Genomic DNA, 70,608 nt, shown 5'->3' with positions numbered 1-70,608 from the left:
TCATAAACAAACAAAAACACTAAATTAACAATTATTTTTCTCTTTATTTTGCTTTTTGGCAGAATGATCAGAGTGGCAGTTGATTCACTTGCGTGAAGCAGATTAATGGAAACACCCTAATCGGAAACCCCATTTTGTAGGTTTAGGTATATTGGAGAAAGTTTTTATGCGTTAATTAATGAAATGTGGTTTGATTTGATGTGATAATGTGTAATGTTATATGCAGTGAAAGAGAAGAAATGGATGTGGGAAACGAGATAGGTGGAAGTTGATTTGGGAGAAAAGACAAAAGAGAGAAATTAACAAAAATTGACGCTAGCTGGGTGTTAGAATAGAAGACGACGCATAATAAGGCGAGATTCTCGCGGGAGGGGAAGGCATCATTCTGTTGTTGTTGCGTTTGAGGATTGAAATGAAATGAAATGGTTCCCACGTGACCACAGAAGTGACATGTCAAAGAGTGAAAAAGAGGTGAGAGAGAATGGAATTATGGAATGGAATAAAGAGTAAATAATAAGAATGTGAGTAATAAAACAGTGTTGCTTTGAAATGGAAGGAAACAGAAATGAGAGCACAAGGAACGAGGCAAAATCATTTTGCAATCCATTGCTTTATGATTGACGCCTCTCTCTCTCCTCTCTCTCACCACATGCCAATCCACCGCACTGTCGTTTTAGTATCAGAGAGAAGAAAGAGAAGAACTTTGTTACTTCACATCCCCGGGCACTTCGGGCAGGAGAGAGAAACCCACACACTGTGTTTCATGCGATGGTGACCATTCTTTGTTTGGGTAGTCCCCTCCCCCTTTCTATTCAACCCCAGTCCAGTCTTTGTCTGCCCAGCATTCAAGCCGGGCTACTTTATTATTAATTCTTCTCTCTTCTATAATATATTATAAATAAATAAATAAATAAAGTTTAATTAATAAGATAGTATCTATTTTTATTAAGATGTATCAGTTTGATATTCGCTTTTAAAAAAGTATCAATTAAGTTTTAGATGTCATAATTAGGTCTTTTTTGGCAAAAAATTAGTAACACAGTTAAAAACTACTTTAGTATTTTTTGTCTGAAAAGGATCTGATTAAGAAACTTTTTCAAAAAGTGAAATTAAATTGACACATTTTTAAAAACGAATACCAAATTAATACATCTAAATCAAAATGAGTATCATCCGACTAATTAAACCAATAAATAACTTTTCAACCTTTTCTTCTTACCTTCATCAAATCACAATCAAAATATTTTTAACTAATTTATTTGGGCTCGATTAGGTTTAACTTCATTGGGTTGCGAAAACCCAATACTATTTTCGGTAGGCCCATTTCTCTGAACCTTTTTATTTTTGGTGAATAATTTTTGTGAAGAAGAAAAAAAAAGGTAATGGTGTGAGAGGGGTAGGTGGTGACGAAAGGTGTCAGGAGACAGCGTCAGTGATGACTTTATCTTTATCCCAAAGAGTCTGAACTGTGAATCATTCATTCATAATTACTTCCTTTTAATGCTTTTGGCCACAGCACGATGTGACCTTTGCTCAAACATTTTATCTCTGTTGTGCGACAACAATGACACCAATGCTTTGCCCATGTAATATATAGCAATCTACTTTTCCTCTTCTCTCTCTCTTTATTCACATTTTTTTTTATTGGACCACTCTTTTTCCCATATAATAATATCATTCTTCTTAAGTAACACACTCACTCAAGAGAAGAGAACCCTAAGCATTTCAGACATGCATGTCAGACCCTGGATCGTTCAAAATTCAAACATAAAAAAAAAAAAACATGCATTAGCATTTCCTACGTTGGTTTTGGTTTATTCTTTTTCACATATTAACACTTCTTTTGGATCCATCAATTTTGTTTGCAGTCTGCACTCTGTTGTCTGTTATGCGTGTGACTAATATAACTCACCATGGTTGACTCCCACGCCAAAATTTATTAAATTTGGTCAGCATTGCAGTGACATAGTGTGGACTTAGAAATGGGTCCATTTTATGTCAATAATGTAATGACCCATTCATTCATAAATATATATATATATATATATATATATATATATATATATATATATATATGTGTGTGTGTACGTCACATCCATTTATTTTAAACTCTAAGTACAATATTATAATTCACCTTCCACTACCTGGCTACATGAATAATATTTTCGGCAAAATCTCCACGGAAGATATTGTTGCTATGCAAACATATATACCCTATATATTATTTTTGTTGCCTTAGGGTTTTTCAGATTCCAATTTTCCTGCTTTCCTTTTGGAATGTGATATCTTCTAGAGGGGGGGAAATATTGGAGTGATGTAAAAAGCATGGAGTGAATAATTTAAAGGCTGAATATTATTCAAACACTCAAATTGAAGTGGGTGACAAAGAGTATCAACCAAAAAAATAAAAGGGGGGAGATTAAGGACAAAAATATTAAAAATACCTTTGATTTTTTCAAATTATAGATTCCTATTTTTTTTTATATATATAACAGATCATCTTTGTATTTATGCTATTATTAATAAAGTTTTCTTATAGAGTGAGGTTCCTTTCATGAAGTAGAATCTCAGCCACCGACACACACAATTGTGGAACAGACAGATAGACCCTGCGAGCCCAACAATCCTGGCCCAAAGTTGCGTCAGGATTTATATAGGGCCGTGTAACTGAGCATAAAGGATTTCTTTGGGCCCAAATTTAGGAATAAAATAAAGACGTGTATGTTTTGGGGAGGAAACAAAGTGCAGGAGGAATCTTATGATTAAGACAAAAGCAAAGATATCATGATTCAAATGACATGGTTACATTAGTAAATCTAAACAAATTTATCCATAAGCTCATTTTAAGAGAAAGAAAATAAAATAAAAATTATTTTTTTCCAAAAATTAATTTTAACTTGAAGATAAGTATTTTTTTTATTTCTTAAAAATATTAATTGGACCAAACATATCCCGACATGTATTTGAAGAAACATATGGGAGAGAAAAATAAAAAATAATTTTTCCCTCTTTTATCTTAAAAATTCTCACATAAAGTAATTATGGGGTTACTGGGAGCAGCCCAGGTCCAATTCCAAGACAAACAAAGGGGGAACCAAGCATCCTAGTATTGTTATCTGCAATGGCAGTTGCTCCTCTTCGTCTCTGCTATCTCTTCCCAAACCACACAAACCTCAACTTCTCTGTTTTCAAACCCAATGTGTTGTCACTCACATCATTTTCCCCTTCTCCTTCTTCTTCCTCTTCTCTTTCTCAAAAACAATATCTTCCTCTCCATTCATGCAGGTGCTCCTCCATCGCCCCCGTCTCCACCACCACCTACGAGGTAACATCGATGCCCTCCTTCTCTTTTCTCCATCACAAGCAGAACAAAAACATCAAAATAGTTAAATTCGTTTTCTTTTCGAAAAAGAAAAAAAGGGTAGTTGATTATGATGTCACTTGTCCGTTAATTTAGTATATTTAGTTATTAGTTCATCACAAAGGTAAAGTTAGTTATATTTGCTTTACAAGTGATTAAGAGTAAATGAATGTGATTGTCTATCTGTACTTGTACTAATTATGGTTATATATGCCTTACAAGGGTTAATTCTGTCATGGTAGGAGGTTACTGACATGTAATGGCGGTTAATTTTGCATAGCAAGTTGTTAAGGGTAAATGAATGTGTACACATAATTACCAATTTATACTCGTATACATATGTTTCGCGAATACATGTAGTTAAGAGTAAACAAGTGTGATCGTATACAATTCTCTACTACATGTGATGTTAATGGTTAAATACACTTCAGAGATATTAGTGCTTGTTGGAAATACTATGTTGACTAGAAATAACTTAATTTCATAATATATAAGTGGATGCAAAACTCACTTTACAAGCTGGTTTTGTAAGGTTGAGTTAGACTTAAAGTCCACTCCTTAATATGTTATCAAAGAATCCTGTTTTGTGGAATTGACTTAGGTCTAAAGTCCACTTAGTAACAGTGTTTAACTTTATTGATATGCTTTATTTATGTATTAAAAGTTCTCTTTTTATCATTTGAGTTTGATTATATTTGATGCTAGCCAGTTACCGAATTCAAAATGCAGTTTTCCGATGGTTCTGCAGAGGTGGAGTTAAGATTAAAGCTAGAAGGTTTGGATATTCGAAGCTCCAGAGACATATCAGTTGATGCAAACGATACCTCTTTAGCTATCAGAGTGTTGCGGCCAGGAGCTCCCATCACACTTATAGAAACTAATCCTCTTTTTGATAGGATTAAATCCTCTGAAACAATATGGTTGGTTTGTGAATTTGGAAGTACTAAAAAGATGTTTCTAGTTTTTGTCTTACTTGATTTGTCTGATTTGGACAGGTATATAGATGATGATGAACTTGTCGTGAACTGCAAGAAACAGGATCCAGATTTGAAATGGCCTGACATCATGGAATCGTGGGAATCACTTGCTGCAGGATCTTCACAACTCTTGCAAGGAACATCAATATATCTTGTTGGTGATTCAACTGAAATCAACCAAAAAGTGGCTCAAGAGCTGGCAACTGGTCTAGGGTACCATTACCATGAGTCAATCTGTGATTTCAATTATCAATATGAATCTTGTTTCCAGTTTTACATAAATCAGTTATCACTTCTGGTAAATATGTTTTCCAGCTGTGGATATAATAAAAATGCTAACAGCTTATGTCAGCTTTAATGGATACAAAACTATATATCAAAGGATACACTTCAATGTTTGATGCTGTGATTTGTGTGCAACTTTCATCAATGGGGTATAAATTTTAGTGTTTGGTGTTCTTCTCAGGTACACACCACTTAGCACAAAAGAGTTACTGGAAACATATACCAAGCAGACCGTGGATTCATGTGAGCGCATTTCTATTTTTTCTCTCATGCTGCAGATTTCTGGAAAACATAGGAACTTAAATTTTCTCACTACTAATAGTTTGATACTACTAAAAGGCGATCTGGGATCAATCTTAGGAGTGCCTTCAATGGTGTCTTACAAAATAGGATTACGTTAATTTTAGGTACACCTCACTCTAGTTGTTGAAATTAAAGGGCTGATAGTCAATGGCTTCAATCAGCTTCTTATGGAAACTTCTGATACCTGATAGTGCCAGTTTTTGTAGCTTTTTGGTCGTTACTTTCGTTGACAGAAGATGTGTTACAAAAGGAAAATGCAAAATCTGTTTTTCCTATAATCTTGTGATTGAAAAATCTGTATCGACTTAAAGCTTTGTCCTTTGACACATTTGTATAAATCATTATATTCCAGGGCTGCTTGCTGAAGGCTCTGACTCAGTAGCAGAAGCAGAAAGTGCTGTACTAGAAAGCATAAGTAGGTACGTCAATGGCTTCATTTCATTTGCTGGATCATTTAGTTATAGGGACCTAACAGATTTATTTGCTGCATGAGTGGTTTTCTCCAGTCATGCTAGGGCAGTGATTGCAACATTAGGAGGGCAACATGGTGCTTCTGGAAGATCTAATAAATGGCAACATCTTTATGCTGGATTTACTGTCTGGTTGTCACAAACTGAAGCACTAGGTGATTGTTGATCGATCTGAGTTTTGTTTTATACATGTTATATGTCTTCGGTGCAACCTTGTTTTGAAACTTCAAATTTATTCACAACTAAAAAGTCATGAAGAAACTTTTACTACTACTGAGGTTGTGGATTTAAGGAGGGGAAGGCATGAGTTTCAAAATGTCCCTCTTATCTGGGAAGTTTTATTACAAATGAAGTGTGAGATTACAATGTGTAACTCCCTATAGCGTTCCCTTAATTTTTCTGAACATCTTATTTCACCAACTTGGAGTTCTTCGGAGGATTTCTTTTGATTCCTTGGTTGCTTCAGCATGCTGTTTTGAATGAAAATGATTTGGAAAACTTAAAATGCAGATGAGGATTCTGCAAGGGAGGAGACCCATAAAAGTCTGAAAGATGGCACAATTTCATACACAAATGCAGATGTAGTTGTTAAGCTACAAGGCTGGGATCCTGCTTATGCCAAAAGTGTAGCACAAGCATGTTTAAGTGCCCTTAAACAGTTAATCCTGTCAGACAAGAAACTTCCAGGTACTTCTAGAAGATTTGTTATTTCATGGGGTGAAATGAAAATACTGAAAATATAGTTTAACAGTAGCCAGATGAGAAGATAAAGAATAAAAGTAGAAATGAAAATGACTGAGGGCATTCTACAAGTGAAAAGAGGAGATTTTCGATATGAAATAAAGGTTAAATATATTTTAAGTACTAAACTTTAACATAAAATTAGAATTTGTCTTTATTTAAAATTTTGATACAATTTGATCCTCAAACTTTGAAAATGAATTAATACAGTCCTTCTAACTCAATTATATTAAATTATTTTTATATGTCAAGTGACGCAATGGATTGACATCTGAGTTTTTTATATCATTTGGCACGTTCTACCTCAAATGTCTATTTTGAAGGTTGTTTAATAAGTAAAAACAAAAGTTGAAAAAAACTATATCTATTATTTTTAAAGTTGAGAGATCAGAATGTATTAAAGTTTTGAACAGTGACAAATCTAATTTCGTATTTATAGACTAAAAATATATTTAACAACAAAGTAGACAAATTTTTGTTTGCCTTAAATTCTTTGACACTGTCATCATGCAGGTAAAAAAAGCCTCTACGTAAGATTGGGATGTCGTGGTGATTGGCCAAACGTCAAACCCCCTGGTTGGGATCCATCAAGTGAAGGTAACACAACTCTTGGCACTCATTGATGATGCTTGAAATTGGTGAGTAGCATGTAATTTGTTCATACAAGTTTATCTACCACAAAGGTAATTCATGTGATAGGTTCTGTTGTTCATGCTGTTATTTTAGTCAGAAAAACCAATGCACTTCAGTTTTATAACTATGTGATGGATGGTGTAACATAATTAAGGGCTTGTTGGTTGCAAAATTGGTGATACAGCTTTTGAATGGACAACACAAGAATTGGAAACTGATATAAAATGCAATTCTGGGCTTGTATAAAATTAAATATATTATTAATAAATAATTTATAATGAATTATATAAATTACTTTGTTATGAAAGTATTTAATGTCTAAAAGAGCAAATTATTAATTTAAACATAACCATTTGATATAGTCTTAATTCTTATCCAATTAGATAATTAATAATTTAATATGTAAAAGTAATAATTTGCTCAATTTATTTAGTTAGAGATATTAATTAATCAGTTGAAGTATAAAAAATTATTCACCTTGTTAAGTGTATTTTTAGAATGTTATATATATATATATATATATATATATATATATATATATATATATATATATATATATTTTATAAAAAAAAGAAAAAGAAAGAACTAATGAATTGATCATAACTCTTACTCTTGCTTATGGCAGAACAACTCCAAGCTGATTTTGACGGTTCAAGAGTTGGATGCCTATTTTACCAGTCCTATTAGTATATCAGGAAAATAATTTTTTGAATATTAAATTTTGATAACTTTATCTTGAAATTTTAAATATCACTTTTTAAGTGATATTTTAAGTAATTTTTTATTTTTATGTTTTTAATATTTTAAAATCATTTAAAAGATATCATCTCTTATTTAAAAAAATATTATTAAAATTTAGTAATAAAATATTATTGTCCATTTAAAAAAAATATTTTTTTAACAATTTTATTTTGACAATTTTATTTTACAACATAAAGTGTCATTTTTAAGTGATTCTTTATTTTTATTTTTTTATTTTCTTATATTCTTAAATTACTTAAAAACGTAAGAAAAAATTATCAAAATTTAATTTTTAAGATATCATTATCCATTATTTAAATATCAACTTTTTTGTTAACAGCTATAAACATCCACAGTCTTGTGTCATTTTCTCTTTAAATTCTTTTTAAGTTAAATATTTGAAAATAAAAGGTATATGTACAATATGATATATCTCTAAATTTCGATCACTTCATATTATTATGCAGATGAAATTAACTTAAAAGACGGATTTTTCTACCTTTTTAAATAAGCTCCATAAAACAAAATTATGTAATCAAAACTTCATGATATTATTTTCTTTTATAAAACATGTAGCTTCTTTTACGTGATAATTGAATTATTTAACTAATAAATTAAAACTAAATTTTACTTCATACTTGAATTTATCATGTTCATTCCTAACTGTTATATAAATATATACATTGACATGATTAAAAGTAAATTATTCACCCGTGTATTTGGTGGAGATTTCTCTACTTTTTTTAACAGAAACGTTTTCTTACGTATTGTATTTAATATAAATAATTTTTGTATTTAATAAAGTCTTTCGTAAAAGAAACTCGACAATTTTGATAAACCGGTGTTGTATTTATTTTTTATAAATAACTTTTGTTTTCTGATAAACTCTTTCGTAAAATGTTCATTTCCCTGAATTAAATATCAGTATTGTTATTTTATGTTATAAAATAAATGTAAGAGTATGTTCTTTTATAGAGATCCATTGAAAGGAAAGAATTAGATGTAAGTAATGATTAATTGATGTATGTGATCAAATTAAAAAAAATTAAGTAAAAAATAAAATTATCAAATTATTCTTGATATTAAAAATAATATAAAATAATATTTAGATGAGTTAAAATTATTTTAAAAATTCTTTTTTAATGAGTAATTTTTTTTTTTATAAAAAAGTTCAAATATTTTGATATTCAATATTTTTGTGACAAATAATGTATCTACATGAGTATTAATTTTTATTTTAATAGTATTAGAAGGCATTCTTTTTATTATATGATAGTTTGTAAGACTATTTACATGGAAGATTTTTTAATTAATGCAAGATGACTAAAAAAAGGAGATTCATGGACGAAAATTACATACACAATACAGAGTTCAAACACAACGACAATATAAATTACAGGACCTAATTTATTGACTAAACCATACAAAATCAAATTAGTTAAACTTGAAATAGGTTCCAACACCCTTTAGAACCGATTTCGCCTCCTTTCACACATTGTTGGAATCGGTTCCAACACAATCTATAACTGATTCCAATGCTTCAACATGGCTGATCTTGATCACATGGAGTTACAAGGTCACATAAGGCTGTAAAACACGTGCCACCATTCCAACCATTGTTTGCATCTTTCAGTCTCATGCATGGAACATTGAATTAAAATGAGTATTTTTGTAAAACAATTTGTCATCCTCAAATCTTCTAAGGTATGGCAAGATGGGATTATAGAGTATTCCTCAAATGCCTCAAATTCCTCAAATGAAGGATGTTCATATTATAGTTTATTGATGCACATTTGTCATGAAGTACATTCAAATCATCTCACCAAAGCATCAGCCATCCACCAAACCATATGAACTAACGCTTACTATTTGTGAGCCACTTATTAAATTCTAACGACTCTATCTAACGACTGAATATGTTTCTTTAACTTAAAATAGTTTTCAAGTACTTTCAACTGAATGATACGCCCAATATAATATTCATTCAAGCACACCTTAAACTTACGACTCAACAAAAAAAAAAAGCTGCGAAATGATCATACTTTACTATATTTAACCAAGCCTCAGAAGCTATTGCATCCATCTGATTCTTGGGTTAGAAAAAGATTTCCTTCAAATGCCATATACTATTCTGCTCCCCATTGTCATTAATTGCATATAAAATAATCATACCACAAAATCAAGACTTAAAATCAGCTTTAAAACTACGGATAATAGGGTTTTCATTAGGGAGCTAGTTCAAAACTTGAATTGCCAATGCATTCCTCAATATGACCTCTCAAAAATGAGTCTGGCATTCGCAACTGTTGCTTAAATGCACTCTCCGTAGGTTCTCCAATTTTTTTTCTTCACATCATGATTTGGCATGCCATGACCTGATTTAGGAGAATCATCAAATAAACATGAATCGTCTCCTTACAGAATCTCGTAGATGAAAACAGATATTTTAAATGCAAAAATTCTTACCCGGGAAAAAAAAAAATATGAAGATCGAGATTCTCGAACTTCTTCCACAAACACGGAGAAATGGATCTTTAAGCAGAAAGGATCTAGAAGAAAATTTTGATGGCCACATTCCAATAAAAATCCTAGATAACTTATTTTCCCTTTATAATACCTAAGAATTTCATGCGCGATAATTCCTGACTCATTCCCAAAGTTTCCATAACCAGTGACAAAGGAACTTTTGATGCGAGAAAGAATCAATCCATCAGATTTTTAATATTTCAACAGTCGTAAAGGTGTTCCCGCGTCTTATTACATGATAGATTTTCATTTACAACTTTTTCGCACATAAAATGCAGTCAGACGCAGGTTTCATTAGTACAAGACCCATAAGCACGAGTAAGCATTGTGTTTTTAATGCAAAGAACTACATCTTTACTATTTCACAAAAATAAGACACTCCAGAAAATACGTTTCAACAAGACTACACCACCAAGAGCTACAGTAACTCAAATGAGCTAGAGAGGTGATTTACCAAGAAAATAAAAACTAACACACCAGCATTACCGTCTAACCAGTCAGTCAAAAATCAGGTAGTCAAGTGACAATTATGATCTAGGAAGCTTACGATGAATTGAATAGAAGAGTGCAACGATGATCTGAAGAACAACCCTTTCAACAAAAATCTGACCTCAAGGAGTCAACCTCAACCCAAACTCTGAAGTTGTAATTTTCTTTTGAAAACAAATCCACAACTGCGTCATCAATAGATACAAATCCCAGACAAATCAGAAGCAATGTTAACTCTTTGTATTCCAAACAGATAAACCAGCCCAAAAGCTAGGCACCTTCATTCAAGAATTAAATCAGTAACAGTCTACACCAGGCAGATTGGAGAAAGAAAAAATTCCCTAACATGCTTCAAAAACACCATTGACATCACAAGTGGTTCTACACACCAAATCCACAATACGAAGTAAACTAATTATGAGATTTGAAAGGGGGGAAATAGAGAATATCCAATTTTCATTATTTATTGCAATTATAAAAACCTAACAGAAGGTGGAAAATTGACAGGGCATATAATCAACAGACAAATTAAAATAAACTCTAACTTAGTTCCAGTTGCACATGGGTAGCAGGTCCAAATGAGGATGACATGGAAATGAAAAGGAAAGTTTGCCTAGAGAAAAAATATCACAACTCCATTTTTTTCATTTATCCAGAAGTTTACAATATTCAATTCCAAGGCCAAAGATCTCCACCTTCACCTTCCATTAGGAAAAAAGCCTTAGCCTTCCTTCTTGATTGAGTCATCCAATCCCCCATTGGAAGGTATCTGCAAAAAGTCAGTCAAACATTTAAGAGGTACAACCACATAGCAGATGTGAACAACATTAGAAAAAGGAAATAAGAAATATGAAAATATAGCCTAATATACATAACAGCAAGTAACATCTTTAGAATGTATATCACCAATCACAAGATGTCAAAGCCAAATTCATTTCAAAAAAAAAAAACTGTACCTTGTATTGAAGATCATTTATTGTATCTCTCAACAGAGCATCTCCAACTATTAACCTCAGCATCTTCACAAAATCATCCCGGGATATCTGCTTCGACTGAATTAGAATATGATGAAATATTAGTGATATCATTTTACCAATCAAGCTAGAAGGACATCAACTGGAACTTATTTTGCATACCTTGAACTGTTCATAATGTGTTTTGATAAGATTCATGTTCTTGGATGGAACCTGATTTTTTATGGCAGCAAAAAGCGCAGGTAGAGGCATCCAAGGGGATTTCGGGACTTTTGGAGTACTAGCAACCACACTATGAGCTTTTCCCTAAGCAGGTATCCAACATTTCAAAATTATATGGATAATGCTGTACTAATAGGAAATAAAAACAATACATGATTTAAATAAGACAGTTTTCAAAAGCATGATAAAATCTCTAAATGTGGTATGTTTCTCTCCCAAAACCCTAAACTGTGCATTTGTGCTTGCAGCCTAAGAAAGAACAGACCTGAGCACCATAAAGTTTATGCAGGAACTTAATAGTCAAAGCTGCGATCCTTAATCACCACCCTGTACCTTATGTGGCAAAACCTTGTCGAACATGCAATTCTTCTATAAGGAATATCAAATTATGCAAACTACTACTGTTCTTTTAGAATAGATCATCTACATATTTCACCATATCAAGAAAAAACTAAAAACATAACATTGGAATTTTAAGATACAAAAACCAGTTAAAAAACTGTTTAATAACATTTAAAACCTGCAAAAGAATTAGATGCAAAACTAAAATATCAAATAACTTACATTATCTATAGCAGATGACTCCGAGAGGCCATGAGGACCGCGAGAGGCTGTATTAACCTCATGTCCACAAAAATGACCTGTAAAAATGAAACATGAATAAATGATCACAGGAAAAGAATCATATTATACAACAGCTAAGTGGCAGAAACCCCTGCTGTTCCATTTGACCAGAGTGAAGAAATTAATCTGATGAATGTAAGATAGACCTCAAGTTGATATCGACAATCTACAGATGAAACACTATTTCTGAATACTAACATCTCGTAAAAATTTCCATGCAAATGAAAAGAAAGAATCATAGATATCATAGTTAGACAATATTAAAAACTTATTTTTGCCAGGAAAGCTCAGATGAGCAGTTAAAGGAAAACAAACTAAAGGAACAACATATCACCTTCAGCATCAGAAGGGACCTTGAAGCTAACAACAAATTCGGGATAGATGTGGGTGTTCATGTTCATATTCCACACAACATAGTATCGCGGACACTGAATATCATCCACCCCACTATCATATTCACAACTACTGGGTTGAAACTGACCACTGCCTGGACAGAGAATCTCCATGTTCCCCATTATTACACGACAGAGGGCCAAGTGTCGAACCCCATTTTCGTCAACATCACAATAACGTACACTACACAAATGGAAAAACTGAATCATTCTCTAAGCCTTCCAATAGCGTCATATATAATCTAAATACCAAATAGTAACATAATAAATTGGTTAAAAAAGATGATATTAGGACAGAAGTTAAAAGAACTTTGTATGTAACAACACCGAAAAAACAGCGACAGAAAGAACAACAGGAAGGTCATCACTTCACCCTCAATGTAAAAGGTTCATTATAAACTGATTAAAGATTATTCCAGCAGTTAGGAATAAAACTCAATATGACCAATACAGAACAAGTAAAAAACAAAGTTATGAAGACAGTACAAGATAAAGTGATGAAATTTTTACAGAAGGAAATCCTACGGCCAAAAGACTATTCAACTTTTATTAATGCATGGACAATAATGCTTATCTTTATGAAATATATAAATAATTAAGTCATGCACACTACACAGAAAAAACAATGCAGAAGATAACAATAACATAGTAGGCCAAGTATAGGTTAAAACTGGGTGACTGAAAAAAATGCTATCACTTAAGTTTCTAACATATATTCGAATATGCAGAGTCTACGACTCTAATTATAATTTGTAGATAGAGATACATTTTAGTCACCAGTTGAAAATCAAGGATTAACTTGCTCATCAACCTAAAACCTTAATCTTAAAATGAGATGCCCATGCTCTTAGCCAATCAAGTATAATCTCCAGATAAATTTATCATCACTATTAATAATATTAAGATTTTATCATTCAGGGTCCATGATATAAAAACTAACCTGGCATCAGGGCAAGAAGCAGCAGCAAGATGAACACCAATGCCATATGTGCACTTTGGTCCAGATAGTCCACAATGACCAAGTCCATACTCCATCATTGTAGACAGTTCTCTTTTAGAAAAAGCAAGCCAAGCATACCGAATGTTTGCTTCCCCATGAATTTTTTTTGTAATTTCAGCTTGCTTCTGGAAAAGCTCCCATCGAGCTTGCATTGACGCACCTGAGCAGTGGTAAATCTCAACTATGTCTGAATCAGAACTGCCAAAACTACTCATTCCCTTGAGAAACATCTTTTGTACAGAATTCAAATCCAATTTTCCATATATTGATTCAGTATAAGCATCTAAACCTATGTCTTGATTGTGCTGAATAGCTTCACCAACATTTCTGCAGTCCTGTTTGTTAATGCTATCTTCAACTTCTACATCATATTGACAGTAGTTTTGTTTAGTATCAATTTGAATACCCTTAACTAGAGCATTGGACTCCCCACTACACTCACTCAGTCTGGATTGATCCACTCCATTGATTTCAACTTCTAAATGTAGTTTTATTTCATTAGACGCATAAGAGTCGGGACTTTTTCCACTTTCCTGTTTGCTGGTATTGTAAGGTTCTTCGTCAGAGTAAGTATAGATTTCTGGGAAAAAGCAGTGACCTGCATCATCAATCCAAGCTATAGGTTGTTGCAAGCCAGTTTTTAGGTCCACCTTGCGCAGATGTAAAAAATCAAATACAAGATGATACCCATTTAACTCTATCTCCACAGCTACCTTCTTGACTTCAAGATCCTTCTTAACCAAGTCAACAACATCCTTAGGAAGGTCACACCATTCACCATTCCTATAGAACATCAAACGCTCCAGTCTCCCACTCTTTTTATAATTTGAAAAACGCCTAACTAAGGACTGGTCAATATGAGGACCAGCATTTGTCAGCTTGTTTCTACATCCACCAAATCGCATCCGTTTGGCAACCCTGCTCGTTGGTGACACATACGATGGCCAATGGCCTAAAATTGGTTGTGAAGCTCCACTAAAATGTGCAGCATATCTGGTCGCTCGCTTGCGCTTCAGATTAACCCTATCCTTCAGATTAACCCTATCCGATGCCTTTGCGATTTTTGCTTCCATTTCTATCTACTAACCCAATATCTATAAACACGCTTAAATATAAAAGCTCAGGTGCGGCAGTTAAATAGAAACCTAGACCTTGAGCAGTTTCAAAGAAACTGTGGTGCCAATGGTGAAGACCGAGACATCAAGAATATTTGGCAATCCCTGAATGTTTAAAAATTTTGAGAATATTGAACTTATATATAGGATAATGAACACAAAATTAACAAATTGACAAATAAAAAACAAGGGGTTAACTAATAAAAGCATTCCTGGATAACAAAACAAGTAGTCTGAAACACATGCACAGGACAGGAGAGATATTGCAATGTGCTATCTCCAACAAGATTAAATAAAATATAGTACTGAACTTATAAAATACACAAAAAGTAGTCAACACCCAAAACACTGTAACGGACATGCTTGGACATACATCTCCCGTGAGCATTTCAAGAAAAAAAGAAAACAAAACCTTTTTTTAGCCAAAATTAGCTCATTAAATAAAAATATTTTTCCTTCCTATTCCTTGAACCACCTACGAAAAGTTTCCTCAATATAGTCTCAAAATAAATACAATGAACAAAGTAATGCTAATTCGTCTAAGCTGAATTTATCCAATTTTACATAAAAATATTTCTGGACTAGTTTTTAATGTCAATTTCAAATGATATTTAGGAGACCAAAAATTGCAAACCTCAAGAAAATACAAGTTCAAAATATGTATAAAATGTTATAATAAAACTAAAAAGGTTTATTAATACAGAACCCTGAAACTATTTATATTTGGTTTACAACATAAAGATTGGTCAGTTCTCTTGCAAAACATGAATAACCTTGAGGACCAGACCTATTAAAAGGTCAATGCTAGTTAACTAAATCACAAAATTCAATCAGAGCAGTAAGAGGACTAATAATAAACGCCGATGATAAGAATGTTCATCAAACAATAAATAGATAAGGTGGGGAATAAAAAACAATAATATCAATTCCAAGAGGATCCCAATTTTATTATTTTAAATACTCACTAAAACAGTCCAAATAAACTCATAAAAATTCTGTTTTCTATTGCACCGGCACCAACCAACAAATTCATTCCCTGGCTTCAACTGTACCATACCTATTCCTCACAGTAAGGACTGCAAAATAAACACCTAAAAACTAAACTCTTTTGCATAAAACTGCCAGACAGGCTTTAGTTAATTTACAGAGCACTGGATGCAAAGTTATGCAGGAAATACAAGTTTTAAGTATACCCAAATATGGAAGAATCTAATGCAACCTTTGGAGAAAACAAATTTCAACTCTCAAGATATTGTTCTATTCTTCACCATCAGGGCTATACCGAAGAAACCAAACTAGTACTAATGCTTGAAACTAAAGAATAGAGTATAAAAATATTTGTGAGGGAGCTTTTAAAAGGATGTATTTGAGGATAAATTATTACACACTCCGAGATTACGTGATCTGGACAAATCTCCATGTAACACACTAGTAACTCTTTATTCTTAAATTTAGAATTTAGAAAGGATGGTGTGTCAGGCCTTGAAGCAAAATCAAATAACAATTTTTCGTAAGTAAGGCCTCCAAATGCACCTACTGCACCCGACACCAAAGTCATTTAACATAAAAGGCTGTATCCTCGTACGGCTGCTCGTATAAACAGATAATTTTAAACAACAAGAAGTTCACAAATCAAACAAACTTAAACAGATAATTTTAAACAACAAGAAGTTCACAAATCAAACAAACTTAAGAAATACCTCGAAATAGATCAAACACACGAATTTAAATAAATTTATGCATACCCAGCACTGCATTTAGTGATCATACTGTACATGCTTTTCCCCGGCACAGCTCTTCTCCTGATGATCGAATTTAACAGAATAAAAATGAAATTCATAAAAATTTATATAAAAAACTGTATAACAAGGCAAAGTCTAGGTGGTCTACGACGACCAAAGACACAGTACCGAAATCAACAAATTAAAACACCATCTCCTAAAAAACTAACAATATTACTTCTAAAATAAAAATTAGCTTCCAAAAATTACAGATAAACAAAAAAATTGATTCAAACACCATGGACAACCAAACCCAAGCCCGATCTACTAAATCCAAGCCCTAAATCTAAAAGTCAAAGGAACAAAAAAAATTGTTCAAACCCTCACATATATTAAAATTCTGAATCAAAAAGCACATGAAAAAAACAAAATCCAGAGAGCTTCAGAAATTACCTGAGTGCACAAACATGCACAACAACAGAATTACCTATTTAAAACAGACAAATTTTTCACCTCTTTTTTTTTTGTTTTTTTTTTCTTTTACTCTATTTTCAATTCCCTTGGTGCATCGGAGGGATAAGGATACTATTTACACCGTTCTTCGCTTAAAGCGAAAAACCCTAACTGGAAGATCGGCAAATGGTAGGGTTACGTAAATACAACGCCCGTAGAAAAGAACTGGTAATGGAGGCGTCTCCCCTAGATTCTGCAATTTCTCCCTACCCCTTTTCCAAGTAAACCCCCACAAGTTCACACTGAGGATTTCATATGCTCACCTGCTGTTATCTATTCTTTCCTCACCGCCTCCGTTTTATTGGACCGTGTTGTTTGCTGACTCACCATCTGTGTCACCTTTCATTTATTTTTTCTTTTTCCGATTTCTTGTTTCTCAATTCTCTCATCCATATCTTCACGTCTTTCTAGAACTTCTTCTCTCGTATTTTTAATATAAAAAATAAAATAATGTAATTTTTTTAAGAGGTTACATGGACATGTCTCTTAGCTTATGATGAACAGTTTCACCATCTAAATGTACTTTTAATTTTTTTTACGATAAATTACGATCTATAAAACTATGCAATTACGATCTAAATAGTGTAATAAATATCTTAGTAATGATATAGGTTGAAATCTTAAAAATATTACGAAAAAATGCGATAAAACTTAACGAATAGACAAACTTTAATGACAGATAGAAAATTTAGGGCGTATTTTTATGGATAAATTTATTGTAGTAAAAGAATTAAGAGCGATGATTTTGTGTATAAAAGATTGTTTGTTTGTGATGAAAGCAAAAGGCAGTGTCTTAGGATATTAGAGCATATTTTTTATTTTACTATTAGATAAATGTATCAAATTACAACTATATTCTTGTTTCATTCGTTCTAATTTCACTTTACTTGTATTTTATGGTGTGTTTGATTTTCCATTTTGCATACTTTCCATATATGAGATACGAAGAATAATGGAATACAATATAGTTGTATTCGATTCCAGTTTTTCATGCATCCGGTTACAAATGTTTCATTATCCGAATTCAAGTTTCTTGTAATTAAAAATTACTCATTTTTTTAATAAAAAATTAAAATACTTTATTTTTGCGTTCAAATACATTAAAATATTATTTTCAATTAATATTTATCTATAATATTTAAATTTATGTACAAAAAATTGTAAAATTAATTTCAACTTATCTAATTATCACTTCATACTATATTTAACACCAATGACAATTTGGTAATTTAACTTCTTCATCTATCAAATTTAATTTTTTTTAATCACATCAGTCAAATTCTTCACAAACTTTCACAAAAATTACTTTCAAATCCACTCCACTATCACCTCAAATCCATAAAAAAGAACAACATAAATATTACTTTCTAATCAATTCAAATCAATCATCTTTTTCCCTCAAATCATCACCCACGTAAGAACACATAACACACCCTTAAATGTGTTCTTTCGTGTGGATGAATTTGAGAGAGTGTGTGAAGATGCATTTATATGAATTTGAATAAATGAATATGTGTGTTTTTTAAATGAATTTAGAAAATGAAGTGAATAGATTTGAAGATAAATTTTATAAGAGTTAATAAATAATTTAAGTGATATGATAGATAAAATAAATTATTTTAATTATAATTGTACGTATTAATTTTTATTATCTCTTCAAATAATTAGGTCCCTTGAGTTGAGAATGATTAAGTTTGGCCAATCTTTTAAGAAATTGGGGTCTTATTTTATGTACCAAGTACTTTTTCTATGATACGATGAACAAATCCAAAATACGGATGAGAAGTGGTAGTGAAAAAGACAACAGGAAATATTTAATGAATGATGTTTATTACAAATAGGTGGGTCGACAATGTATCTGAAAACAGATGATTTCAAGTAAACTAATGAAGAAGTTCTAGCATCAACTACAATTCAAGGTCCAAAATGACGAAAGAAAATGAAAAAGAATCTCTAGGATCTAATAATTGACCTGTCCAGCAAAAAATTGAAAATATTTGCCTCCAAGAGAAGAAATATCCATCTCCTCATGCTACTAATATTAAAGCCTTAGCCTTCCTTAACATAGGATGGTATCTGCGTGCAGCCAATTAAACATCATTAAGGAGGTATGACCACATAGCAGAAGACAGTAGCCTATGATTTCAAGGTTTATCAGAAATACGAAATTCATAAAGAAAAGGTCATATATACATTAAATTGATGTTCTGCCATTGCAAGTTTCAATAGAGCATCTCCAACTATTAACCTCAGCATCTTCACAAAATCATTCCGGGATATCTGCTTTGACTGAACAAGAACGGCACGATATATTAGAGATATTTCATCAATCAAGGCGTGGGCAACAAGTGGAGATACTTTACATACCCTGAATTGTTCATAATGTTTTTTGACACGTTCCATATCATTAGGAGGAACCTTGTTTCTGATAGCAGCAAAAAGCAAAGGAAAAGACATCCAAGGCGATGTTGGACCTCTTGAGGGAGCTGTTCCCTGGACATATACCCCACAAATCCAAAATGGTTACTATAATGATCTTTATATATATGGGCAATATGCTAACAATATTCATCTCAGACAAATCTCAAAAAGTGTTTGTTGGTAACTGTAAACAGAAAAGTAAAACTAGTATTTCCTGGTAACTGTACATTTTGCACTAAACCAAACACATTAATGGTGTGTTTGGTTGGGGGAGTGAGAGTGAAAATAGAAACAATGAATTTAATTAAGACCGTCTGATAGAGATGAAATAACTAAAAATAAGTGGGTCCCATCAGTATTTTTCTACTTTATTTCTTATCTATTCCCACTCTTCTCTGTATATCTTCAACCAAATATATTTAACTTCCACTTTATTTCTAACCCTGTTTTCACTTATTTTTGTTTCAATTCACTCCATTTCTCTCTTATCTACCAAACAGGACCTAAAAAAAAAGGGTACACAAGAATACACTAGAGGAAACGAAATGAGATATTAAAACAATAATGACTGAATTCCTTAAAGGGGAGAAAACGGACTGCCATTCAGACATCCAAATATGTCATGAAGCAACCGTAATATCCCGATCACCGTCAATCTAAATTACCAACTGATTTTTGGGAAAGTAAACCTACCCTAATATGTTTGTCACGGAAATTTTGTTTTTCCTCCCCCAAAACTCTAACTTGTCTTTCCACCAATAACTCAGACCATATCAGACTACCTTAATAGTCAAACCTTCATGAAACTTCCAACTCCTTCTGAGTTGTATTCCCATTAGAACAGACAATGTACTTTCAAATAATAAATTGAAGGAAAATACAAGGCAAAAACGGTAAACACAAACAAAGATAACACTTGCAGGTAAACAACAGTTATAGAATATGTATTAACATAGAAAGCCCGGGAAAGAATCAGTCCAAAACTCAAATATCAAGTAACATACCTTGACTTCTGCACAAGAAGGTAACAGTCCTTGAGGACCATGGCAGGCTGTCATAACCCCAGAAACATCATTCTTCCTTTCACTTCCACAAGAAAGACCTGTAAAAATGCACCACGTATTAATGATCAAGACAAAAAATTAAGAAAGGAATGGCGGTCACACAACCTCGCATCAAAAAGCACCCACGAGGAGATATCAACAATCTATGGATGACACAATGTTTCCTAATACGAACATCTTATAGAATTTTTTCAACAAAAAGGAAAGAAAAAACCACGTGTACCAACTAGTTTGCCTTTTGTTCTACTCATTGAGTACTAAGTACATAATATTAAAATGCACAAATTATTGTTAGCAAGAGGCAGGAAAGCAAAAATTTAGTAACAGGTAAAATTAAAGGAACAATGCATCACCTTCAGCATCAAAAGACAGCTTGAAGCTAACAACAAATTCTGGATAGATGTGGGTGTTAATGTTCATATTCCACACCACATAATATCTCGGACATTGAATGTCATCCACCCCATTATCATATTCATAGCTACTGGGCTGGAACTGACCAGTGCCGGGACGGAGAATCTCCATGTTTCCCATTATTACACGACAAAGGACCAAATGCCGAACCCCATTTTCGTCAACATCACAATAACGTGCACTGTACATACAGCAAAATTTAATCCTTCTCCAAATATTCCAAAAGAACGATAGACATAAAATACATAATAGTAGGCACAATAAAGTGTGAAATAAACATAATAATACGCTAAAAGTAAATATGGAAAGAAAGTACTTTGTGTGCAATAATACATATAATAAAACAATCTCGACAAAAAAACCTTGACAGTCGTAATTATAACAATTAGGAAAAGAACAAAACCAGGAAGAAAATATGCTCACAACTCCATACAGAAACTAAAAGTAGTGCAGCAAAAACTGGATGAAGAAAAATCCAGCAGTTATGCATAGAACACCTTATAACCAGTATCCTACCACATAATAGACACTAATGTTTAACTTAAAAGTTATATAAATATAAAATACTTCTTCATTAGCATAGAGTACAGAGAAAGAACAATGCAGAGAAAGAACACATGGATGGAGTCATGAATAAAAGTAAGATTGACGAGGAGAAAAAATACCAGCATAGAAATTTCTAACATAAAACTGCAGTAGTGGAGACCATGACTCATGCTATAATTTAGATAGATTTTAGTGACCAATTGCATTAGAACAAATACAATCAACTTTGCAGCTAAATCTAGAAATCAGGAGAAGCTCGTATACCACCATTCATCTTACTTTACCAAGATAATAGATCAGCCACATATATGTTTATCAAGACTAAAATAAAGGTATTTGAATGATTAAATTTGTTGAAGTTAAAGATACCAAAATTAACCTGGTGTCAGGGCAGGTAACAGCTGCAAGATGAACACCAGTGCCATATGAGCCTTTAGATGCAGATAGTCTACAGTGGCCAAGCCCATACTCCATCATTGTATACAGTTCTCGTTTAGTAGAAGCAAGCCAGGCATACTGAACATTAGCCTCCCCATGACATTTTTTTGTAATTTCAGCTTGCTTCAAGAATAGCTCCAATCGTGCTTGCATTGCCGCACCAGAGCACCGGTCAATTCCAACAATGTTAGAATCAGTAATGCCATTATTGTTCATTCCCTTAAGAAAAATCTTCTGTACAGAATCGAAATTCAACTTTCCACATACAGATTCAGTATAAGCTTCTAAATCTATTTCTTGATTTTGCTGTATAGATTCGTCAACATTTCCATAGTTCTCTTTGTTAATGCTATTTTCTACTTCTACATCATATGGACAGCTTTTTTGTTTACTATCAATTCTAATACCGTTAAATAAGGAATTGGACTCGTCAGAACACTCCCTCAACTTCCACTGATCCAGTCCGTTTATTTCAATTTCTAATTGTAATTTTACTTCATTAGAATTATATGACTCTGTACTTTTTCCAGTGCCCTGTTTGCAGAGAGTATAAGGCTCTTCACTATAAGCAGCATAGACCTCAGGGAAAAAGCAGCCTCCTGCCTCGTCAATCCAAGCCATTGGTTGTTGCAGACCAGTTTTCATATTCAACTTATACATATGGAAAAAATTTAACACCATATGATACCCATTTAACTCCACCTCCACAACCGACTTCTTGATTTCAAGATCTTTCTTAACCAAGTCAAGAATATCCCTTGGAAAATCCACCCACTCACCATTCTTATAGAACATCAGACGAGCCGGTTTCCCACTTTTTTTATAACTTAAAAACCGGTTACTCAAGGACTTCCCAACATGAGAACCAGCATTTGCACGTTTTTTTCTATATTCACCCAATTTTATCTGTTTTACCATCCTGCCTGAAGGCTGCAAAGCTCCACATACCTGTGCAGCATATTGGGAAGGTCGCTTTCTCTTCAATTTGAGTGCAATCCTATCCAATGCCTTTGCAGTTTTCACTTCCATTTCTGTCTGCTAGAAAATTATCTACAAACCTAATTAAACAGTCTTAGGTGCATTAGTGGAATACAATCCTAGACCCTGAGCAACTTCACGATATCAAGAATCTTTGGCACTCCCTGGATATTTAAAACATTTTAGAATATTTAACTAATATATAGGATCATTTCATATGTTAACAAAATAAGGAATAAGGTGTAAATCAATAAAAGCATTCCCTGCAGAACAAAACAAAGTAATATCATACTTGCACATGTAAAATATCACAAAAGTACTATCTCATACAGAATTGAACTAATAAAATGTTATTGAAAGAGCAATCACAACATCCAAAAGACAGTCTGTTGAGTTGGAAGACTTTTAATACAAATAAACTCAATGAACAGGAAAATTCCATTATCCATTGCCTATTCATTCTAGAAGAAATTTCTTCAATTTTACATGAACTTTTTCTCATATACTTAGAGGCACTCGTAAAACCAGCTGTATAAAATTAGCGATAAATGGATAACTAAGAGAATAAAAAATAATAAACTAAATTCCATGTAGCAACTGGGTTATAATTTTAAATTCTCACCAAACCAGAACAATTATCTATGCAACGTAGACAACCAGCAAGACATAAACATCAACAAATTCACAAATCGGAGAAACATAAGATTTACGACAAAATTAACAAATCGCACGTGTATAAATGAGTTTAAGACTTGAGCATACCCAGCCATGCATGAAGCTAGTCTGCATACTCAACATGTTTTTCCCTGAATCGGCTCTGCTCCTGATGATGAAAATTAATAGCATAAAAATCATAAAAGACAAGAAAAAACATCACGAAATCGAAAGAAAAAATCCATGGTAGTTAATAAACCGCTGCCAAAGACATCGTATAAACAAAACAACAAAGCCAAAAAGAATTCCGCGCTTATATCACCGAATCACTTCCAAATTCCAATAGCAAAATCAGCCTAGAAATTCATGGAAAAGCCATCAAGATCAGCTCAAACACATAGAACAACCAATCCCAACCTTGATCTACCAAATCACTGCCTCTAATCCCAAATCCAAACCAAAGCGGAAAATTCCAAAACCCTCGCAATTATTCAAAACACCAATTAAAAAAAAAAACATATAGAGGAATCGAGAGAAGGTTTCAGAATTACCTCGACAGTAGAAACACAGAAAACTACAGAGTTACCTATTCGCCAAAGACAAATCTTTTTTTTTTTTCCCTTTTATTATTCGGTATTCTCAACTCCAGTGCTTCAACTACGATGAAGAGATATGAAATGATAGTGTTCTTCGACTGAAGAACAAACCTAAGTCGTTGAGTCGGCAAATGGCAGGATTTGGTAGAATCCAAGCAAGACGAGTACAACCATAATGGTGGAGAAGTTTCCCCTCTATAGACTCTGCAATTCTCTCTAACACCCCTTTTCCAAGTAAACTCACACGCAAGATTCATTCTAGAGCTTTTATAAACTTACCAGCGTGGCATGATGCTTTCCTCACAGTCCCTTTTTATTGGCTGCATTTTGAAAATTAAAAAAAAACGTAATTACCCAATTTTTATCATCTACATTTTAATAGTGGACTTTAAGTTTTCAAGAAATTAAATTATATGATTTTATTTCCTCCCAAGATTACTCATCAAATTTTGTATACTGTTGATGATGATTTGTCAATAGGGAATGTAATTATGTTATAGGATTATTTTAGTTTCTTTTTATTTGCCATTATCTTGAATTGATATAAAATAAAGGAAATAAATACTTCCAACCATTTAAGTTCTTTTTCAATTGCATCAATTAAATGTTTTTCTAATTTTTATAATAATGAGAATATTAATTGAATATATAGATTCACAAGATGCATGCATATAATTCTAACCATTTATATTTTTTCAATTGCAGCACTTAGATATTCCTTCAATATTATAATCATAAAAAAAAATGACTGAACTGACAAAAGAAATGCATATCTTAAAAAAAATGTTTCTAATAGTCTTTGTATACAAATTTTAAAATGAAAAACAAATTCAAAATGTTCATTATAATTAAAAATTAAACAATATGTTAAGGTAAACGTGTTTTAAGATTGTTACTCATATCTTTTATTTGATTTTTTCACTAAAATCTAGTCTTGAAAAAAAAAAATATATATATATATATATATATATATATATATAAATTAACAGTGAAAAATTAGTCTTGAAAATATTAAAAAATATACATATAAAAGTTAACAGTATTTATAATACATTTCCTATTAGGCTACCATAGCTAAATATTTTGGATTTTCTTCCTATTTAATTATTGCAATGGAAATGTATATAAATTAACAGTGAAAAATTAGTCTTCAAAATATTAAAAAATATATATATAAAAGTTAAAAGTGATAAGTATTTATAATACATTTCCTTTTACGATACCATCGCTAATTATTTTGGATTTTCTTTCTATTTGACTATTGTGAAGGAAAGTATAACCTGCTTCTACAACCAATAAACATATATTCAACAATTAAACTTTCAAATTAACAACTTTTTATGAAATAATATTATATTTATAAGAACAAAATAATGTAAAATTAATTTGCTTCCAAAAAAACATATATTCAAAAATTAAAATATCAAATTAATATTTTTTTATGATAAATAAACCTTATTGATATTATAATTATAAGAAAAAAAATAATGTAACATTATTTTTCTGTAGTACAAAATTCAACTGTTTCGAGTTTAAAAGAGAAAATTAATAATATTTTTTTCTAAAATTGATGAGACTGCTTTCATGATACTTTTCTGATAAATAATCAAACAAAATAAACAGATTTATTATTTTTTAAAAATATAAAACAAAAAATTTTAAGTTATATTGTTTATCAACGTTTAATAGAGATGTTTTTGTGTTAATAACTTGTATATTGAACAAATTTAAACGTATTTTTATAAAGTTGTTTTTCTACTGTCTTTCTAAATAAAACTTGATGAGGACTTCTTCATAAAAGGCCTTGTTTGTGTGGTGTGGAAACTTTATCTTTAAAGCTTCTTTTTTATTTACTCTCTGTTCACAATCTTTTGGTATCTAGACTAGAAGCATTTATTTTTGAAGCAAATAGACCGGAACCTTTTGTTGATGTTTCTACTTTTTCGTTGGTTGAAACTTGCGTGTTATTGCAGAGTACAGTGGCAAGAAACTTTGCAAGGACCATTACCATGTGCATGAAGCAGGGTTAAATAAGTACTCATTGTAGCTAGCTAGAAACTTTGCAAGGACCATTACTATGTGCATGAAGCAGGGTTAAATAAGTACTTATTTTAGCTTATTCTTTTTAAGGAAAGTGAGGGTTTTTTATTTGATCAAATGTCATTCGCCATGAACAGGGGAACTATGCAAGAGAAAAAGTAGTGGTGAACATTGGTTTTTTACCATGTTAGGTAATTTGAAAAGAAATTACAATATAAGTTCATTTTTGGAAAAAATATTATAGGAAGATAAGTCGTACGATAATGGCATGACTTTGTCATGAATAAATGATGGGAATAAGAGCAATTTCAATTAAGCATATTCAAAATTATATCATTTCGCAACGATTTTAGTAGATCAAAGAAAAATCTTCAAAGTCATAAACGACTTCACTTAATTTAATTTTTACATTAGACATCACTTATGATGAGATGAAGTCATTTGAAGACGCCATGACTTTAGTGAAATAGAATTTCTATTGAAGTTATCGTTATCTAGTACGACTTATTTGTAAATAAATCTTTTCATATTCTCATTTTTTAATATTAAATTTAATAAAAGATTACAAATTTTGTTGAATAATTAATACGAGAAGAAAGTAAATATATAGGTGAAGAAGAAAAAAAGATTTCCTTCATACAAAGTACATCAAATAAATCATCTTACTAATTAGTGGATGACATTGAAATTAAAGTAAACAAAGTTGATGTAATGCACTGATAAGAGTTACACAAAATTAAATTTAACTGTCTATTTGAGCAGTTGCTTTTGTTATGACTAATACTTGTGTAAAGTGAACATTTATTTGATTTGTATGGAAGTGACTGGTCCATCTCATTGTGGATACAACTTGTACTTGGTCTTAATGATTGTTTGTGTCACATGTGGGGGTCAGGAATTAAATTTAGATCAATAATATTCATTTTGAACAGGCTGAAATTACACTTCATAAGCCTTGAAAATATTTTGGAGACTATGCCAGGATCCACAAATGTTGTAGGCGGTAAATGGGAGGATGAGCAAACAAACATTATATGAGGACAAGGTAGGTGAAAAACATGAAACTCCCCGCAATTACACCACCAATCATTTAACTTACCAGGGTATTGCATTGGACGACGTCCAAGTTGGAAAGTGGAAATCCCCTAAACATTGAAGACTGAATTCTGCTAATTATATCTCTAGACTCGGCACTTGACATATTGTTGTTAATTTTTTCTTAATAAAGTATAAATATCCTCCAGATATTGGTGACCATGGCCAACTCATAAAATGCATTCAATCTTTGTCCCTTGTTCCACGAAACATTTTTTAGTTTTTTAAAAAAAAAAAATTAACAAAAGCATAAATTGACAATGATCTTTTCTCCCACCATAAGCCTAGTTCACTTTTTCAATGATAATTGGTCTATCCAATAAGTTGCTTGTTGAAATTCAACTCTCATAACAAATATCTTTGCTTGAAGTGTGGGTTGTTTCATTTCATAACCCGTGACAAATTCAATATAAGAATTAGGCAACAAAATAACAAAGTTTATTGTATTTGAAAATTGAAAAATAATTATTATAGGTACCCATGTTTAGTAGATGTCTCTTCAATCCTGCATTTTTGAACCATTTGTTGAAATTAGAGGCAACATGACAAATGCAATAAACGGATATGAGTCCATTTCCTTCCCAAGCAACTTCCAAAGACTGTAGTGTTGAAAGTATGGTTGTGCCTCTATTAGTGATCAAGCATACTTTTGGTTGAGGTGTCACATATTCTCGTAACAGTCGAAAGAACCAAATCATAACTTCATTTGTTTCACCTTCAACAATAGCAAATGCTAATGGAAAGATGTCGCAGTTGTCATCTCGACCATTTTTTGTCAATAATGTGCCATTGTATCTTCTAGTCAAAAAATTGCCATGAACTTGCACTACTGGATTGCAATAGTTGAATCCATCAATGTGAGGCTTAAAAGACCAAAAAACCCTTTGTAAGATGTATAATGACATGTCTTGTACACTGTCAACAATATAAAGACGATTGACATATTTAACAATTGTGTCAGTATTTCTATTCTACACAACTTAAAACCATCTAAAAAGATTATTATAAGATTATTCTCAGTCACCGAATTCCATGGCAAGTTCCTTTTGTTTCGCATTCCATGCTTTTCTATATGTCAGTATATCCTAGATGATTTTTTATTTCAGCAACCAAACTTTTAATAAGGATTGAAGGATTCGACTTTACCAAATTTACGATGATTGTAGTAATTTGGACAAAGTCTAAATTAACTCGATCATCAAAAATATATATTGACAAACATATATATGGCGCCTCTGTATTTTTGATTTCGCATTGTCTCTAGATTTTGCTAAATGAAGTTCAAATTCTAAATTAGCAGTCAATTCCATAGTTTGGGCAACGTGCTACATAGGAATTTCATTAAGCTCATTGGGCCATGCAATAATTTGAATTTTGCCAAAGTATTCCAATTGACCATTTGAATTATGATCAACTTCACTAAAAAGACATAAGAGGCGGAACATAAAGAAATAGACCTCAGTACCACACTGCATGGATAGTAATGTGGAACGATCACTATAATCGTCCAATTGAAAGTATTAATGTCACTGAAAATGGCCACCTACATGAACAACAACATACATGTCATCAACCATGTTATCCATTATATTTCGCCTTTACAATCATCATCCAACGACAAAGTAAGTCACATATATTCAACAATTTATTGGGATTTATTTTCATTTAACTAACACTTTCCTTTTTTTTTTTATTACAGTACAACATGCCATAAAAGTCTACCCAACCTCCACCATACACTCCTTATCAGCATGTTATGTGTTCTTCATATGTCCAACAACCACAATATTAGTCGTTTGATCAGTATAGTTTTTAACCACTGTTTTTTCCACCATACATGGATGTGTCACAAACAATGTCTTCACAGACTCCATTAGAGCAAGTTCCATATACATACAACACTTTTCATCAACAACAAATACTTTGTCTGATCCTATACAAAATTTGTTTGCAACTTCATCATCAACACCTCCATCCACATATCACATATCCTTCTAACAATATTATCGGCCTACAATGCTGCCACAAATGCTAGAAGATATCAATCAAAGACCACAACATAAAGATAATAATGATGACAATCCAACTCAACCTCCTCAAATGAGATCCAGACGACAAAGAAAAAGACTTCTTTGTGGCACAAGATCTCATAGATAACTTTTATGTCATTTCATAATGAACAAATCATAATAAAATATTTTCATTAATTATATTTCATATTTATTGACCACACTTTGTTATTCAACTAAATAAACAATATCTCATTTTTATTCAATCCCATTTGTTTATTTTTCTAACACCAAAATCGTCCAAAAATAATATGACATTGTCATTAACACTAAAAATATTCGTATATCATACAATTTATTCATTAAAAGACTAACTGAAGTCGTACACACGACTTTGAACAAATGATTAACTTAATTAAAGTCATATAAAAATGACACAATTTCACTTTTCTATCGACTGATAATATTTCAGAATCAGTAGATACATCTTCGTCGATCGGAAGAAGATTCATGTGGCAAGATTTGATTAGCTCTGCTTCTTTTGTATAAAGATTTGCTATGTTTGGACAATCTCTTGAGAAATGTCCAGTTTGGCTACAAGCATAACATTTTAATGTTTGTTTGTAATTTTTATTTTCTCTAAATTTTCTAACGTGTCTGTTAGGATTTAAAGTTGGTTTCCTAGAATTTGAGGATCTTATAGTATATGTCTTTCTAGAATTTGTAGGTTTTTGTATAGAAGATTGGGATCTGTTGCTATAGGATTGGCTATATCTAGGTTTTCTTCTGGGAATATATTTTTTATTTTGATTGTATTGTTGTGGAGTGTATATTTGTTTACAAATTCCAGAATCAGAATTTTTTAATTGTTTTTGTATTGCAATATGTGTACAAGTATCTTCCATTATTTTCATAATATGTTGTATTCTTATTGAGAGGTTATTTAACATGGGAGTTACCTCATCATTTTTCCAGGATTCTCTGATTTTTTGACCTAATTTTCCTGGTAGTTTAAGAAACATTTTTTCTCCAACACTTATATCATGAAAACATCCGGCTATGGAGGCATACATGAGATAGTCTTGTAAAAATTCTTTGATTTTTCCAAAATATGTTATAGACAACCTTTCTAGGTGTCCTAAATAAGTTTGTTGTCTGAGTGTATTCCCATCATTTGCAGATTGAGAAGTGAGTAATCTTTGTATTAGAGAGCAAAAATTATAAATGTTACGACCTGGTTCGATCACTAATGTATTTAATTCTGTTGGGTAATTTTGTTTAAAAGATTCCCAACATGCTCTGGCTATATCACCTAAATAGGTTTCACCTTTTGCAATCATTTCTTGTGAAGACTGAACTTCTCTTTCGTGATGGATACATAATCACGGATTACAGTAGCAGTCCATTGTTCAATGTATGTTGGTAATAATTGAGGGTCAATTCCTCCTATATTTAATAAAAGATTATAAGTAATCATAAGGCTCAAAAACTCTTGGGGGCATTCCGAGAAAGATCGATATGATTTTTTTTAGAATGAAGTCATAATAAATTTTCACGACTCTGTCCTTCGTGGAAATTTAAAAAAAAAAAAATTGTACTACTTTAATAAATTTGAAATCGAATTGCATCAGTATTATATAAAAAAAAAAACCGATGAATATTCTGTTGCTGAGTATGACATAAGAATATAACTTTACCTATTATACTTTTGAGTTTTTATTAACTCTATGTTCACAATCTTTAAAAAATTATTAGAAATATCAATAATTATATTTATAATCATAATAGGTTTTTTCACATGTTTCTCTTTCATTTCTATCCTCTATTTCTGTCCATCCATTTAAAATGTGGTTAATGTTATAGATTTCGAGTAATATTGGTAGATATCTAATCATTTGCTTTTCACGTGCATTTATTAAATAATAAATCATTTAATAAAGTTTCATAATTATGATAATTTTGAAACGACATTTAATGGAAGATTTACAAAAGTTTGCAATTACATGCTATTTTTTTCATTTACAAGAAAGTAAACTTTATTTTAAATGTTAATGTTACCATAAGAGTATATGTTATTTAAACTTTTAAATGCTGGAAAGATACACTGTTTAATTTAAATTAAATAAAAAATAAGTTAAAATACTCCGTTGGTCGTCGTTTTTGTAGCAAAATTTCAATTTGATCCTCGTATTTTTATTAGTCTCAATTAGGTCCTCATTTTTGTAAATTAGTATCAATTAGGTCATTTTCATTAGTAGAAAACTAACACCGTTAAGTAGGTGCCACGTGTCAGCTTCTCGTTTTTTTGAATTTTTTGAATTTTTTATAAATTTTTTTAATTTTTATTTTTTTTTGAAATTTTTTTTAAAAAATATTTATGCCACGTGTCAAGTTTGTAGTGTGCCACATGTCAATCTAATATGGTGACACGTGTCAAATTATTGTATGGATATCAATTTGGTCCTCATATTTATTAATTTGATTTGATTTCAGTCCCAAATTTTTTTAAAATAATTTTAATTTCATGTGTTCCAAATTTAGAACAAATTTAATTTTTTTATAAATGTAATGATGATACTTTTATTACAAGTGATATTTCTATTACATATTTTTAACAATATTTAATTTATTTAAATTTATATTTTACATTAAACTTTATTTAAATTTTATTTTAAAATTATAAATATATAGATTAATAAATTTATATTCGAAATATTTGTATAATATTCAATATCAACAATATTTTAGAGTTGGCTTAAAAATAACAATTTTATAAATTCAAATGTAAAATTTTAAAATAAATTTATAAAAAATTAAAATAAATATATTTAAAATTTTAATATTAAATATAATTAATATTATTAAAATATTTAATAAAAATATCAATTTTAATAAAAATAATCATAACATTATATACAAGTAAAATTTGGTCTAAATTTGGAGTGCCTGAAATTGAAATTTTTTTAAAAAAATTGGGACTTAAATCAAATCAATTTAACAAATATGAAGACCAAATTGAGATTCATACATTAATTTGACACGTGTCACATATTAGATTGACATGTGGCACACTACAGAAGTGACACGTGGCATAAATATTTTAAAAAATAAATAAAAAAATATTTAAAAAAATTCAAAAAAATTCAAAAAAATTCAAAAAATTCAAAAAAACATTGACACTTGGCACCTACTTAACGATGTTAGTTATGTACTAACGAAAAGGACCTAATTGATACTAATTTACAAAAATGAGGACCTAATTGAGACTAATAAAAATACGAGGACCAAATTAAAATTTTGCAACAAAAATGAGGACCAACGAAGTATTTTAACCTGAGAAATAAAATTTATTACTAAAAACACGCTCGTTATCGTAAGAAAACTTCAAAGATTTTAAATAAATAAGGTCGAATTCATGCATTTTAAGGAAAGATGTATCTACAATAAAAGTTTAAAAAAAGATAAAATATGAGTCTTCCAAAAATGTGATATATTACTAAATAATAATAATAATAATAATAATTATAATAATAATAATAATAATAATAATAATAATAATAATAATAATAATGATGATGATGATGATGATGATGATGATGATGATGATGATGATGATTGAATTTATGAAGTTAGGATAAAGAAATTAATTGATATTATTAATAAATGTAAAATAAACTCTTGATATGTTGAATTTTATTGAGATTATTATGTTTTGACAATTTTTTTTTTTTGATAAATTTGGTAAAGTTTTCATAAATAGAATTAAAATAAATTATTTTTTATTTTTTAACCAAAATAAAAAAATAAAATAGTATTTTTCTATCTAAATAACTATTTGGATCCTTTATTTATGGTTCATTTTCAATTAGTTGTTTGTGGTTAGAAAGGATAATTGTGCTACACTAAGTAGTGAAGAGGCAGAAAAAATGGCTCAGATTTCAGTTTGGGTTTCATCCTATCGCCACCCTGTGCCGATGGCTGTCGTCGCCGTCACTTCGTCCACTCCCTTCATATTTTCCCAGAACGTTAAACCGCTTTCTCTCCCCTCTCCGCTGTCTTGCCTTTCTATCTCACCGCGCTTTCCCAGGTTTCCTTCTCGCCGCATACGCGCCTCCGCCGCTGACGACGCCGGCAAGCCGGCTGGGAAGATCTCTGACGAGTGGGGCGAAGACTACGAGCCTGAAGCCGAAGCGTCGTCGTCCAAGCTTCCCGACACGGATCCTCCCAAGGACGAGGACGAATGGCAGGAAGGAGGTGAAGCATCCGACGCCGGCGGATATATCGACGGCGGTAACGGAACTCCGGTCGCTGAGGCTCCGGCGGAGGAGGGAGTGGATGACAAGGTGGAGGGACTGAAGCGTGCTTTGGTGGATACTGTCTATGGCACCGAGTTAGGGATTCAAGCCGGGTCGGAGGTTCGTGCTGAGGTGTCCGAGTTGGTGACTCAGTTGGAAGCGGTGAACCCTACCCCTGCCCCCGTGGAGGAACCTGCACTTCTGGATGGGAATTGGGTTTTGCTGTAAGTATAAATTTCTTTAGGAGTTGTCATTTTTGTGTGTGATTTATTTTGTTTCTTGTGTTCGATGAAGTAAATTTTATTTAATTGACATTTTTTATAGTATACAGTTATTTTTATTCTAAATTCAACTAATCAGCCCTGGAAATGGCTTACAACCAGCAAATCGAGTTTGAAAGGTCATGGCGAAGTTTTACTTGAAAGTGTCAATGTTAGTATTGCAGTATTCAGAACCAAATGCCGACTTAATGAACTAGTTAACCACATTCCACGGGGAAGAATGATAATGTTTTTCTCTGTTTCTTTCTATTTTCCTTTTTCATCATTATATGAATCATAGAAGGGAGATTGCCATTTGTATTTTGGTTTCGTAAAGTTTCTCGGGTTTTTATTGGATCCATGTTTAATTTAATGGGCTTACATTGCTGGCTGATTGAAATTGAGGATAATAATCGGTGTAACAACTAACAAGTAATTTTTTCTACAGGAAAAACTCATAATTACAAACCTTTGAAGGCGTTGCTCTTGCTTCAGCACTTAATTTTCATTTTTACATTGAAATAAACTTAGAATGTATTGTATTTGTAGTTCTTAATTAAAGTCATTGTTTCTTTGCTTGCCAAACTGTTTTCAGGTACACTGCATCTTCTGAACTGTTGCCTCTCCTAGCAGCAGGAAGATTGCCTTTGTTGAAGGTGGAAAAGATTTCTCAAACAATTGATACCAGTAGCTTCACCATTATAAACTCCACAACACTGTCTAGCCCTTTTGCATCTTTGTCTTTCAGTGCATCTGCCTCATTTGAAGTTCGAAGCCCTGCAAGAATACAGGTATTCCCTTGAAAACATTATTATTTTATGAATGCCGATTTTTCAAAGACAAGGTAGTAAAATGACAAAAGGTTGTAGGGGTTTACATCTAAAGGTGAAAGGCACCAAAAGGGCATTTCTCATTGATGTATTATTTGAATGTTAAAAGAAGAGTAAGCATTTCACTGTATTACCATATAAATTAACTATTTGGGCCATAAAGGTAATGCTCACAATAAAATTAAAAGATTAAGACGTTTCACAAAACCATGAGTTGGTTGCGCCAAAAGTGTCAAAGCCTAATGCAAATTAGATGGTATGACCTTATTATTTTACAATCGTTGAAAACTGATTAAGGGTGTGTTTCACCTGAAACCAAAAATACATGCCTGTGGCGCTGAAAACAGTGATTTGATCAGCAAGACTGCAAGAGGCGCTGATGCTTCACCTTACTTCCTCAACAGCGCATTTTGATATCTTTGACTGTATTGGTTTATTGCCCAAAAAGAAATGAGAGGTTAAAGGATAGTCTGTGCAGCTAATATGATGTCAAAAGAAATGGTTTATAATGCTTATTGTTAATGATATTGCAATTCTTATGCTGCCAAATGTCGTATGTTACTCTATAGTTTGTTCAGTGTGCATATGAACTTTTTCTATTACAGAGATCAGAAAATTCTTGTTAACATTTCTGAATGCAAGCAGGTCACTTTTAAAGAAGGTGCAATACAACCTCCAGAGATAAAGTCTAAAGTTGACCTACCAGAAAATGTGGACATTTTTGGCCAAAAGCTCAGCCTACAGCCTCTGCAACAATCCCTTGTTCCACTACAAGGTGTGGTGGAAAACATATCGCGGGTCATTTCTGGTCAGCCAGCTCTCAAGATTCCCATCCCTGGTGAGAGGACAAGCTCCTGGCTTCTTACTACATATCTTGATCAGGACTTGCGAATATCAAGAGGAGATGGTGGTCTTTTCATTCTAGCCAGAGAAGGAAGTCCCCTTCTTGAGCAATAGGAAAGTAATTATAGTCTTTCTTCTTCTCCCATCCGTCATCGTCCCCTGAGAATAATCTGAAAGCTTTATTCAAAATGTCTCAATTCTTTTTCCTATAAAGCTGATGTATATTTGAAAATGACGGGTTATGTTTTCAGGCTGCAACTCTACAATAATAAACTATCAGAAAGATAGTGTCAACCCCTTATTAGCTTCGGTGATTATCAGACTGTTGTCTTAGTTGGGAGCTAGATTAAAATAATATGAAAAATGTTTTTTTTTTTGTTGTTGCTGTTCTGCATACTTTGGAATTGGTTTTATTGATTTTTGCGACAAAACTTATTTGTTAAAAATTGACCTTTTTGTTTAAGGAATCATTTATTTATTGTGTTGTGTGCTTTGTTAGTTTTCAGAAAAGAAATTCGCCAATAAGAACAAAAAAAATGGAAACGTTAAAACTTAATTTGTATGTCATCATCTATGTATAAAAAAGGCTTAATTATCATTTTGGTTTCCTAATTTGTTGGGTTGATTCATTTTGGTCCTCTTATTATTTTTTGGTTCAATTTGGTCTTCTAATTCTTTAAAAGGTTTAATTTGGTCCCTGCCGTTAAGTCAACTTTAACACCGTCTCCTTGACCTGCCATTTTGTGGAATTTTAATTTTTTTTAAATTTTTTTAAATTTTTTATTATAAAAAATTAAACTGCCATGTGTCACCTTATGGTTGTGACACGTGTCAATTTGAGATTTTTTTATTTAAAAAATGTACTGCTATGTGGTAGGTCACGATTGTGCCACGTGTTAAGCTAACATTGGTTGTTTTCAATTTAGTCCCTCTATTTACAATTTTGATTCAATTTAGTCCTCCAATTTTTTAAAATGATTCAATTTTGTCCTCTCTAATTTGATACCAAATTAGTAATTAAGCTTAATTACAACTTATATATACATATTAAAATAATTTTTATTATATTTATAGATTAAATTACTCCATCTAACTATTCAAATTATTATTATTTTTACATGTATAGAAAATTTTAAGTGTAAAAAATTACAAGTGAAAAATGTAAGAAATGAAATAATATGAGTATTTAGGGAGTGATTTGATGTATAAGTGGTAGAAAATTATTTTAACATGAATATATAAATTTTAATTAAGTTTAATTATTAATTTGGTCTCAAATTGGAGAGGACAAAATTGAATCATTTTAAAAAATTAGGGGATTAAATTGAATCAAAATTGTAAATAGAGGGACTAAATTGAAAACAACCAATGTTAGCTTGACACGTGGCACAATCGTGACCTGCCACGTGGCAGTACATTTTTAAATAAAAAAAATCTCAAATTGACACGTGTCACAACCATAAGGTGACACGTGACAGTTTAATTTTTTTAATAAAAAATTTAAAAAAAATTTAAAAAAGTTGAAAATTCCACAAAATGACACGTGGCAGGTCAAGGAGACAGTGTTAAAGTTGACTTAACAGCAATGACCAAATTAAATCTTTTAAAGAATTAGAGGACCAAATTGAACCAAAAAATAATAAAGGGACCAAAATGAACGAACCCAACAAATTAGGAAACCAAAATGATAATTAAGCCTATAAAAAATAACCGGCCTTACATTTTTACTTACATTTTTACGTAAGATCCATTCCATAGGCTGTCACTGACAATAACTTGGATTTTCTCATTCCGAACTAAATATAAAGGAATTGATAACTATGTAGATGATGCATAGTTCGTAACGCCTACCCTGTCTGCCAGAGAAGTTAGAATTGTTAGAGATAAATGCAGTAATTTGTCTACATAGCGAAGCTGAAGTTTTAGTATTTATCACGTAGCACTTGGACTTTGGAGAAGAAAAAATATTTTGACAAATTTTTATAGATAAATTTGACAAAGTTTCTATAAATAAAATTAAAATAGATTAATTTTTTTTAGTTTTTAATCAAAATAAAATAATAAAGTAGTACATTTTTTTACGTAAATAAATAATTTGTCAAAATTTGTTAAAATAATCTGTTAAAAAGAAATTGTTAAACTATTTTTTTTTTCTTCGAGAAACATCTGAAAATCTCGCACCAACTTCTATTGAAGGGAATAAATACTGGTAGGTATTCATCAGCTTAACCTTTTCGGGCTTTGTTAGTCTCTGCATCAAAGTCACTAGTCAGCAAATTCTCGGGAGCAAAATATAGAACTAGAAAACCACTTTCACGATTCCTTCATCTGGTGAGTTAACAATACTTGCTATGTCTCCATTCGCATCTGTACTTCTGTGTCAGAACAATTAAAAAAATAACTGTTATTGATATTGTAGTTTTAGGATAATCATAACTTAATCTACTTTTTTTTATCCATTTTTATTCTATTATTATAATATTTTTAATTATTATTTTGATTTTTTTAATAATATAATATAATAATTTAAGAATGATTTGGAGTCAAAAGTTAAAAGTAAATCAACAAAAATAAATTAAAATATTATTTTCCACAAAGAAAACTCTAAAATGACTTTTGAATTTCCAAAAATGGCGCATACATATCTATCTGTCAGCACCCATAAATACCTTACTTTACTTGACATTCTCAAGCAAAGAATTTGAGTTCTCTCCTCTGATTCTCACCTCTTTCTCTAACAGTAAGAAGTGAATTTCACTTCCAATGAAGAATTCATTACAATATCATATAAACTCGATCGAATAACATATTATGCTACCTATATTGCATAAACACGGTATGCCTAACCAGTCGACGTATGGAGAAAATCAGACTACAAGTAGCACAAACCAAATTTGCTGGGAAAAACAAACTAAAGAACAGCAAATCTCCTTATCATTATTCATTCAACACGAAAATTATCCACTGTATTAACAACTAGTTCTTTTAATAAAAAACAAAAACAATCTCTTAACCGCTGGTTATCCAAAAGGAAGTCTGATGAACTATACAGAATACAAAGAGACAACAAATTTGCGTACGCCACCACCATCATTTTCCAAAAGGGCTAGCTAGTTATGCAGCATCCACTGCATAATGTCCTTCCTAACAACACCCCCTGACAAATTTACTCTATAATTTGATGCCACAATTTGAGGCGTAGAAACGCTAAAGTGCCTGTCATGGATGGTAGTCCCAGGAGGATTTGGCCGTCGCATCACTCTCGGAACTGTTGGAGAAGGCACCCACCTTGCTGAGGTAAACAAATTCCTATCAGAGTTCCTCCTCGACGTCCCCGAACCTTTGTGATTGGAACTGCTACCTCCTGCGGCATGCTTTCCAATGCTTTCTGTGGGCCTAACACCATTCGAAGGTCGTGGACCACGAATCTGCGCCGATGGTTTCATTCGATCCAGCCACCGCAATATAAAGTTCCCGAAATTCCTACCTACTTCTATGTCCCTGTATTGAATGTTCTGATGCACTTTGATTGCTACATCAAACACGCCACGGGTCCGTCTGGAAAACACCGTAGAGAAACGTAAGTCCCTAACATATATCCGTAATTTCATGATGGAATCTACGCTTAGTTATTTTTTTTATCAGCTAAAAGCAATTGATTGATCATCGATTAATGATTATCCTTTAGAACACTGGATCTGGAGGTCACAATCACAAAGCATTTTCTAAAAGCTAGCAATCCTCACAAAATCACTTTAATTCACAAATATCACAACGAAAAAAGTCATTTATTGCGATGTTGAACATGATTTCGCTGCGGTTGATCTCTTCTTTTTTGTGCAAAAAAAAAATAAATCAAAACACTATTATTGCCTACAGGTAGATAAGAGTAAGATCAGCATTGGGAATCGAAGAGAGGAACGAACCTGTGAAGAAATTGGCGAAGTTTAGGGTACTTAGGGCTTACGATCCTGCGTTGAATCCTGAGAGCGAGCCTGTATGTTCGCTTGAGACCCAAGAAATACGCGGTTCCGAGCGTTATCTCCCATAGCACCATTGAAACTCCTCTCTCTGCAACTTTCTTCCTCTCTTTCGACTTTCTAATGTTCTGGAACACTAATCTTGACAATTTCTTTTCCTCTTGCCGCCCAAGATTCTGTTCCCCTTCTCATTGGGACTTCCAGAATTTTCTCTTGGTGACGCTCGTTCTTGCGTTTTCCATTACCCCTCCTCTTCCTCCCCCCTTCCATTTTCCCTTTCCACCTCTCAACTGTACGACCTTCTTCATATGGGCCTTCCAACTTTCTAGTTAAACCCAATTAACATAAATATTAAGGTTCGGAAATTACTTTGCACACCCCATGGCTTCTTTCTGCACCTCTACGGGAGTGATTGATTTTTTGTTTGATTATTTTTTTCTCTTTAGCTTTGGCCATTTTTTACTATCGTTTTTGGACCCGTTTGTTTTTAGTTTATATTTGGGAAATCTTTGTTTGCTCAGGATAAATACATCATTATACACATATATGCATGAATAATTGATATAATTCTATATAAATAAAATATCCAAATAAATTTATGTAATTTGAAACATTCCTTTACCACTGTAATTTCGGTCATTTATTTATTTTTTTAATGAGAAAAGACCATAATGATCTACTAGCATGTGAATAATGTAAGCATTTAAAATAAAATCACTTATCGTTTGTGCAATCTTAGTAGTTCTCTATATTTATTATTAACATCTTCTATCCATAAGATTCGACAATATTTAATATGAAGTCCTGTCATTTGAAGGTAACAATGATGTGTTTAAAAATGTGTAAAAGACTAAAATAAACTTGAAAGCGTACATTTAAGGACTATAATTAGTGGTTTCTGTATACAGGACCTAAATTTTTTAAAATTATACACGTGTGTTCTGTAAATAAATTATTAAAATTAAGAATTTCATGATAAAGTATTTGAACATATGTTTCAGTTTTGTATTGATTCATGCACTCACTCAACGCAATGGAGACATTTTTTTTGAGTATTTTTCTAAATAGTAGCATTTTGCTGTCAGAATTATTTAAACAAATGTACAAGAATTATGTGGCGTAGAAGCTTAGCAAAATAAGAAGTAGAAATAGCCAAGCCTAGTTTATATTGGGCTTTGTGTGGGTCAAGCCTATTTGGGTTCTCTTCGCTGATCCGATCGCATCGTGTCTTTCGTGTTTCGCTTTTTTAGGCTTGACTGTAACAAATAAACCTAATTGTCTCTTGTTTCTCCAAAGGTCGTATAATTGTACCCTTATATCATCAAAGAGGCAAACAGAAAATGGAAAAAATCCACTGGCATTTATTACCAATAATTTCTTTACCGTGCTCTCATGCCACAAACTTAAAACAACTTAAAATAGAAATAAACGTATCTAATATAATCTAATGTTATAAAAATAAAGTAAATGCCATTATTATATTTTGATTTTCCTATGGATAAGTGATTATGGCAACACATTATTTACCAAAATCCAACAAACTCATAAAATCAAATCAAATTTATTTTAACATGAAGGAGAAGATCATTAAATACATTTTGTTAGATAGTATTAAAAATAAAATATTAAAATTACTTTACATCGAATTATAATTTAATTTGATTTATCCTAGCGCAAAGACGTGGGAGAACCAAAATAGCATCCCAAGCTGAAAAGGCCAAAACAAAGAGATGAGTAAAGGAAAAGGAAACACAACTAGAAAAAAGACAAGCAACTAAGCATTAAAAAAAATAATATAATAAAATAAAATAAAATAACAATAAAAGAAAAGAAAAGCTTGAAAATAAAATTCATTCACAGTGGACAACAAACACACACTCTCTATCTCTCTCGCGGTGTCTCTATCTCATTCTCGTTGTCTGTAGCAGCCACGATGCAGAGACAATCCCTGGGTTCACCATCACCCAAACTCCCCAAACTAGAGACGCTCCTCTCCGACGAAGACGATGCTCCCAAACCTCACCGTCTCTCCTCGCCGCCTCCATCACCGCACAAGTTCGTTCACTTCATTCCTGTCCTCACTCTCCTGTGCTTCTTCATCCTCTACCTCTTCTCCCACGCTCCCTCGCCATCAGGTGCTCCATCACTCCTCTATTACATATAATATATTACATACTTCAATTTTTCAATTTCAAAATCATTCACATATATTCCTCCTCCTGTCAGACTTGAATCATTTTTCCAGATTCAACCGCTCGCCGTCGCATCATCTAGGTAAACAAACGCAATGCATTTCGAGATTTTTTTTTTTTAATTTTCAAATTGTTTTTTATTCATGCATTTTTTTGATCTGTTTCTAGATTTGCCCGACAAGATCGGCGGCGACATTGGACATTATATGGATGTAAAACGAAGCGACGTTTTGGCGATCCGAACTTTGCAGCAGATTCCGAAATCACGTTCTCACAGAAAACTCGCCGATTATTAAGCTCAGTCACGTGCTAGCTTCTCGCCTCCCTTCCTTCCGTAATCGTTCTCTTACCTCCATTCTATATTCTAGTTCTTGTACATCCGATTCGCTTTTATTTATTGTTAAAAAAATTATAATAAAATAAAAATAAATTTCACCTGCTTAGATCCTCCATTGTTTTGTTATCTCTATTTCTCTGTTAAGAAATTGAGTGAAAGAGTGAGAGTGTTCATCATGTTGTGTTCCGGCGTAAGATAGCGGTCGTGCGCCAGGTGAGTGTTGGATACAGCTGGATTTGGGGACCGTTACTGCATCCTGAGTCTCGGGTTGCGGTTAAGTGCCAGCTGGATTTCGAAGTGTTTTTTTTTTTTAATGAAGGGAATTAAGGTGAGTGAGGTTTTGGCTGAAACAGAAGGAGTTACCGGTGGGTGCATGGGAAGTCCGTGCAACCCGGCTTGCTTTGAGGCTAGGTCCACGTGTCAATGTACTGTAGAAGGCAAAAGTGTCGGTGCTTAAGTGAAAGACTCTCAATGAAATAAATGAGTGCTTGCTTGGACTCATTCTTCATTTGTTTGGTGTATGTTATGTGTGAGTGTGTCTGGATGAAACGTGGTGGTGGCAGGAATAATGGCGAGTGAAGTATGTGTATGATCGGGTGCAGACGATGATGGCGTGTGTCTGGTACGTGGGGCATTCCTGGGGGTTTTGATTGGCTGCTCCCTAATCATATTCAAAGATGGATATAGAATAGGCATCATAGAATATATCATCACATCAATTTTTAGATATATATTGTTTTTCTGTTTCTGTAACGTTTATATGGCATTCACCACATCCATGGGAAGAAGACACGTATCAAATTATGCCCTCAGTCCAGGAACCCTCAGATAATACCAGAATTAATTATTATCAATATAAATAAATAGTTTTAAAATGATCATTAAGTATTTCTTTTATTTTGTAAAAGAAATGTATGAATTAAGTTTTCTGAAAAAAAAATAATGAATTTGGCCAATATTATTAGATGTTCAATATTACTTGACACGACTTGCCATGTTTAGTGAATTATTTGGTTTATAAGTATTTATTTGAGAAAACGGTAACTTAAAAACTGATTAATAGACATGTATAATTGTTGTTGACTGGCGCATCATCCATTTGCAGAAGAGTCCCATTCTGGAAGAAAAGATGGAATGAAATGGTTTTGTCCAAATTTTTTATTCTTATCCAGTTTCTACAATTTTCGTACAAAATGATGTATAGGTGAGTTGACTTGGTCAGATTGTAATATATATATATATATATATATATATATATATATATAATATAATTTATAGGATAATTTTGATTAATTGAAACATTTTACTCACAGCTGTTAAAACTACCAACTCATACAATTGAACAAGTAAAGCTATTAACAATTTGACTAATTGATATATTTTATGATAAAATACACTGTGTGAATACTTTTTAAACTTAAGTCTTATAAATTTTTAATAATTTGATCACTTGAAATATTATACGTCCATTTATTTATTTTTTATAATTTTTTTTTTCATTTCAAACTTAATTGGAACGTATAGTATCTCAATTCAACATAATCTTTTCAACTTTTACTCACAGCAGGGTTTTTTTATATTGTATTAATTTTTAATTAACCTTTGACAACATTAATGAAAGCTTTCTTAATCAACCATAATAATTTTTTTTTTAAAACATCAATAATGATTGTTTCAATTCACGTTAGTTGGATTTATGTTCTTAGACGGTGTCGATTAAAGCTAAATTTTGGATAATATAAATTAGAGTTATTTTTTGTCATCTATGTATGAGAGTCGGGATTTGCTCAACCAACGTTAAAAAATAACATCAGCATTATTTTGTCTAACAATCTCCACAAAAAAAAAAAAAAAAAATCTTAAATCAATGTAAAAAATAACTAAAAAAAACTTTTTTGAACTTCAACAGAAAAATACTTGAGGATTTTGTCTATAAAATACAACATGGACCAACGTCAACTAAACTATCACCAAATGCTATTTTTGAGTTATTAAATTTTATCTACTAACAAAATATTTCTCATATTTGGAAGTAATTAAATCTAAACAATAAAAAATAACATTTAATAAATTTGAACTATGTTATTCAAGCAAAATAGTTAAAAAATAATTATTTAAGATAAAAAATGTTTGAATTTAATATATTATAATCTTCTTAAAATGGTAAATTTTCTATCAAAACACAATAAAATCATTGTATATTTTTTAACATTAGTTTTTTCAACCTCAATTTCAACTAACCTCCCACTCTTACAATTGGACATGTTCCAGAAAAAGAAAAAAAAAAAAAACTAAGGCATTTCGCGACTTATACATAATTTAAAATATGTTTTACTTGTTTATTTCTATGAAATATTATAAGTATTTATGTTTTACATTTTAAATTCCAATAAAAAAATTCATGAACTTTAATCTGATACATTAATAATTTAGAAAAAAATCAACTAAGTTAATAATTTTATTAATGCGTGATTATTTTGATAATCTCTTATATTAAAGAGAGAATCCTGAAAAAACAAATTTCAAACTCATTTAACAAACCTTGTATAGCAATATCACTGCAATACGTATCCATTCTTCAAAAAATTCCACATAATATAAAAAAAAAAAAAATCACTTGGCTATTCTTTTCAACAATGGTCATCATCACAAATACATTGACAAATTGAAATTTTATTAAAACCTTATCATAGGACTTGATAATTTCTAAATAAATCTACTTGAGTAATATATAATTATACACTGTGGGAATAGCCGTACATAAAATACATTATTGAGGTAAAGTAATGACTATATCCACAAAGTCATGTGGCGAACATAACAATGATGCAAAGTTCTTCCCACTGACATCTATGCTCCATTTTCTTTTCTCAAACACACTTTTTTCTTTCTTCACTTTTTTGTTGGAAGTGGGGCTAAAGTTGAAACCCTACTTGGCAATTTTGCGTAACGATTAAGCTTACTAATTCTTTGTTCAATTTAACAATTAAAAACTTACTCTTATGATATAACATCTCATCATTCATAAATTTTATATCTCTTCCTTTTGTCTCTTCTAAACTCACTGGTTTCATCTAATATGTATCCACTGTACCCACCACAACTTTTGGTTTTGCATTTATTGAAAATTAAAACTTGATGATGACATCAAAGTATAAATAAAAGGCAAATGGTCCACACGACCAACTCCAGTTATCAACAAACAACAATTTTCTTTAATAAACAAAACAACGTGGGCCATTGCTTCACGAGCAGAACTTGGCAAAACTATAAAACTCGTGAATATGGACATTGAAGAAGTTGTCTCAGCCTCCGAGGTTTGGTTCTACATACTAGTTCTGAATGCAAAAGTTTAAAACACAAGTTAAAAAGACATTTATCTCACGTCGAGGTATATACATTTTGTACTTTGATATCACAATAAAAGTGAATTTTAAACTTAAATCAACATTCATAAAATTGACTTGTAAAATAAAATTTACACTCCGCTTATATATTATGAAATTGTCTTATCTCTAATTGACGCGGAACATCCGATACACAAGCACACATATTCATGTTCTGTGTTTAAAACAGAATTAACTACCTAATGTGAGAAAAATTGTTAGTGTCAAAATAATAATACTAACAAGAGTAACAGTTAAAAATATTCTTTTTGGAGTAACAGCAGTTTCGTTGCGATGTTGCTGAAATTACGCATAGATTATTTGGGTTCTGGATCGTATATATAGCTTGTGGTGGAATGGAAAAAATGTATACATAGAATGTGTTTAAAGCTTGGGAAAGTGTTAGAAGGAGAAGAAAATGAATCCAGTTGTATACAAAGAAATTAGAGTTATAAGAAAGAAAAAAAAAAGTTAGATTCTCTAAGGAGTCATGTCATAAAGTTCTATTATTTTACTTTATGTGGTTTCATGTTCTTGAAAATTTTATATAATACAAATACTTTGTAAGACTCGCCTTCAATGTAAGCATAGTCTTTGCAAGACTAAAATAGTATTTTGTTTAAGACTCATGATCTATAAAAATAATTAAGGCCCTTTCCTGTTACATAAACATATCTCAAAAAGACCTTTTTTCATAAGGTTCCAGTTTTAAAATGAGTCTTCCATTTGAGATCATTTTCATAGGTAAATGAATATTTTAGCTACTATTCAAGATTTTTTAAGGAAAAAAATTAGAGAAAATATAAATAGAATGATGAGAATTACTATGGAAAATATAACAAAATATTAAATAAAGATAATGTATAGTATAGGATTGAAATACATCATAATTAAACTAACCGGACGAACACAGGGTTCTTGAAATTCTACATTACATTTCGATCATGTGACTTGTTAGAGAGACAAGTACATCTCGATCATGTGACTGCTATAGTCAAGCCTATTACACAAAGAAGAAATACAATATATGAAACCAAATATACAAGACGAGAACATATTGAGCAGAAATCTGGTAGCTTCGACTATATAGTAATTAACAAATTTACCATTACAACAGTTACAATAAGATATTCATTTGCATTTATAAAGGAATTTAAATGTTCCTACATGTAATTAATAAGAGTCAAGTATATATAGGTGAGGTTAAGTGGATCTTAATCTTTCTACTATCACTAAAAATATTATATATTTTTTTATTAGTGATTTGGACGTCAGAGTATTTTCAGGAACTAGTTCTCCACAAGCGTAGGAACAACATCATTGCAAGACAAATCGATTATGTAGTAGTTGTTATTATTGTTTATATTATTATTATTATTATTATTATTATTATTATTATTATTGGTAATGTTGATAATTTTTATTGTTGTTCATTGTGGTGTTTTTCTTATTGTTGTTGTTAATTTTTATATTAATTTGAATTGAATTTTGTGACAAAATTAAGGATTGTGTGTAGATATTAATTATTAAGAGTGAGTTTAAGTTTGATTCATCATCACATAATTATTATAATGTCATATATCAAATAAAAAACTACTTAACTTATCATTATAAATTAAGTACTTTTATAAATCTGTAATTATAAATTTACATATGATTATTTATAAATATTTTATATTTAATATTCAAATACATACTTTACTTTTTGTATTTGATACAAAAATACTTACATGATTTTTCGGTCAGTCATTTTCTTAACCAAAAAACCATAAAAAGAAATTGAATTTAACACATAATTTTGATAATCATTAAGGATAAACGGGACAGTTAGGGTACGGATAGCAGTTCCCTCGTACTCTACTTGGATAAATATTTGACATGCACCCATATGGGAATTTGTTATGCGAGTGCTCACATATTTTTTTAATATCCACAGATATCCACGGATATTTACAAAAAGAAAAAATTAATATCTAATAAAAAAATTTAACCATTAATATTTTTTTAATTTAAATTAAAGTATAACGGGTACGAGTATCCACGGGTACAAATATTATGATACACATACCCGTCTCGTTAACATGCGGGTATAAAAAATACATATACCCATTATCCGTGAGTATCCATTTTCATTATCCGTTGCGGATTTTATCCGCGAATACTCACAAATATGGATTTTTTTAACATTCCTAATATACACTTTAAAGCAATGAAAAATGTATTAAAAATTATATCGAAAAAGCAATGAAAAATGTATTAAAAATTATATCGAAACATTTTTAATGCATCTCAATAAAAAAACTATTTATAATTTCTAAACTAAATTCCTAAAGGTTAACATTTGGCATGAACGTCTAATAAATAAATATGTTGGGAATAATAGCATTTAGATAATTTTTAAGGTTTCTAATTGAAACTTAAGTAGGGTCGTTACTTTCTCCAAATAAATATTTATATTTTTTTTACATTATTCTCATCCATACAATTCCATAAAAAGATAAAAGTTCGTGATAAAAAAAATACACTGAGTAATTATTAATTAAATTTCAAGAGGTGTCATTATATTTAAACAAGACAAACTTGAATCAATTTATATACTTTAAATGTAGCGAGTTTTTATGAACTATGACATTTTTAATTGTTACTACTTTGATGTCAAGTTAATATTTTTGAAAATGAAATTATATTTATTTTTCTAATTATATTAACACTTTTTAAGAAAAGTTATACATTGATATTTTAAACCTAATATCCAATCACAATTCACAGCATATCTACATATTAAATTGTTGATTTTTTTCAGTAATTTGTAAATATTTATAATAAGTGATCATATTATAAACTTTTACAAATTGGGAAGATACCTCTTATAGCCATTGCTATATATTAAGCTCTACAATATTTGTCTAATAAGAAATAGAGTATTTTAGTATTTAGTAAGAGAGTAATCTTCAAGCTTCAACCTTATCTCTGAAGTAGGTGAATCACAAATTATTTTTAGAGAGATCATGAACTCTTCTTCTTAATTACTACACCATGGTAATAATAACAACCTTCCATTAATATAATAATAACTAAACAAGCTTATGATAGCTACCGTGAATAATTTCGTAACTGCTCTTCATTATACAGTAATTGAGTATAACTATGGACAATCAAATAAAAAACAAATCTCATAATATATGGGTTACATCATATTTTTTTCAACATAATTATCTTACAATTGTTTTTTTTTTGTACGTTCGACAAAATCATCAAACTTTAAAAATTCCATTTTCTTCGGTAATATATTTAACCATATAAAAAAAAATTCACTTCGGTAATTTCTTCATTTTGAAGGATTAGTTTTGATGAGAAATTAACACTTTTGGGATTTTGAGAGACGAATTAAGTAGTGGACGCTTGGTAAATTTGATGTATCAAATTCTATATAACTTTACACTTTCATGAAAAGAAATGATATTAAAGTATTTTCATAAACACTATTTTCTATTTTATTTATTATTTATTGAAAATATAAATTTCCTGGAATTTTATTTTTAATTTAATTAGTCGATTTTGATTTTGTAATTTTCAGTATTTTTGTTAAATAATAATGTATTAAGAAAATCGGGTATAAAATATATGGTTTGCATATGAAGTGTTACGCAGCTACAAAATGATATAGATCAAGTTACACAGGCCACGTTTCTCAAAACATGAGATGGTGCAGTTAATTTAACAAAAGTGCGTGACCTCTGATAGATAAGATTCGGGAATTTGAACATATCGTGAACTTTTTCTCCCCCTCTCGACTACTACCACCAGTATAAATAGGAGAAACAAATTACTATATCATAGAAGAAAAATAAATAATTCCACTCATATCCAACAGTAAATGAGTCCTACATTCACTTCAGAAGTGAAAAAAAAAAAAACAAAGGTCGTTAATCATCCTGAAACACTTGGGGAGAGGTTCGGATAAAGTATATATGTACATTCAAAGAAGCTAATCAAAGGATCAAACCCATAGCAGGAGCAGGAGCAGGCTTAGAAGGCTTCTGTTCACTTGCTTCTGGTGCTTTGGGTGCCTCAGAAAGGACCCGTGCTTGCTGATCTTCCACACTTCGTTTCTGTTCTTCACTCTCCACTTTCTCTCTAGTCTTCTGTCCTACTTCCCCAGCGGCCTTAGAAACCCTACTAAAAGCACCTGTGACCCAGGATGCCCCAGTAAGTACATAGCGATTCTTCATTATGGCAGAACCAGCATTGCTCACTGTCTGTTCTGCAGCTGCAAAAGCTGATTTGGTCTTTTCTGAAACCTGAAATTTTTGATCCACATCTCGAACTCTATCACCCACAACTGTAGCACCAGCACTTATTTTCTCACTAAGCCCAATTTTCTGATCAAAAGATGCAACTTTTGCTGAGGCTGTGGACGATAACTGATGCTTTTCGTCAAAAGCTTTTGCTTGGTTGACAGCATCTTTCCCTAAGATAAAGCCCTTGGCTAGCATGCCAGAGACCACATCCTCTGCCTTCCGTAAAGCAACTTCAGCACCACCAGGAGTTTCATTGTCCTGTTCCTGAAAAAATATTTGTAGTTGTAAGACCAAAACAAGAAAGTTACTTGAGTACAATATTTAATTAGTAGTTAGAGGGTCTTAGCAGGACTCACAGATGATATAAGGGCATCCGGTGGAAGCTGGTAATCTGGATCCAGAGTTATTGTAACTGACATATCCACTATCGTTGCTCCCTGAGAAAAGTGAATCTAGGTTATATTTGGTCATACATTGTCGAATTGAACATTTTGTATGTCATTAGTGTAATCACAAAAAAACGCACTAAATTTAATAGCCACATAAAATAATACAATCAGATACATGTCCCACATTGTGAATTACAGCTAACTATCCATACTTCAAAAGGCTATTCTTTTAAATCAACACGAAAAACAACACAAGTTACAGTAAGATGTTGAATAAACCGCATCAAACTCCATTTGTATTCAATCTCATTATGAAGGATGATTGCATTTTTTTCGATCATTCCACTGGAAAGGTAATGTCAATTCAAAGCAGAAAATGAAAATTTTCCAGCACTGAGGAACAGTGTAAGATCTTCAATCATCTAGAATTCCATAATTCTCAAATAGAACCTTTTTCCGGGTAGCTCAATAATACAGCCTTAAGTTTCCAAAATACTGAACACTTCAGCACAATGTATGCCTTGTAGATAATGACAAACAATTCTGTAGTTCTAAAGCTTGAAATCTCAACACCAATAATGAATATGTCATTTTTTGTTGTTGAAACAAATTTAATATGATACAAAGATTAATGAAATGAGAGTAAGTGTATTACCGAAAGCAGTACAGCAGTCTCAGCTCCCTGCGGTTCCTTGAAGGTAATATAAGCAGTTTGAGATTTTTCATCATGGCTGCATTAATAAACATAAATGAATGATTTGTAAAACAAAAATTAAAAGTAAGAACAACCTAGAAAGGGGATTCATGAAACTGAGCAAAATAACTGACCTCCGTAGTTCAACATATTCAATTTTACCAGAAAATGAAAAGAACTCCTCAATGTCTTGTTCAGTTGCTCCCAAGGAAACATTAACGACTTTGACTGTTTTTATCTGAGAAAAGAATACAAGTATTAAAACTCTGAAGCCTGAAATTATAGAATACCCTCTTCATACGCAATAAATTTCTGAAACTCATAAAGGACAAATTCAAATTTCAAAGCACATTACCCAACGGAAATACTTACTATTAAAGATAAATCCTCTAATGCCGTCTGATATGTAATAACTTACAAACATGTCTATAATCTATTTTTATAATCTATATCTGATGAAGCCTTAAGTAAACAAAAAATTTAAGAACGGACGATAAGTGATTCATAAAATGATTTTGAAAATTGTAGTAGTTTTCTTTTTTCACATTCTCCCACAGCTAAGGACATGCAGGTACAGTTTTAAAAGGATGTGTAATCAGTTTGTGCATGTTTCCAACCAAACAATTTTATTTGAAATTTATTACCTATAGCATAAACATAAAACTATTTCACAACCAATTTCCCGTGTATGAAGTTTTCAAAAACATCTATAAAATAATTCATAGCATCATTTTTCGTATTTCACTAAAATTTAGAGTACCTAACGATGATCTCATTGGAGTGGTTCCCACAGTTTATAGTATGTTTCCTGTTTGATTTGGTTTATGAGGCTAGAATAAGAATAAATAAGTTTAGTGGCTTGTATCTTAAGTCTTAACTCATCATAATGCACATGAAAATGTTATTCAAGGTCTCCTTTCTCTCTTCCTCACTCTTCCTCCTTCCCTGACTAAATGCTATGATTTCAACAGCGGTGATCTACCATTCCCAATTTCTCACTATTCAATACTTTGTCATTTCCAAGTAATTCCATTTCCAGAAACCCTTACTCACAACTAAGATGAATTTTTCATTCTCGTGTATCATGCTTCTTTCATATGGTTCCCTGATTACCCAGTGATGGGAAAAAATGCCAACTCTTACGGAAGTAATAGAAAGAACATATATTATGTGAAACAATCAACATGAATATCTGTGTGGGATCCACTCGATCTTTGTTGATTAGACATAGTCAAACTTTTGATATCAATATCTCGTTTATGAACTTGAAAACTAACTATGGACACTTCCAATATCCCTAAAGGTAAGCCGACCATGAATGACACAAACCCCTAAATTTTCACAAGCACTCAAAATAACACTGCAAAGGATAAAACATGTCAAATTGGAACAACAAGCAAGAATCTCGGTTCTATTCACTCAATACACCGACACTGTATTGCTTTAAGCTTGAAATCAAACATTGAGTACCATTCGAGAAACAATTAACTGCACATCATTCGAATCATGTTCTCTAATTTCAGTAAGTATGTCACGCACAGTTATGAGTCCTTCAGGTTCTTAAACCCAAAATAGCAATCGCTAAATAATCGCTACCAATCAAAATACACAAATTAAACAATCAAAATATAATGTTAAAACATTTAAAAGTTTCAATCCTAGCCATGTGAGATAAATTTATTGGTAGAAAAACCTAATTAGCATGTCAGAAAATCTTAAATGTGACAAAGAATCGTAGAGCACACTTGCGGATTGAGAGACAGAAGCGGTGCAATGAGAACTCACCGACATCGGAAATGATTTCAGATAGAATCTCCAGTGACCGGAAACGCTGCGTAAGTCAGCTTTGATAGTGTCGCAGGTCAGGTGGTGTTATGAGGAGCGATGCCAGTGATGATGAAAGATGAAAAAAATGTTTCGGCATTTTATAGCGATTCAACACACGTGCCTTTCTAGACTCCGTTAGACTCGCACGTGGAAGCTTAGAGGAGCACGCCCTAGTCGTGTGTTTGATGATTTCAAACTAACAAGTACGAAAAAACACACCAATTATTCAATATTTCAGATAATTGCTGCATAATTTTTTGTAAGTGTGATGAGCTTCATAATTTCTTAGATGGGGTTTTTGAATAAATATGAAAAGTATTAAAGGGAAAAAAAATGAAAGAAGATGAAAATAAACATGTTGAAGTTCCTTTTAATAATTTGAACTTTAACTAAGGTTTTATATGGTATAAATTACATATTATTAATAGGGATTGTGAAATTAAAAAAATTTATAAATAAATAATAATAATCATCTCGTGATCTTTTGGTGACTGTAGAAACACCCACCTAAAATCCTTGAACCTTATGGTTGTGCCAAGCATGAAGGGGTTGACGTGTATCATTATGTATGCATGTGACTTTGTCATGGGTTTCACGAACACTCAATCGTCGTCCACCACATACATGATCTGAAGAGGTGGTGTTTTTTTAATAGTATATAGATGCAATATTCTGATTGCTTCCAAATATTCTCCGTCCAAGTTTTAGTTTTTTAAAATTAAATGTCATTTCCAAGATTCGTGTTTATAAATATAATATAATCTAAAGTATGCTAATTTGTTGTTTGTAGAAAGTTCCACATGCTTCCTAAGAAAATCTCACTGAGCGCAAAGTATTTGAATGGGAACTATCAAGATTAAAAGTATTTTTAAGTCCCAATTTATAAAGTTAATATTTTTAATTTTTAAAAATTTAAATAAATTTAAATTTTATTTTTTAATATAATATTAAAATTGATGATAAGTAGTTTTTATATAAAAAATTTATTTGACAAATATTTTAGATAAATGTGTTCTGTTAAATTGAATCACATTATAATTATAATTAAGGGGTATTATTAATGTGAAATCACACATTTTTGAGTAAAAATTTGTTGAAAATATAAATACGAATGTAAGTTTCACGTTAAATTTAACTCGTATTTTAATGTGTTGTGTTTCCCATAATTTTTCCATCAAAATATTAGTATGATAGACCTAAGTTACAAATATATATATATATATATATATATATATATATATATATATATATATATATATATTAAGATAATATTAAAAAAAAGTTGTTTAAATTACCGTAATGTAAGTATTTTCTTAAGTTAACAAAATTTCGAAAATCTTTTTTAAACACAATTTATAATTAATTTAATACAAAAATATTAGTAATAAAAAAAATTTAACTTTTTTTTCTAAAATCCTAAAACGAGTATTTTAATTATTTTATTTTTGAATCCACCTTAGATAAAAGTATGGATACAATAATCTAAATTATAAATATGAATCTTAAGGACTAGTTGAATTTTAATATTTTAAAATAAATTAAAACATAATTTGAATAATTTGTATATTACATATATATTGAACAGTAACTTTTAGAAATATTTATAATAGTAATATGATTCTATTGTATTGTATTGTATCTAAATGACAAAATTATTTCACCACCATTTTTAAGCATATATTTATTTATATTTCCTTTTCAGGCAAAATGGTAACTCCAACTTCTTTCCTTGTTTTAATTTTAAAAATCCACACAAAAACATAAATCGTAATCATAATAATATCATAGAATTTATTTTATTTTTTTAAATAAGTAATGAGAAGTTTTTTATTTCAAATTTAAAATATGTAAAAGAAATCCTTTTGTTTCCATTATTCTTTACAATTGTTTTCGTCATTTGGACCATTATTATCATTTGTTACCGTATTGTCATTGGAGTCAATTAACAAATACTATTATATAAAGATAACTAACGTTAAAATATATTACGGTAAATTTTCCATTATTTATTATTCTTACTGTTTTCCTCTTGTTATGATTATATTATATGGTAGTGTTGTAATAAATGCATCTTTATGTTTTGTTCTTTTAATCTGGTTTGATTCGACAATTCTGGGCTACTTTCTTTTGGACTTGTAATGGGCCACTATTGTTGCTTTAACAATACCAAACTGGGACCTTCTCCCTGCACCTCCAAGAAATCTCCTGTACCCCTAAAATTTATATTTCTGCCCTTATTTAATATCCTGTAAGAATGGTTGAGAATGGTTGAAAGTGGTACGGACGCAGTAAATTTCATTTACTGCGTCAACCTCGCTGCACCCCCAAAACGTGACTATACGTTACTAATGTACTCCCTCTGTTCTCCATCATCCATTCATTCTTGCTTCTTCAGTTCATTCTGTGCAGTGGTCCCTCTCACTCGTCCTTCAGCCCTTCATTCTCTGCAGTGCTTCAGCCCTTCATTCTCTGCAGTGTGGTCCCTCGTATCTTCGGTCGTTCGTGGTGGTCCCTGGAAGAGGTTTGTATCCTCATTTGTTTATTCATGCATTTGATTATTGTTTTGTTTATTCTGTCACACACTGAGTATGCATTATTATGATTATTATTGTGATTGAAGGTTGATTCTTTGAAGGAAGTTCTTCTAAGTAACTGCGTTAGCTCGTCCAAGTGGTATTTCCGTCAGGTTAGCCTTCATACCACCATAAGTTTTTGTAAATTGAATTTGTTTGAAGGGATTGTTTGGGATTCAAAATGTATGGGAAACGGAATACGGAATTCGTTTCAAAACTGTATGAAACGGATTCTGTATTCCGTTTCTAAAAAAATTTGCAAATTTTTTTATGAAACGGAATACAAAATCCGTTTCATACAGGTGCAAAAGATATGCACGTGCAGCAAACTCCCATAGCTCGTTTTCACAACAGCTGTGATACAAGTCTCTCAACCAGCTCAGTCGGACCTGTGCACCCCGACTTTGATTCAGCTCCACACATGCCATGGCCCGGTCAACACCAAGAAGTGTCGTCAAAATCTGAACAGAATCTTCATATTCCAGATTTTCAGTGGAGCAAAAGTTTCCACTGATGGAAAGATGGAGAAGTGACGACACGTCATCCAAAGTGATGGTCATCTCCCCAATGGGTAAATGAAAACTATTAGTCTCGGGATGCCATCTCTCCACGAAACCCAATACTAACCCAAGGTCAATATATTCATATAAAATGTCGCACAAAGGCGATAATCCCGAAGCTAACACAAAAGGTGCAACAGCAGGGTGAGGACGTCCTAATTTCTTAACTTTTTTAATATGGGAGACCACTTTCACAACTCGATCCTATCAGAAGAAACAAACAACAATAAAAATACTTAACAACAACAAAAAATTAAACCTATATAAAAACTTCTTACTCACCTGGCCATCCCATATCATGCGTGCAACATGATCCTGGTACTGCGTCAATAAAGATGTATCATACGGCCCACCAGGAAATCCTCCACCATCGTTATCAATGACCTGCTCGTCCTCCCGAGGAACGTCAGGAACCTCATTCTCAACAATGTCATCCTCAACAACATTAGCCTCATGCTGACCCCTTCTACGAGCCGATGCTGTCGGTCTCTTTCGTGCAGCACCGTGTCTGGAACTCTCGGGTGCATCATTTGAACCACGTCTAGATATATTTCCTCTGGTCCTAACCATATCTGTAATAAAATAAAATACAAATTAATAAATAAAAAAGAATAAATACTCGCACTCATCTTTCCTTATTTTCTTTTCCCCATACAAAGACAAGTGCACGTTCAATTTCATCAAACGAATTTTTATATAAAAAACATTAAACGCATACAAAAAAACAAACAGAAACGGATTTTGAAAAATAAAAAAAAAATAAACGTGAAACGGATTCCAAAATCCGTTTTTTTAAAAAAAAAAAATTGAAACGGATTACACAATCCGTTTAAAAAAAAAAATAAAATTACGAAACGGATTCCAAAATCCGTTTTCTAAAAAAAAAAAAGTGAAACGGATTACAAAATCCGTTTCGAAAAAAAAAAAAAAAAGAAACGGATTCTAAAATCCGTTTTATAAAAAAAAAAAAGTGAAACGGACTACAAAATCCGTTTCGAAAAAAAAAAAAAGAAACGGATTCTAAAATCCGTTTTCTAAAAAAAAAAAAAAGAAAAAAGGGAAACGGATTACACAATCCGTTTCCAGAAACAAAAATTAAATAAAAACGGGTTCCAGAATCCGTTTTGAAAAAAAAAAATTGAAAGGGAAACGGATTCCGCAATCCGTTTCCTTAAAAAAAATTAAAACACCACACCCTTCCTCTCCAACGCACACCACTAATCAACCCAACCCACGGTTCCAGATTTAACAACATGTAAAAACCTACATATAAAATCAATTCAAATAAAAATATACACTGTCAAATTTTAAAAAACAAAAAACGAGTATGACTTACCTGCAAATGAGAAGCCGCGGGAAAGGAGAAAAGGATGGCGTGGCGGCGACAATGGTTTGTTGGAGAAGAGGGAGAATGAATCGGTGCAGTGGAGGAGAAGGATGCTTTGTGGGGTGCAGTGGGGGAGAAGGGGAGTGGGGGAGAAGGATGCTTTGTGGGGTGCAGTGGGGGAGAATGGGAGAAGGAAGCGTGCAGTGGGGGAGAAGGGGAGAAGGAAGCTTTGTGGGGGTGGGGAGGTAGGTCAAAGATTCTCAAGAGTGTGTGCAGTGTGTGCAGCGTGCAGAGGGAGAGGGAGAGAATCTGCTTTTTTTTATTTTTTTTTATTGGGGTGCGAGTAGAGGGGTTTTGGGGGTGCAGTGTGGTGAGGGGTGCAGGGGTATTTGGGGTACGCAGTAAAAATAGACACAGTAACTTTTTTTTTAACCAGGGGCAACGTTGGAAATAAAGAACGTTTTGGGGTACAGGAGACTTTATTGGAGGTGTTCTCCCTACCAAACTAGCCACGAATTCTAAATATTTGGGCCACTATTATTTTATCATCTAGCATCCCAGTCTGGCACCCATGAATTATTCATACTTGGGCCCCTTTTACTTGCTTAAAGTAGCATACACATATTATTTGCTATTTTGTTGTGTTTTGTCTATTTGAATTGAAGAACTAAAAGGGCCTTTATTAAAAAGAATATAAAAGTATAAAAGATCACAAATAAGATTTTTTTAAGTGGACATAATGTTTTTTACTTTTAATTATGTACCCATAATATTGTAGTATTTTTCTTCATTATTGATTACAAGTATAAAATCATATCTGTTAACCGAGACGGTTTCATCATTAAATGATATTATTTAAAAAATATTATCCTAACTATTTAATTAAAATATAACTTATATTTATAAATAATATAATTCTAAACAAACCATGATTTTAATCATAAAATTTGATGTATGGTTTTAATAAATTATATACTTATTTCAAGTATGTTGGTTAGAAAAGAAATACAATATCATATGTTATAAGAATTCCAAATTATTTTCAGTTTACTATTTCATCAATGCTCATCAAAATGTTATAAGAAAAATTACAAGACCAAATTATATACTAAGACACAAATTCAATTTTAATTTGCAAGACTATATTGAAAAGTATACACAACAAAGATAATTATTATATTAAAGAACAATGATATTCGTATATTTTCATTTTACCTACACCTATTATATATTTATATTTTTTTTTTACCTCTTTCATCTTATTACATTACGAGTTTATCATTTTTACTCTTTCTAAACATACATTAAGTGTTGACGCACTTTTTTAATCACTTTCTTAATGTCCATGAATATTTTTTTTTAAATTAAAATTATTGTTTTCGAAACAAAGAAAGGATATTCAATATTGAGAATACTTTGAAGTATAACAAACTCAGTGAAATATCAATTTTCAGTAGTTAAAAGACTATTAATATCTCATATGACCACAAAATATGTACTTTAGTCTGTATAATACTCTTATTTAGTATCAATAAATAAAAGTCTCATGTGAAGCTATATACGTAGAAAGTCAACACACGTTTTACACTTATTACTGCTTGAAACCATTTATGCTTTAGATTAGCGTCTTATAGACCATGTGGAAATAGTGTTTTATAATCGTAAAGCTTTCATTATGTGAATCTATCTTTCATTATATATCTTCTATTTTTATAATTATTCACTATTTTATTCAATCTTATCTAAAATTCTTGTATTTATTTTCAGCATTTTTTTTATATTTTAAGTAATATTTTATTAAAAGTATTATTAACACAACAAATACAATAGTTGTTATAGATTTTTTACATCATATCCTATATTATCGCAGAATACATATAATAGTTATTATAGATTTTTTACATCATGTCCAATATTATCGCAGAACATGTAAATCTAAGTCGCACAAGAAACACACAATATAAATTTACGTCAAAGTTTGATATGATAAATTTATTTCGACCACTACAAGTAGGTCTGATATAAAAAAAGTTTGTCACAATTAAAAGAACTATAATAAATTGAGTTTATTTAGTGTGTTGTATATCTTTTTATAAAGTTAAAGAAAGATAGGTGAACATAGAATTTAAACTAATGAAAAAGTTTGGTCACACACTTTAAATCTGTTTAACTCAATATTCTTTTCAAATGATTAACTCTTAAATTTGAATTCTTTATTTACTAATTTTTATTGTACCGTAATAATTCCCGTTTAGAAATACTTATTTATTTTAGTTTTTTTTCTTATTGTAATACAGACATTAATGTTCTAACATATGCTAATTTTTATTGTACCGTAATAAATCCAGTTTAGAAATACTTATTTATTTTATTTTTCTTATTGTAATACACACATTAATGTTCTAACATATACTGAAAATGTGAATTTATTACAAATCGTATTTTATAGTATACTTCCTGTATTTTAAAACATTTATAGATTATAATTTAATCGTATAAAGTAAATATTTGTCAACTAATAAAAACTTATTAAAATCTGAACTTAGTCATTAAATAATCGTATAATATTATTTATTTATTATAAAACTTAGTCATACAAAAAAACAAGATTTATTTGACCGCATGGCTGATTAAAATAACGAGAGCAGAAAAGTCCTCATGGTATTATATTATCTGCTCCGCTGGAAGGAACACGTGTCTTGTGGGTCCACGTGGACGTGCCGATAGGGAATTACAACCAAGAGTTCCATATTTTAATGGGTAATGATAGGTTGACACCCCAAATTTATCACTTTTTTTACCACCTTAAAATTAACTTATAACTCAAGACTAATTAACTTGTAACCTATGAAAGTGGTAATGAAAGTGGTAAGTTTGGGGTTTCAAAGTATCATTTTTCTATTTTAATTTATACCGAAGAAACCTCACTCACTCATCATCATCAACAAACATTCTTCTTCAACCCTCTAAATAGCGTTAACAATTTTCATCATTGCAAACATCAAATCTCAGAGCATCTAAATTCGCCACATTCCCCAATCCACGTACCCAAACACTAACCTTACTTCTCTTTCCAATTCCAGAATCTTCTCCTCGAACGGAAAAAAGAAAACTTAGGGTTACGCACAGTTTTTTAGTTAATTAATCATAGAAAAATGAGCTTTCAGGACATCGAGGCTGGACGGCCTTTCGCTTCCCGGCGCAACGGCAAACAGGACCCTACGCAAGCGGTGGCTTCCGGCATATTTCAGATCAACACCGCCGTCTCCACGTTCCAGCGACTCGTCAACACGCTCGGAACCCCCAAGGACACGCCCGAACTCCGCGAGAAGTTGTAAGATCATCATCATCGTATCTTCACTCTCTCTTTCTATCTATCTTCCTCGATTTTTTGTTGTTTGGATTGATCCGATTGCGAATTTCTTGTCGTTTAAGATAGCGATTGGATTGAGCTTTGTTTCTGTTACGGTGATGTGGCTGACGCGTGTTAGCATCTTGCAGGCATAAGACAAGACTGCACATTGGACAACTGGTGAAGGATACGTCGAATAAACTTAAGCAAGCTAGTGAGATCGATCACAATGCTGAAGTTAATGTAATGCCTTCTACTTTAATTCAACATGCAAAGCGTCTTAGACTTGTTTTTGTCTTGATCAGATTCTGTAATGAATAAGCTTCTTTGTAAACTACTGAGTTTGTTGCTGAGCTGGCACTTTTATATAACGCGGTCAAGATTAAAGGAGTTTTGGGATTTATTTTTGAGTGGATGCATGTGTTATTTTTGAGAGTTTATTATGTAATGAATTCTTGGCGGTGTGATGTTGAGTTTTTTTTTTTTTTTTTTCCTTGAGGGAAGAAGAAGTGGCGTTCAATGTCCTGTTTATATTTGCAGGCGAATAAGAAGATAGCAGATGCTAAGCTTGCAAAAGATTTTCAGGCGGTGTTGAAAGAGTTTCAGAAGGCTCAGCGTCTTTCAGCTGAGAGGGAAACAGCTTACACACCTTTTGTTCCACAAGCAGTTCTTCCATCCAGGTATAATAAACTGTTGTTGGATTGTTTAAATCAGCCAGTATATGTTATAATATGTCAATAAATATTATTGATTTGGTATTGATTTGGTTTTATTGCTGTAAGTAAAATATTCTGTTTGCTTAGATTAAGCGTAAATATTATGTAAATTAGAGAACCGGCCTTTACTTCTCTGATAGGATCATAGGAAGATCTATTTTCTTTCCATTTTGTAATCATCTATTTTGGCACACTATTCTCCCTCTCTATAGGAGGGTACTGTTTGACTGAAAATTATGCGCATAACTGTTTTCGTAGATGGAGTTTAACTGTGAATGAGGCAAGATGCTGCTTGTGTCTGTGTACGTGACTTGTATATAGAAGCAACTTTATTGCTTGAACGTTTCGAACAATGAACTAAAAGGTTTCTTTTGGTGAACAGTTGTGTTTCTTTAGTTAGCTGTTTGTTGTTGTTTCTAATCTTTATTACCTATTCGTAGAATGCTAATGATATGGACTTTCCTTCCTGTTTGCAGCTATACAGCTGGCGAAGTAGCCATTAGTTCTGATAAGACTCCAGAACAGCGGGCCCTTCTTGTGGAATCTAGGAGGTGATTTCTCTCATTTATAGTGAACGAATGATTCGCAGATTTATTTTCATGAGATTATTGTTGTTTCTTAAAAGATTAAGAGCGCTACTTCTACAATCGATATTGGATAAATTGCAACATTATAACTGGCAAGATCCGCTCATCATTTGATTTAATTAAAACTTAACACCAAATTAGTTAGCTGAAGGTTGCTTTTCAAATTCAACTAATTTCACGTTTCATCTGTAATGGCATTGATACTAAATAGTGTCATCTGTTTTTCCCTTGGTGTGGCAAAAGGATTTGGTGATTTGATTATGGGCCGGTCTGCCCTATGTTCGATAAAAAAATAACTGAACATGAATTTGTAATATTTGAACACACTACTTTTCAAGTTTGACCATTTGCATTATTTTATTTTCTAAGCTCTTGTATTATTGATGCCACACAGACAGGAAGTGTTATTCTTAGATAATGAGATTGCATTCAATGAGGCTATCATTGAGGAAAGAGAGCAAGGCATTCAAGAAATCCATCAGCAAATTGGTGAAGTGAATGAGATTTTCAAAGATCTTGCCGTTCTTGTCCATGAGCAAGGAGCAATAATTGGTAACTTCCTTTTTCGCTCATTCGCTTTTCTAAGTGGACATATTCCTGTATTAAGTATATTTTTAATCTCTAGACTTGATTACGTTATTTGATGTAAAACATTTCCACTTCTGTAGATGATATTGGCACCAATATTGAGAATTCTCATGAAGCAACTGCACGAGCAAAATCTCAACTTGCCAAAGCATCAAAGACGCAAAGATCAAATTCATCTTTGGTAATGTATAGTGTCTCTTATTTATTATTGGGTTTTTGGGTTTAGATCCCCTTTGTGCTCATCACATAAATTTAGATGCAGAATTTCTTGAACAGAGATATAGATGTTTTGGGGGCTAAATGAATTGAAGCCTTCATAACTTCAGCTTGAACTTTCGAAAGGCTACAGAATATGTGATTCATATTTATAAGAATGACAGAGGCCTTGTTTTACACATTTTAAGTCAATATTTTGGGCTTTGGTCGCCTCTTGGATGGTTTTCTGTTTCCATAGTGGATACCATTTTTCTTCCTGCTGAGATAGGGATTTGTTTTAGGGGGCTGGGTTATGGCATGGTGGTGAATGATTAATCATGTAACAATTTCCTCAGGTTCAATTTCTAATTATGAATAATGGATACAGTGTCTTGTCCTTTGATCCCACCTATTCTTTGTCCTTTTAAATCTTCGTTTATTTTTCTTTGTGAAACACTTGTTTGTTTTTTTATGTAGACGTGCTTGCTTTTGGTGATATTTGGGATCGTGCTTCTAATCGTCATCATTGTCCTTGCTGCTTAGTCAAAGAATCTCAATTTTATTATGAATCAGATGCACTATTTACAGAGCTGCAGATAGGATCTCCCTCGCAGATGATTAACTGAGTGATGATTTACCAGATCTCATGAATGACCGGGACCTTGCTTCATCTGGTGTTAGTACATGACTTGGGAATATTAACATTAGTGTATCGTAATTTTGTTTTCGGGTATATCTTTTCGTTTCTTTGTTGGTGCTTGGGCCTTTTAAGGATGTGTCACAACCTGCTTGTTGTGTTAGTTTTTTTCCTTAATAAAAGAAATATTAATGTGTTCTTTTACCTGTAAATGCAAGTTGAAAGATAGCATTGTTGACTCTACTTAGCAGTATCTCTATCTAGGATAATTCATTTTTTTCATTTCCCCACCTTGGAGCTCTGGGGTTCTTTTCCCGAATTTGGAACTTATAGATTATGAATTGTTAAAATTTTATTATAATAAATTTATTTTTAAAATTTATGTTATTATTTTTATAAACTGAGTTAATCAATTCGATTGAAATCTATTTAGATCGAGTTAAACAGACTGCATGCTAAATGAACGATACAAGATGACTCGCTTTAATTTAAATCACCTTTTTTTATTTTTAATTTAACATAGTCTGTAAATTAAATAGACTGGCGACTAAATGAATATCAAATGATTATCCAATGTAATTTAAATAACTCTTTCTAATTTGGCTTGCTCGGGGTAATTTAGATCCATTTATAAGGTTAGTTTATTTGGACAGTTAAATTGCACACTCCACGTAACCAAGATTCTGAGGATTCAAGCCATTATCATAATTTAAAAAATTATAACAGTCCTAAATCTAATTTTATAATATTTCAAAAACAGTCCTCGCAATTCATCTCTTCCTTTACCAAAGATTAATATTACAATAATAATTAAATTTTAATTGGATTGGATGATTTTAGATGCACAAAAGATAGTAAAATTAAGATCACGAATTTGATTTCAACCAAAACAATTATTGAAGGAGAAATTATTGCACACAAATTGTTATCTACGAATAAATAATATTAATTGTCAAATTGCATAGGTTAAATGGATATAGTGACATTTGAATTACTATACTTTTAAACTTTTAAGTAAAAAGAAACCTGTTTTTAAGTAGAAAGAAATTTGTTCAAAGACTACAAATTTTTTCTAATAATAATTATTCGATCGGTATAATTCAATTATTCATTAACTTTAAAATATGATGTATACTTTATGTTATATATAAATCAAATACAAAAATAATAATTTATTTTAATTTAATAATGACTAAAATAATTTGTATAGTAATTTTAATGTAAATATATTTAATATGATAATTATTAAATTATAAATTACGCACACATTAAAGTTATAAGAATTACTTTAGTGGTATTAAAATTTATTCTCCTACCTTCTAACTTCACTAACAATATAACATATCTTAAATTATTTAAGTAAATAATTTAAATATTAAATGAAAGAAATTTATAGTAAATATAACTGATCCATTATCTTTGTACGTGTCTTTTCTTTTAAAAAAGAAAATGAAGAAATACCTCATAAACAATAAATATATTAAACAAGATATTAAAAGAAATATTCTTACAGTTTATAATATATCCAAAAAAAAAATTAATCCGATACTCTATACACTTGTTTTAGAATTTAAACATTTAATTAGACATGACATCAATTTATCTCTCGTTATCTCAGAATAAGAATGCAGACTATATTCTTTCAAGACCACATATTATATATATATATATATATATATATATATATATATATATATATATATATATATATATATATATATTATATGAGCACCTTTTAAATTAGGGTTAAATATGTTTTTGGTCCCTTAACTTTCAATGAATTTTGGAATTAGTCCATTTTGAAACTTTGGACCAATTTAGTCCTTCATCTTTCGGAATACGTGAATTTAGTCATTTTAATCAAATTTTGGTAGGTTTATTTGATGTTTCGTACGCATTTTAGGATTGTATTTGAGTTGTTTTTACTGTTTGACACATTTTTGCTTTAGTGTTAAGTCAAATACTATTGTGAAACGCGCTTGAAATGTCAAATAAACTTAACAAAATTTGATTAAAAGGACTAAATCCACGTATTTCAAAAGATGAAGGATTAAATTGGTTCAAAGTTTCAAAATGGACTAATTCCAAAATTCACTGAAAGTTAAGGGACCAAAAACATATTTAACCCTTTAAATTATAAATCGAAATAATTTACTTTCCAAAAATACTCTTATTTTATTTAATGCAATTTCTGACTTTCCAAAAGCCAATAATGTTACTGATATAGAAATACAAATAAATTTTTGTACGTGTTGGGAAAAGAGGATATCCTAAACCACCAAATAGGCTGCTATCTAGAAAGGCGAGGATACCCCAGCCTTATAAGAAGGGCAAGCAGCGTGTGTTTTAGACTAGACGCATTGGAACCAATTTGAGTATACTCCACCAAACTAGGCCGAGTATGCTCCACCAAACCAAGTCGAGTATACTCCACTGAATTAGGCCGAATATATTCCAACTAAGCTAGCCTGGATATACTCCAGCGAAGGAATCTTCATCACCTGGATATACTCCAACTTGGATATTACAATATAATGATCAACTAAAAGAGAATCAAACTAATTAATCATATTTAACAAAACCTAAAAACCAACTAAACATGGCAAACCCTAGGCCCATAGGGTTAGGCCCATTAAAGTACTATAAAAGGCCATGTTCATGAGGTAAGGGGGACAATGCTAGGGGTGGCAAAACGGGCTGGGCCCAACGGGCCAGCCCGTCAGCCCGTGCTAAAAGGAACGGGCTGGGTTGAAGATTTCAACCCGTCAGCCCGTTCTGGCCCGTCCCGTCCAGCCCGTCAACTTGACGGGCCAAAGTACGGGCTGGTCCGTCCTGGCCCGTTGGCCCGTTTTAAAAAAATAAAATAAAATAAAAATAATTAAAAAGATTAACTTTTTAGATTATATATTTTAAATGTAGAAATATATAATAGTATTGTAATTTAAATCATCAACACCTACAAATTAAGTTTGAATTATTAGTTATAATTGAATAATTTAATATGTAAATTTAATAATTATTTTAACTTATCTAATTAAAAACATTAACTAATCAATTAAAATTTAAAATAATATTTTATTTGATTAAATATGACTTTAATAATAATTTATATGTATATATAAACAAATTTAAAAAATAAAACAAATTAAAAAATTTGAAAACTAATTAAAAAAATTTTTAAAAAAAAAACTAGACGGGCCAACCCGGCCCGGCCCGTTAGCCCGTCCTATACGGGACGGGTTGTGATTATTGGCCCGTTTCTATTTGACGGGCTGGCCCGTCCCGGCCCGTTTTTTGACGGGCCACATACGGGCCGGGCCAAAACGGGCCGGGCTGGCCCGTTTGCCACCCCTAGACAATGCTACTTTTACTATTACATTCATTTTATTGTTCTGACACTGACTTGAGCGTCGGAGTGGCTTTGCAGGCTCCCCGCCAGCGGAACTCTTCATCGGAAAGAGATACTTAGACATCTGGGAGGAGATACCTAGGCACCTGGAAGGAGATACTCAAGTTCTCGGAAAGAGATACTTAGGCTCCTGAACTTAGAAGCTGAAGCGAAGAAGGTGGACGTGTGCATTTATAAGGTTCATTGGTCCCTATATAACTTGTGTTCGCGGGTACATCTGTATTCGGCAGGAACAATTTTAATTTAATTATTTGGATTTCTTTTACCCACAATTCAATTATTGCTTATAATTTTATATCTGATTGTAGCTCTGTAAATATCACCTGGGAGTGATAGTTACCTTCACTATGTCAACGTAACATAAAGATACTATAAACAGCGAAAATAAGAAGAGAGATTTTATTTCATCTATAAATATTCAATATATATAATTAAAGTTTATACTAATTTTATAGGCCAACTGAAGTAAAGAAATTGAAATGAATAAACTTATTTTTATAGTTTGTTAAATTTAAAATATTAAATTTTAATTGAAAATAAAAACTCTTTAAAAATATAAAAATGTTTGGTTTAATTACTCGTATAGTACCCAGTTTGGGGTTAGTGTGTCAGATAGGTACCCAGTTTTAAAAAAGTGTCAATTGCATTCCAATTTTTGAAAATTGTTTCAATTAGGTCCCTTTCAGACACAGTTGACTAACGCCATTAGTCAACGTGACACGTGTCAATATGTGATTTTTTTGATTTTTTAAAAAAAAAATTAATTTCTTTTAATTTTTTAAAAAAAAAATTAAAAATGCCACGTGTCAAGTCCCTGTGTGACACGTGGCATTGTTAGTGCCATGTGGCATTGCAATGCCACATGTCAGTATCACTATCAGATGTCATTGTGTTGATTTTGATTTAGTCCCCATTTATGTTTTTTCGTTTCCATTTAGTACCTACTTATGTGTATTTGATTCAATTTTGACCTAATATTTTTTAATAATTAAAATATTTTTTATAAATTAAAAGTAATTAAGTATAAAAGTTTTACAAAAATTAAGTATTTGATATTTATATTAAAATTTAGTGGTAAAAGTCATTTTATTAAGTCATTTTTAATAATAAAAAAAATTAGTATAACATTCATACCAATAGAAATTTTAATTTAAAATTAGTAAGAGACGATATTGTTCTATTTTGAAAAAAAAAAATAAAAATTAACAAAACATGAGTACTTAATGAAAAAGTAATTAATATAGTAATATGCTAAAAAGTCATTTTTAATAAAAAATATTAGTATAACATTTATACAAATAATAAATTTGGTCTGAAATTAAGAGAAACATTATAAATATTAGTACTTAATTTTGTAAAAATATTTATACTTAATTATTTTTAATCTTATAAAAAATGGATTACAAAAATATTTTAATTGTTAAAAAAAATTGGGACAAAATTGAATCTGATATACATACTTAGGTACTAAATTGAAACAAAAAGACATATATGGAGACTAAATCGAAATCAACACAATGACATCTGATACTGACACTGACACATGGCATTACAATGCCACGTAGCACTAACAATGCCACGTGTCACACACAGAGACTTGACACGTGACATTTTTATTTTTTTTAAAAAAATTTAAAAATAATTAAAAAAATTAAAAAAAATTTAAATTTAAAAAAAAAAATCAAAAAATCACAGATTGACACGTGGCACGTTGACGATGTTAGTCAACTTTATCTGAAAGGGACCTAATTGAAGCGATTTTCAAAAATTAGGATACAATTGACACTTTTTTAAAATCAGGTACCTATTTGACACGGTGGCCCAAAGTGGGTACTAGGAATTATACCAAAATGTTTTTTATTGACTTACTATAGTTCTTTCAAATTTTAGTTTCATTTCAAATAGCTCTTTTCAAAATTTTAAAGCCTTGTGTGGATGTGGGTGGACAAAATGAAAAGGTGCTGATTCAAATTTCTAAACGCATTTGCTGGCTCGATCGTTTGGTGTTCCCTTAGACAATTGACCAAAGCAAAAGTTGATTACACAGAGTTCCGAATCTGATCACAAGCTCTAAAAACATCAATAACGTACCGGTTCTTATTCATATTTCAGAAGACCAATCGCTGAAAAATATATTTTGGGGGAACGATGAATAATTCATCACCGGCTCATTCCTCGCTATCGACGACGGCGGTTGTAGGTGGTGGTGGAGGAGGCGGCGGCAGCAACGCCACTGTATCCGTTGATGACTTTATTATTCCCAGTGATCCTATGTCATCGCTTGAGCGTAAAGACGAAGCTGTGTCAGGTGGGCTTTATCCAATCTACTTCCTTTGTTGTGTTCTTCATTCAAAATTGAAGCTTTGCGGTTATTTCGCCATTGTTATAAATATCATACCCGTTAGCTATTAGGGTGAATTTCATCGACTGGTCCCTTTCTGACTATTTTATTTTAATATGATTTCTTTTCGGTGTCTTTAATCTCAAGTTTACTTCCTTCTTCTTTGCTGTACTTATTTAGCATTGCAATTACTGAGATTCTATCAATTATTGTTTACAGCGAATGATTTTGGCGTTCGGTATTTATTATTAATTTATTGTTTTATGTTCTCCTTTGGGATTTCTCGGGTTTGAATTAACACGTGGTCTTAAATTACATTTTGGCTAGGACTCATATCAGTCAGTCCTATGTTCATTCACCATGTACTGGTTTTGAAAAGAAGGAAGGGGAAAGATAAAACTTTGGTTTACATGGAGTGCAATATCTTTCCGTGTATTTTTGGATCAAAATTAAATGTATTCTTCCTGAACTTGCCCATGAGGTATTCATTTTGACATTCTGCATTCTTATTTCACAGTTTTAAAATCAGATCTCATGGCTGCACTTGACAAGGAGGTTAAATCGTTGGTTGAAGATAACTGGAAGTTTGAAGGGCCTCGTTCGCGGATTCATCTTGTATCACATCGAGGTTGCTTGCTTATCGATATCTTAATAGTTTTGTAATGATATTTTATGTGTTTCTTAGAATATTTTAGAACAATATTTAGGTACTTTTTTGTTCTGTTGATTAAAACATAAAATGAGACCACCATAAAAATCTTAGTTTATCCTTGCATTTAGTCAATTGATGCTACCCACTTTCGTCGATGGTTTTGATGCTCACATCCTTGATTTCGTGGTGTTAAATTTCAGTACTGATGTGTATTTTCTTGTGATACGTATGCAGTTATGCATTTGGCATAGCAAGGGCAGCCTAGTGCTCTACTCAAGGTTCCCCACCTAGTTAGCTTAGGGAGAGTAGATGTGATATGTTGTTTAGTCTTAATCCAATCGGGGAGGCTCTTTCCATGATCTAAACCTGTGACCTCTATGTCACAAGGTAGCAACCTCACTGTTTTGCTTAGAAAATGTATATTATGATATTATCTGAATCCTAAATCACATTTATATTCATCAACTCGTATTTTTCACAACCTGTACGGGTTTTGGCTTATGTTTCTATGCTGTTGTGTACTTCACTATACTTTGATGAACATATGAACAAACAGAACTCGACAGAGTGCCTTTGGCTCTACTAACTAAGCGCATATTTGGGTTAACGTTGGGAAACCTGGTTTTGGAGTAATTTCCATTTTGAAAATTGAGTTTGCAACAAATAACCAAGTTTTGCTTTTATGAAACTTGGTCTCAGGCAAAATTTCTCTGTGCAAATGTACTTTTGAGGAAAACTAAGCGCGTCAAAAATTTGAGTTAACTCTCCAAACTGAGTATGGAGCACCGCAAAGTGGAATCCAAAGATACCCTAGTATATTTATTATATGATATAATAATAAATTTTTGAAAACATTTACTTTATTGGTACAAGGTTGAAATCTGGTATTCTGGTTTGGTCATGCCACAATGGATTTCTGATGACTGGTCTATATGTGCAGTGATTTTTACTTTAAACTCATCTGTTCATATCAAAGTCCATGTGACAGTTTTTTA

At 31.6% G+C, this 70,608-nt stretch overlaps 9 protein-coding genes across 14 annotated transcripts in view; 5 read left to right on the top strand and 4 right to left on the bottom strand.

Moving 5' to 3' along the window:
* The first annotated feature begins 3,043 nt into the window (after positions 1–3,043).
* Positions 3,044–6,988, top strand: LOC114170129 (probable inactive shikimate kinase like 2, chloroplastic). Of its 2 annotated transcripts, none has more exons than XM_028055614.1 (8): positions 3,044–3,325; positions 4,091–4,281; positions 4,357–4,551; positions 4,805–4,866; positions 5,279–5,345; positions 5,433–5,551; positions 5,907–6,083; positions 6,651–6,988. In XM_028055614.1, the coding sequence occupies exons 1-8, from the start codon at positions 3,122–3,124 to the stop codon at positions 6,758–6,760; spliced, it is 1,125 nt and encodes a 374-aa protein (XP_027911415.1). In that variant the 5' UTR covers positions 3,044–3,121; the 3' UTR covers positions 6,761–6,988. The 2 variants fall into 2 exon arrangements, with proteins under 2 accessions (XP_027911415.1, XP_027911419.1); XM_028055618.1 differs by having other exon boundaries at positions 5,907–6,086; positions 6,653–6,942.
* A 3,977-nt stretch (positions 6,989–10,965) lies between these two features.
* LOC114173655 (inactive poly [ADP-ribose] polymerase RCD1-like) lies at positions 10,966–17,326 on the bottom strand. The gene is made up of 8 exons (XM_028058160.1): positions 17,028–17,326; positions 16,599–16,655; positions 13,679–14,958; positions 12,681–12,922; positions 12,287–12,363; positions 11,663–11,806; positions 11,483–11,578; positions 10,966–11,295 (listed from the first exon to the last, which is right to left on the bottom strand). The coding sequence occupies exons 3-8, from the start codon at positions 14,809–14,811 to the stop codon at positions 11,248–11,250; spliced, it is 1,740 nt and encodes a 579-aa protein (XP_027913961.1). The 5' UTR covers positions 14,812–14,958; positions 16,599–16,655; positions 17,028–17,326; the 3' UTR covers positions 10,966–11,247.
* A 1,550-nt stretch (positions 17,327–18,876) lies between these two features.
* On the bottom strand, positions 18,877–24,429 carry LOC114174733 (inactive poly [ADP-ribose] polymerase RCD1-like). Of its 4 annotated transcripts, none has more exons than XM_028059580.1 (8): positions 24,154–24,428; positions 23,711–23,771; positions 21,912–23,112; positions 20,926–21,167; positions 20,513–20,610; positions 19,455–19,580; positions 19,281–19,376; positions 18,877–19,163 (listed from the first exon to the last, which is right to left on the bottom strand). In XM_028059580.1, the coding sequence occupies exons 3-8, from the start codon at positions 22,997–22,999 to the stop codon at positions 19,137–19,139; spliced, it is 1,677 nt and encodes a 558-aa protein (XP_027915381.1). In that variant the 5' UTR covers positions 23,000–23,112; positions 23,711–23,771; positions 24,154–24,428; the 3' UTR covers positions 18,877–19,136. The 4 variants fall into 4 exon arrangements, with proteins under 4 accessions (XP_027915381.1, XP_027915383.1, XP_027915382.1 ...); XM_028059582.1 differs by having other exon boundaries at positions 21,912–23,028; XM_028059581.1 differs by having other exon boundaries at positions 21,912–23,028; positions 23,711–24,429.
* Positions 24,430–33,207: 8,778 nt separating this feature from the next.
* Positions 33,208–35,951, top strand: LOC114174168 (plastoglobulin-1, chloroplastic). The gene is made up of 3 exons (XM_028058950.1): positions 33,208–33,861; positions 34,493–34,688; positions 35,373–35,951. The coding sequence occupies exons 1-3, from the start codon at positions 33,269–33,271 to the stop codon at positions 35,682–35,684; spliced, it is 1,101 nt and encodes a 366-aa protein (XP_027914751.1). The 5' UTR covers positions 33,208–33,268; the 3' UTR covers positions 35,685–35,951.
* Positions 35,952–38,479: 2,528 nt separating this feature from the next.
* Positions 38,480–39,833, bottom strand: LOC114170244. The gene is made up of 2 exons (XM_028055732.1): positions 39,497–39,833; positions 38,480–39,128 (listed from the first exon to the last, which is right to left on the bottom strand). Exons 1-2 carry the CDS (start codon positions 39,625–39,627, stop codon positions 38,681–38,683), a joined length of 579 nt encoding a protein of 192 aa, XP_027911533.1. The 5' UTR covers positions 39,628–39,833; the 3' UTR covers positions 38,480–38,680.
* A 1,555-nt stretch (positions 39,834–41,388) lies between these two features.
* LOC114171185 lies at positions 41,389–42,190 on the top strand. Its single transcript, XM_028056388.1, has 3 exons — positions 41,389–41,685; positions 41,777–41,824; positions 41,911–42,190. Exons 1-3 carry the CDS (start codon positions 41,484–41,486, stop codon positions 42,036–42,038), a joined length of 378 nt encoding a protein of 125 aa, XP_027912189.1. The 5' UTR covers positions 41,389–41,483; the 3' UTR covers positions 42,039–42,190.
* A 7,090-nt stretch (positions 42,191–49,280) lies between these two features.
* Positions 49,281–52,770, bottom strand: LOC114169187 (binding partner of ACD11 1-like). Its single transcript, XM_028054228.1, has 5 exons — positions 52,635–52,770; positions 50,984–51,087; positions 50,811–50,886; positions 50,123–50,203; positions 49,281–50,030 (listed from the first exon to the last, which is right to left on the bottom strand). The coding sequence occupies exons 1-5, from the start codon at positions 52,638–52,640 to the stop codon at positions 49,458–49,460; spliced, it is 840 nt and encodes a 279-aa protein (XP_027910029.1). The 5' UTR covers positions 52,641–52,770; the 3' UTR covers positions 49,281–49,457.
* A 7,287-nt stretch (positions 52,771–60,057) lies between these two features.
* LOC114168474 (syntaxin-22) lies at positions 60,058–63,454 on the top strand. 2 transcript variants are annotated; one of them, XM_028053315.1, is made up of 7 exons: positions 60,058–60,470; positions 60,638–60,731; positions 60,993–61,168; positions 61,681–61,755; positions 62,186–62,343; positions 62,460–62,560; positions 63,052–63,454. In XM_028053315.1, the coding sequence occupies exons 1-7, from the start codon at positions 60,292–60,294 to the stop codon at positions 63,115–63,117; spliced, it is 849 nt and encodes a 282-aa protein (XP_027909116.1). In that variant the 5' UTR covers positions 60,058–60,291; the 3' UTR covers positions 63,118–63,454. The 2 variants fall into 2 exon arrangements, with proteins under 2 accessions (XP_027909116.1, XP_027909121.1); XM_028053320.1 differs by having other exon boundaries at positions 60,061–60,470; positions 61,029–61,168.
* Positions 63,455–68,522: 5,068 nt separating this feature from the next.
* Positions 68,523–70,608, top strand: part of LOC114172478 (protein SAMBA) — a 3,531-nt gene continuing 1,445 nt past the window's right edge. The window contains exons 1-2 of the mRNA XM_028056937.1: positions 68,523–68,928; positions 69,479–69,589. Of these exons, the coding sequence (XP_027912738.1) occupies positions 68,769–68,928; positions 69,479–69,589 (271 nt within the window). The 5' untranslated portion in view covers positions 68,523–68,768. The remainder of the gene's footprint in view (positions 68,929–69,478; positions 69,590–70,608) is intronic.

The sequence above is a fragment of the Vigna unguiculata genome, chromosome 2 (genome assembly GCF_004118075.2).
Source record: "Vigna unguiculata cultivar IT97K-499-35 chromosome 2, ASM411807v1, whole genome shotgun sequence".
Classification (NCBI taxonomy): domain Eukaryota; kingdom Viridiplantae; phylum Streptophyta; class Magnoliopsida; order Fabales; family Fabaceae; genus Vigna; species Vigna unguiculata.
Note: the sequence above shows the minus strand (reverse complement) of the source record. Positions and strands in the feature narration are given on the sequence as shown.

Excerpts from the sequence above, each read along its gene's own strand:
- LOC114169187 (XM_028054228.1), bottom strand. Across the intron at positions 50,887-50,983 it reads GAATATGTTGAACTACGGAG|CCATGATGAAAAATCTCAAA; the intron begins GTCAGTTATTTT and ends TTATTAATGCAG. Across the intron at positions 50,031-50,122 it reads CGGATGCCCTTATATCATCT|GAACAGGACAATGAAACTCC; the intron begins GTGAGTCCTGCT and ends ATATTTTTTCAG.
- LOC114170244 (XM_028055732.1), bottom strand. The coding sequence starts at position 39,627 with ATGGTGCTATGGGAGATAACGCTCGGAACCGCGTATTTCTTGGGTCTC. Across the intron at positions 39,129-39,496 it reads CTTCGCCAATTTCTTCACAG|ACGGACCCGTGGCGTGTTTG; the intron begins GTTCGTTCCTCT and ends GGTGTTTTCCAG.
- LOC114174168 (XM_028058950.1), top strand. The coding sequence starts at position 33,269 with ATGGCTCAGATTTCAGTTTGGGTTTCATCCTATCGCCACCCTGTGCCG. Across the intron at positions 33,862-34,492 it reads GATGGGAATTGGGTTTTGCT|GTACACTGCATCTTCTGAAC; the intron begins GTAAGTATAAAT and ends AACTGTTTTCAG. Across the intron at positions 34,689-35,372 it reads GAAGCCCTGCAAGAATACAG|GTCACTTTTAAAGAAGGTGC; the intron begins GTATTCCCTTGA and ends GAATGCAAGCAG.
- LOC114168474 (XM_028053315.1), top strand. The coding sequence starts at position 60,292 with ATGAGCTTTCAGGACATCGAGGCTGGACGGCCTTTCGCTTCCCGGCGC. Across the intron at positions 60,471-60,637 it reads CCCGAACTCCGCGAGAAGTT|GCATAAGACAAGACTGCACA; the intron begins GTAAGATCATCA and ends AGCATCTTGCAG. Across the intron at positions 60,732-60,992 it reads ATCACAATGCTGAAGTTAAT|AAGAAGTGGCGTTCAATGTC; the intron begins GTAATGCCTTCT and ends CCTTGAGGGAAG.
- LOC114171185 (XM_028056388.1), top strand. The coding sequence starts at position 41,484 with ATGCAGAGACAATCCCTGGGTTCACCATCACCCAAACTCCCCAAACTA. Across the intron at positions 41,686-41,776 it reads CCACGCTCCCTCGCCATCAG|ACTTGAATCATTTTTCCAGA; the intron begins GTGCTCCATCAC and ends TCCTCCTGTCAG. Across the intron at positions 41,825-41,910 it reads CTCGCCGTCGCATCATCTAG|ATTTGCCCGACAAGATCGGC; the intron begins GTAAACAAACGC and ends ATCTGTTTCTAG.
- LOC114173655 (XM_028058160.1), bottom strand. The coding sequence starts at position 14,811 with ATGGAAGCAAAAATCGCAAAGGCATCGGATAGGGTTAATCTGAAGGAT. Across the intron at positions 12,923-13,678 it reads GCTTCTTGCCCTGATGCCAG|TGTACGTTATTGTGATGTTG; the intron begins GTTAGTTTTTAT and ends CCATTTGTGTAG. Across the intron at positions 11,807-12,286 it reads AGTCATCTGCTATAGATAAT|GGAAAAGCTCATAGTGTGGT; the intron begins GTAAGTTATTTG and ends ATACCTGCTTAG.
- LOC114170129 (XM_028055614.1), top strand. The coding sequence starts at position 3,122 with ATGGCAGTTGCTCCTCTTCGTCTCTGCTATCTCTTCCCAAACCACACA. Across the intron at positions 4,282-4,356 it reads AAATCCTCTGAAACAATATG|GTATATAGATGATGATGAAC; the intron begins GTTGGTTTGTGA and ends TGATTTGGACAG. Across the intron at positions 5,346-5,432 it reads GTACTAGAAAGCATAAGTAG|TCATGCTAGGGCAGTGATTG; the intron begins GTACGTCAATGG and ends GGTTTTCTCCAG.
- LOC114174733 (XM_028059581.1), bottom strand. The coding sequence starts at position 22,999 with ATGGAAGTGAAAACTGCAAAGGCATTGGATAGGATTGCACTCAAATTG. Across the intron at positions 19,581-20,512 it reads CTTCTTGTGCAGAAGTCAAG|GGAACAGCTCCCTCAAGAGG; the intron begins GTATGTTACTTG and ends GTATATGTCCAG. Across the intron at positions 19,377-19,454 it reads AACATTATGAACAATTCAGG|TCAAAGCAGATATCCCGGAA; the intron begins GTATGTAAAGTA and ends GTTCTTGTTCAG.